We start from the raw sequence: 72,089 nt of genomic DNA, 5'->3' as shown, positions 1-72,089 counted from the left end.
TGACACATTTGATCTTCACTTGTTTCATGGCTGCCTGTTCTGGAAGGCTTTGTCCTCCAATTATTGTTACATTGGATCTTAGGATATCTATTTTTTGTGACTTGGCAGTAAAGGCAAATGGCAACAGCTTGGAAGAGCACTGCTTTTGTTAGATTAGTATTTACTTTAAGTAGAGAGGTAAAAGATAGTAAGGCTTATTTATTTAGTCAGTTAGTTTCAGATGCTAATAGGAGAGATACTTTTTAGAAAATTGTACAGGGTAAATTTCTTGCTTAAAAATTAAAGTAAATTAGATATTCCTAAACTGTCTTTCTTACTTTTGGTTATCTTTGACTCATTTTTTTGAACGAAGCTTGCCTCAAAAGTAAGCCATTTTCAAACAGTAAGTAAAACAAGTGAATTTTCATCAGGTTATGTTTTCTCCCTCCTTTGTGTCCTCTTAGTATTAATACTTGGTGTGTATGCCTCTTACTGTATTTTTGGTCTTTTATTACAGCTGTTTATCTTCTTCAATCCTTCTGCATGGCCCTCTGTATTCTAAACTCTTTGAAGGCAGGTACCAAATTTTCAAAAGGTATTCTTCTTTCTAACTGTAGATGACAAATGAGAAAGAATTAATTCGAATTGAATAAAACATTTAACTATGGAAATATCTATTATTAGGAAAGATATGTGCTTTTGTTTGACAGGCACAGGGAAATTAGATATGCCACATAGTTTCTTGTGTTAGTTAAAAAAAAACCTGTCCATTTATAATGTTTGATTTGCTTTGATCATTTACAAAGACAAAGAGAAGATAAATATGTAGCAGAGAGGAGAATTTATATTTTGAGAAAAAGGTAGAGAAGAAGGGGAACTTCAGAGAGAAGTAAGAGGACTAGACATGAAAAGAACTTGCAATTCCCAAAGCAAGAGGAATAGATATTATACCAGGAAGGTTGGAGAGCATGCGCAGTCTTCAGCATTACCTTCCTTCCAGATATAATCATGGCCTCTGAGCACATTCCTCTCTCTTTTCCCCTCTCTCTAATTCTTACTAAGCATTTAGTACATGCAGACAATTCTGCTAGGAACCGTACCTATATTTTATATTCTAAGTGCCTCAAATTAATTTTGGTGGTGTAGATAGATAAATATGATTCTGTATTCTAATTTATGATAATAATCTGGTCTGAACAGACTTTGCGGTGAAGACATTTATGTGGGCATGTAATGTGTTTTGAACCATAGCCAATTAATCCAATGAAAGATGAGTCTGTTTTAAAACATGTTTTTTTTTTCCCCATATAGGCTTTTAAAGCTAGTTGTCTCAGTTCAAATTTGGGTTCTACCATTTACTGGTTCCTTGTCCTGTGAGACTATTAAGGAAGTTTTTTAAGCTTCACTTTCTTCATTGGGTACCTGGAGATTTTAGTAGGACTTAGCCAAAAAATTTCTATGAGGATCAATTATGCACTGAAAATAGCTAGCATGTTATAAGTGCTCAGTAAATACTACTTATTAATACGATTATACTTATTCTTGATCTGTTGTGTAGCTCTTCCTATTTTAAATCTCCTATCTTATGGGGAAGACATTTTTTTTTTTAATTTCAGCTCATTATGGGGGTACAAAAGTTCAGGTTATATATACTGTCCATGCCCCCCCAGCCCCCCGAGTCTGAGCTTCAAGCATGTCCATTCCCTAGACAGTGCACATCGCACTCATCAAGTAGATATACACCCATCCCTTCCCCCCAGCCCCCACCTCTGTCCAATACTCAATTGGTGTTTTTCCCAAATGTGCACTTAGGTGATGATCAGGGAAACCAGTTTGCTGGTGAGTACATGTGGTGCCTATTTTTCCATTCTTGGGATACTTCACTTAATAAGAATGGGTTCCAGCTCTCTCCAGGAGAACCAAAGAGATGCCATATCGCCATTATTTCTAATAGCTAATATTCCATGGTATACGTATACCACATTTTGCTAATCCATTCATGAATTGATGGGCATTTGGGTTGTTTCCACATCTTTGTGATTGTGAATTGTGCTGCTATAAACATTCGGGTGCAGGTGTCTTTTTTATAGAATGACTTTTGTTCTTCTGGGTAGATGCCCAATAATGGGATTGCTGGATCGAACGGTAGGTCTACTTGAATCTGTTTAAGGTATCTCCACATTGCTTTCCACAGGCTACACATGTTGGCGTGGGTGTGGAGAGATAGGTACACTCATACACTGCTGGTGGGACTGTAAACTAGGGAAATTTCTTTTTCAAAAAAAAAATCATTCTATACTTAAGAGCCTTCAGAGATTCTTCACTGCTTCCAAGATAACATCTAAACTTTAACTAGGCATATAAGATCCCTTACAATTTGGCTCTAAAATCTCTTTTCTAACATTTACTGCTTCTCCTTTGCACCCCCATAAATGCTAAGATCAAACCTCACAAACTCTTCATTGTTTTAGAAACATGCCTTTTATATTTTTATTCCTCTGTACAGTATATGCTTTCCCTTTGCCCACTTTGTCTTACTGGCATACTGTGTCTCCACTATGGCTTCTCACATGGCAAATTAGTTGCACATTTGTGGTTCTTTGCTCACTGAACTGTGCTCCCGGAGGGATGGGATTAATAGTAAACCATGGCTATCTAGATATTTCGATATCTAGATATTTAATTTCAGAGTATGAATAAATGAATGAACACAATGCAACATGTATAGTAATTATGCCCATAGATAAGAATCCTAGTGATAGGATAAAGTTGATAAATCAGTGAGTAGAAAATTGTTTAAGACATACATACTTGAGGATGGATTAAACATCCGAAAAGACATCATTTTTTTTCTTCTCATTTATTTGCAATGGGAAGGAAAAGTGGATTTTATGTGTAAAGTAGACCCTATATTGGTATTTTACATTTTTGTCAAAAACTAATTCAAAAATTTTGTCACAAATTTTTCATGTCTAATATCAAGTTAATTCCCCATGTGTACTATCAGGGACATGTCTTCTAATCAAAATGTAGAGGGTGAACATGAACCATAAACACATTTTTGGATGTGAACAAGGCAGGTTTATCCATGGGTTGATGGGTGTTTAGAACGGGTGATGGGTAGTGAGCAGTCAGTAAAATATCTTTCTTCTTTTGTGTGTTTGAAATTATATACAATAAAGTTATAAAAAATACATTTTCATCATGACTAGTGCCTACATAAATATGAACAATTAAAGTGACATCAAAAACTTGTTCTTGCTATTTGTGATGTACTCTGATATTTTATATTCTCTTCTATTTTTTCTTATTTTAAATAAAACCTAGTGATGAACCACTAAATTTATTTGTTTTTGCTAAAGGGTAATGGCAAACACTATTCTACACATTGGAATAATCATTTGTGTATTAGTCTCCCGTTTGTGCAGTGCTTCCTCTAAAATTTTTCCATAATCCATATTAAATATTAATCTTCTCATAAGGCTCCCAGACTTTTGAACATCTCCCTGATGTCACTCTAATTTTGTCACATGGCTCTTGTCATAGTCTGCTGCATAAGTGTTTTCTGGGATTGGAACAGATGAAAGTTAAGGCAGGCCACGGACAAAGCTATACTTTGGTGTCCAATTGTCCTTTAGGAAGAACAATATATGACATCATAAAGTTGTTTTCCTGACTGTATATAGTTGAACAGAAACATTACTTTGAATGAAACATTGTTATCCCAGATGATTAAGTTTTACCCTTTATTTAAACTTGACCTTAATATAAAAAAAAATGAGCTTTCCTGAATGTGCACTTTTCCCTGTGTTCTGCTTTGTGTATAATCATCTACAAATCTCTTTATTTCACTTGTCTTTGTAATGTTACATTCTGATTATCCTTTAGCATTGCAACAATATGGAAACTTCCAATTTCATAGATTTTCCAGGCATCCCAAGTCACTTCTTAGCTTTTATTTGTACTGCCTATTTTTTTTTTAATTGAATGTCATTCTGTGTTTTTAAATATGTTTCCCTTTACCAAGGTCATTTTATTTTCTATAGCACAATCTAGGCCTCCAGGGATGTGCCATCTATAAACAATAAATACTTTTTATATTGCAGCATTTAGCTCGATGATAATGTTGAAAACTACGCAGTCTCACTGAATTGCCTTTTTTATTGTCACCTCCAACTTAGAGCCACAAACCTATTTTAACTGATCAAATAATTGTATAGAAAAATGAAAAACTGAGTACCACTAGGTTCTTGATATTAACAAGCCATATAAACATCTAAATAGTGACGCATATAATGGTTTTTGATTATTTAATATTTATCCATACTACTTTAAAAATCAAAAGGCTTGATAAAAATGAATCTCTCAGTAATTGTTCTTATGTGTTACATTATTTCAACAGATGTGTTTTAAGGTCATTGAGGCCTTGAGTACCCAGTAATGTTGAGGACAGTTGTGGAGGAGAAGGAAAGCTTCCTCTTTGCTCCTGGAAGGTTCACTAAAAGATCAACTTATAATAAAGCAGATTAATAAGAGGAACAGATTACAGATTTATTTATCATGTGCACGGGGAGAATCACAGAGTGATTATGCAGTATCTCGATGGGGTCCAGAAGTGTATATGCCCTCATTTTAGAGGGGAGGGAGAGATGAGTAATACAGGCAATTGTGTTGAGTGGTAATAAATGCATACTAGGGAGGATGAATAGATATTTTGGAGAGTGAATGGATGGGGAGAGAAACAGATTGACTTGTAAATAATTCTCTTCAGGAAATATTAATAAAGTAACCTGAGAAACAGGTATTATCTTTAAAATGGGTTAGGCCAAGTCTGGTGGCATTACTGATCTTCTTTTCTGAGCTATATGGAGATAACAGGGAGGAGAAGGAAAGACAATTATTCTTTTTCATGGGTCCCTCTGGTTTTATGCAGATAGAGGGAAAGCCCCTTTGAATGCCTGTTGATTTCTAGGGCCCTTTAGTTAAAAATACTCTTTACATGAAGGAGTCTTACTTTGGGGTGAAATTCCCTGAGCTCATTCACAATGTTTGATGATGTATGCTAGGTAATTTAATATTATTTATATTGAACTAAATTCCCAATTCATCCTAGCTCTTCAATTTATTACTCTGGCATAGGAAGACATAAGAACAAGAATATTTCCAGGTGTAAAAAAGAAAATAAAGCCCTTTAAAAAATAGTGTTTGATAATTACACATTGAGTAATCTTATGAAAAAAACACTTTGCATGAATGTGGGATGAGTCAATATGGAGCCTAACATGGAAAAATTTGTAACTAATCTAAAATCTAGAATGTAATGTGTATGATAATCAAGCCTGGTTGCCACACTTTAAACACATGCTTTGCCATTAACCACACTGAGGTGTGTTACCTTTGCAGTGGATGGGCTGTCAGAATCCCAAACGTTATGATTCTCTGACATTAGATAAAGATAATTTGAAAATAAATGCCAGGATTCATTAAATATTAAGCAATCTTACCATCTTTCACACCATTGCCTTTAGGATTCTAATAAGAGGAAATGGGTTCTGTCATTTTTGACTGATGGAGTAGCTGTTACTCCCAGCATGTCACAAGGCGTCTGCACCAGGTTATGGCCAGCCGAGGTGGCGTTAGGGCTGCCCCTGCTGCCGTTGTGCTCTGCCTCCCAAGTTGCTCTATTCCAGCCAATCTCTGACCTCTGGTTTTATATGCCTTGGAGCTAATACAAAAACATTTTATGCTAGATGACATTTAAAAAAATAATTTACTCTCAGATACAGAGTTTTAATACCATACCCAGCAACTAGGAAACAACCTTTTTGTCAAACTTTGAGTCCACTGGAGAGAACTACTAAGAATTTAAAAGTTATTACTACTTTCACCTTAATATAGAATAATGAAGTAATGCAAGCTAGATGATGATCTTAGTAAGCTAATATTTACCTTGTACCTGCTTTCAAGGGGACTCAAATTACAAGGTAGACGTCTTTGATATCTGCATACTCCTTTGAAGTAAAATGTTATCACTTTTAACATGAAGGAAACCAAGCATAAAGAAGTTTAGTGTCAAAAAAGTGCTTTGTCAGAAGATAGAAGCAACATTCAGCCTTCCACTTGCTCTTTCTTCCATTTTTATCTAATTTTATTTTAAAACAATGCCTTCACCTTATCATGATTAGAATGCAAAATATCTCTCTAAAATTTTTCCTCTGGAAATCAAATGAGATTAGCACTTAATCAGGCCCTTTCCTGTTGTCAAATGCTTGCCATAACCAGCATTGGTTAATTTTGTATCCCATAAATTATATTTATATACACTTTTAAAAATGCTTTGCAAAACTAAATATTTTTTATACTTCAATTAAAAAAATGTAAATAGGGTTTTTTTTTTGTCTCTAAAAAGCATCATATTTTGATTGAAAGATAAGAAAAATGAGAAATCAAACTTCAAGTGTCGTCAGATCTTCCTATTTAGGGTAGGTAACACATGTAATTCTGAGCTTTATGGTAGAGCACTATTAACTAGAATGTTTATTTTAATTTAATAAATATTTGACTTAGCCTTAGCAGTTAACTAAAATTAAATTTTCATAGCTTGCAAAACAATCAACCAACCAAACCAAAAATATACAAAAACAAGTTTCTTTCTGAAATGTAGGTTGAATCTAATTCAATCTGCCTAATTATTGAGTCCCATAAAGATTGCTATAGCCTTTATTCCTATAGATAGGAAAAAAAAAAAAAAAGAAACTTAATGGGAAAATATACTAATATCAGGATTTACATTGAATATTGTTTTTTGTAATAAATGTCTGATAAGAAGCTGTTTTTTTTCATTTACCTCTTTCTAATGTAAGTGAAATAGTGGAGGTCATTCTGTCAAAGTCACATTTTGTGTATTGTTGTGTCTGCAGTTGTTGCTATAACCTTTCAATATTAGCAGAGGCTGCTGTTGAAAGCAGGAAGCTAAGTGTTCTGAGGGCCACAGTGAAGGTGCTCTCTGCTGACTCTCCTGACACCAGACTGTTTGCTTGCACTATGAAGATTTTAGAGGAGCTATTCTTCCATTGCAATCCCACACAACCAGCCTATTTTAGTCGACAATCTAACATAAAATCAACACTCCTTTCCCTCATTTGCCAACAGCCTTTGAATTTAATTTGTGCAGCTCTACTCTCTTTTCCTTGGGGATGAATTCCTCAGGGATTTTCTTTCCTGCACAAAAATATATCCTAGGAGGATGGTCCAGATGCTAGGGTTCATGTGGCTGAAATTTAAACTAGGAAACTAGGATTCCTGCTGCATTAATCAATCCATGCCTTTTAATACAAATGACTATACAGGTAGTTACAAAATGTCCATTGTAATGTATGGATATTAATGGACTCTATCTTTTCCTAACTGCAGCTAGGAAAATGACTGGATTTTCACAGCAAATATTTATCAGGATCTCTTATGTGCACCCTTTTCTAGGTACTAGGAATACATCAAGGCACAAGTTAGGATAATCAGCTCACAAATAGCATATGGACTTTTGTTGTAAGTTTGGGCTAGTCTTAAAACACTCATTTAAACTTGCTGGCAGCCTCTGAATATTTCAACATACTCCTTTTTCTTATGTCAAAAGTCTACTGTAACCTACATACTTCAAAGAAAGTATATCCCCAGGATAACTGTTAAATGAGCCAGATTGTTGAAACAGATTAATATTATGGGAGAAGTGTTCAATATATTACCCTTGTATTAACTCAGATATATTCTTCTATATATCTCTTGCATCTGTTTCTCACTGCTTTCAGCTCAAGTAACTCCCCTTATATGATGCTTCTCCAGAGAGGATGCGCACATATCCGCTTTAATGCCCTTCCATCTTTCTCAGGTCCAATGACCTCAACATAGTCTTTGACTCCTTAAACCAATTGAACCTATTCATAATTTCCTTTATGATAGCCACAAAAGTGAGACCTTATCTATTTCCCTAGCCTAATTGAATCAGGTTTTTCTTAAACATTGGCATTTATAAGTCTGTTGTATCATTATACTTAACTAGTTAAAAATCACATTTGCCTTTAAAAGGACACTACTTTTAATTTTCAACACAGCATTTCAACTACATCATAATCTGTGATATAAAGGATATGTTTTTTCTAAGAAATTTTGAGTTTTAAATCGCTAATTTTTAGATTACAGGTTAATGTCACTAATTGATCTAATACAAATGTAACTTTAGAATGTATTACTCAAACCAAATGCTACAAAGTTATACAAAAGCTACCAACTATAAAATTCTGTTTTTTAAAGTAAAAAATTATTTAAAACAACCACTGCAGTACAGTAAAAAATAGAAATACAGAGAATGAGTGTATATGTTATTGTTGTTTAAGGGAAGTGTATTATCACTGGATATTACATATGGATAAATTATTAAATGCAATATAATTACTAATAAAGTGTGTTGAAGATTTCAAAGCTCATGGAGAAATCTTTGACAATGTGTACAAACTTAAATTCCTGACTATATAAAAAAAAAAATTCCTGACTATAATAACTGAAAGAGCGAGCTTGAATGAAAAGATCCAAAGTGTGAAGATAAAATAGCAATGAACAACTTACAATATATTGATGTTTGTACAAAATTATTTATTATTCATTTATTGTTCTAAAAACAAAAGTGAATTTGGAAGAATATTTGTTTGTAACATTGTATATACATAAAAAGTTGAGCTACTTGGGAGGCTGGGGGATGGGGAAGATCACTTGAGCCCAGGAATTGGAGTCCAGCCTGGGCAACATAGGGAGACCCCATCTCTAAAAAAAGAAAAAAAATAGTTGACAAGTTGACTTTTTGGTTTATCATTTCATCCTTTTTGTTTTAAATATTCTAGAACCTACCTGATTATAATTAAAGTTTTTTAAAACAACATCAAAAGTCAATACATAGTCAATATAAAACAATAATTCTACTTTGTATCCCTTAGCACATTAAGAATCAACAGATATTCACAAACCACAGAAATATCTGTGGGATAATACTTGAATAACTGGATAGATCTTGAGTCAAGTTGAATACAAACAGAATTCAACTTTTTCCATTGTTTATCTAGATCACACTAGACATCATCTCGATGAAACCAGATATTTGCTTCCACAAATGTAGACTGAGAATATATACCCATACCTCAACACAGCATGTCAGAATTATGGCTAATCTCCATCATTATAATAGAAGGATATCAGTGTATTCAGGATATAGGGTCACTTACACTATTCTGAAGCCATCTGCCAAGAACTACTTTGGAATCATATCCACTTTCTTGAGTTTCTGCTTACGTATTAATGTACAGTACTATGTAGAGAGTAAAATTATATTATCAAACTTTAATGTCAAAGTACATCTAAGTAACATTATCTTTCCCTCAAAATTAATATGGGAAGAAAAAGAAAGTATATTTTTTGAAACTATTACATACACAAACTGTGATAGTGTCTGTTTCAAACTTAAATGTTGAGTAAATTTTTTGAAGTATTGTATTCTTGGTCAGTCTTATCTGTGGGGAGTTTCTCAGTCATGGAAACTTGAGAAAGTTATTTTGTAGAGATACTGATATACAAGTGTTTAGGGAGAAAAAAAAAAATAGAAGGAAAATAAGCAATGCAAAAAGGCAGGGGAGAATAAATCTGCTGTGCAAAAGCCCAAGTTACCTGTCAGGGGTGGATGAAATAAACCATCATGTACTTTCCAATTCCACTGCAGAGGAAGAATTTAGGAACTATTTAAAGGATTTTTCTATAAGCTATGTTTCCAGAAATTAAGGAAGTTGCTATACAAAAAGGTAACAGGCTTTTGCTTGTAATTAAACATAATTAAACTTCTATTCTTTATACAATTTCAGCTTTAAAGTTACATTGCACTAAATTTCAGGGCTTTCTATTTCAGAGCTGCTAATGGCAATTATTAATAGTTTATTATCCTCTCAGCTCTGAAAGATTCCCCATCCAATACTAACCAAGAATGGGTAATATTGAAGTCCATCTAGTTCGGTTAATTGTGGGTTCTGGACTTTGTTAGGTCCCCACACCCCCCCTGTCATATTTTCTCTTGTCATGTTTCTTTTCATGGTTTTTAAATACTATGGAAAATGATTTCATAACACAGATATTCATATTTGACTAAAATTTGCATTTTTAAAACTGACCCCATAGCAACTTAGAACATATTAAGTAGTATGTTTAAAGTGATGTAAAAACACTTCATACTTCTCACATGATGCATTGCTTCTTGAATTTTTGTCCTTTGTGAAAGAAGCAAAGCCAAGTTAAAGTCTCTGGAATGGATGTGGAGTTTTTATTTCATTATCCTAAGAAAGGTAAAGGGTGTCTTACAATCTGAATATCATCATCAAATAATGAAAGAACTAAGCTAGGTCCCACTTCTCATTTTCTGCAAAGTACTTTTATGAACACACTATGCAGTTATACCATGTTTGGCACAACTTAAAAAAGAGCAAAAATTGTTGCAAGCAAAACATCTCAGCATTGTCATGCTAATCTAACATAAAAAACTAGGCAGAAGTTTACATTTCTAAAAGCGTTTATACACTGAAAAAAGGAGGGGGAATAGTTCAGGTTTTCTAAATTCCTGCTGGCTTGCTATAAATTTGAAGTAAAAAAAATGACTGTAAAAGATCAGCAGCTGATAGGTGAGTAGAGTATAGGCTCCCTGAGTTTCAGAGTAAAAAGAAGCATACCCTGGACAGTTTTCAAAGATTTAGAAAGATAAATTCCAGTGAATGCAATTATACTACATGAGGCTGACAATTTGCAAACATTTTAGGCAAAATAAAAACAATGTGCTGAGCCATATAGTTGAAATGGTACTATTGTTGCCCAAACAATTGTACAATGCTACACAGGAAAATTAATAAAACATTAATAAAATATAACAAATCCTGTAAAATTTAAAGTTAATTAAAAGCAAAAGAGGTTTTGTCCCATTTTCTTATAGATATGAAAACACCATAAAAACATGTTATAAAGAGTCATTGATAGCAGTATGATCCTTTTTTTTAAAAGAAAAGACTTTGGAATGAATGCTTAAAATCCACATACCATCTCTCCATAAAAGTTTCTAATTAAGACTTAACAAGATCTTCAGTCTGAAGAAAACAATTTAAATACACCAGTTTTTTACCATTATCAATTAAAAATCATGTGTTTACAGTCCATCTATAGTAGATACTAACTTTATCACATACAACAATAACTTGACTGTACATTAGTACACTGGTGAACATATACATATACTTATAACTCTGTCCTTACAGAAATCTATTGGCACATAACAAAAACTGTCCACAGTATTCTTTGGACAAATATTTATAGCCTCATTCATTTTGTATCTTAATAGCTATTTGAAATCATAGTATTTTATTTATTTTTGTGTATGAAGTTTCCAAACTTTTGCATAAATCCTCGAAACTTGTTTTCATTTGGTTGATAGGAGTGGTAAACACCAGTGTTGTAATTAAGCATTGGACTGGACCTGCCATAACTGTTGCCCATAGTTGTAGATTTTATTTCTGGGCGATTTATACTGGTATTTGGCATGTTGCCTGTTGGCTGGATAGAGCTTTCAATCTTACAAAATGGTTCAAAACGACTGTAAACTCGCCGGTCAGTTGAATGAGATCGTAGAAGCTCATTGGGCTTCAGCCTTGGAGAAGAAGTTGGTCTTCTCTCAGGAGCAACAACTGCTTTTATCTCTTTTGAATCTCGGTATTGGATCTGTTCTGTGTTAAATCTCGGGGCAGAAGCATCTCCTGCCCTTTCCAAGGACTTACTTTCAACCGGACCTGGGGAAGGTATTACTTTATTACCTTCATCTGAATTTATTCCCTGAGATGAGCTAACTGTCACGTCTTCCTTACTCTTGTGGATGCTACCCTGGGAGTTTGATGAGGAAGAACGCTTTCTTCTAGGAGATGAATCGACTTTTGGTTCTGATTTCTTTGGTTTTTGATTTTCTTCACACTCAGAAACTAATGTGTCAGAGCTACTGCACATTTTATAAAAGGCAGGTGCTTTATTTTTGGATAAATTTTCTTTCTTTTCTGGGGTAAGGCTAAGTAACGATCTTAACTTCTGAGATCCCTTTTTCAAAAAACTCGGGGAACCCTTAACTTCCTTCTTGGAAGTGAATTCTTTGTTGGGTTCCTCCTTATTCACATCAACTAAAGCAGCAATGGAAACTGATTTGGGAGTGGTGCCACTTGGAGGTTCTCTCTTGACAACCTCCTCCTCCTCCTCTTCCACATTTTGTGTCACATTGTGCATGCTTTTGGCACTTTTCAGCAAATCTTCTTTGGGCTTTTCTGGTTGTCTCACTCGATTCCTGGTAAGTGTACTATACACATAATGCTTACTATTGCCATGATCTAAATTGGCTTTTGAGTGGTCAAAGAATGGGAAACTTCGCCTTTTAAGTAGGAGCTCATTTTGTTGATTCTTTAGATTTTCTGTCGGCTTATTTACACACAAGGTTGTATACAGATAGTTGTTTGATTCTGTATGGCCATTTGTAGTTTGGTTTGAGACTGCTGAACGGTTTTCGGGAACCTGCAAGGTGTGCATTTTTGATGCCTCTGGCGGTGCGGGGAGCTTGGGGATTGCTTCTGGCGCGGGTTTGTCTGTCAAATGCTGTACACTTGTCGGGGTGTCTGGGACCGCCTTCGGTGTGTCACTTCCCTGGGAACCAATGATCGTTGAATTTGAGGAGCCGGTTGTACAACTGCTGACTTCCTGTTGCTCCGGTAAAGTCGGTTTAAATACAAAAGAGGAACGAAGCCGAGAGTGAGTGTACAGGGCACTGGCTTTCAAATTCTCCAGGCTATCACAGCCCTCAAATCGTTCCGCCAAAGCCGATCCATTTGAGTCAGGTGTAGCTTCGGAGTGATCATTTAAGTAGGACTCAATTCTCCAGTTGCGTAGGAACGACCTCGTGGTGTGCTCCAGGGTTGGCATTCGCTGTTGCAGAAAGCGGATGTGATTATCCGTGCCGTTGAAAGACCGCCGCACGTTTGAATTCCTGTCTGCCAGGTTTGTCTTCCGCTGGGCGAGCCGATCGGCGAAACTCTGGGCGGGCGTGTTCCTGCGGCCTGTGCCGCCTCCCCGCGACGAGGAGGCCACGCTGAGACTGTCTGTCGGCCTTTGCCAATTGCCCGGCGCATTGTTGGTTCTGTTCAGCGCCCTGTTGAGCAGGAGGTACGGCGTCGTCTCCGGCTGTTCCCCGGCGTAACTATGCCTTTTCCAATTTTCATGTATCTGGCTAGGTTGAAACTGACGTATTGCATTGGGACCGTTAAAGTTTGGAACAAAATGAGGTTTGTAGCCATGATTTCTTATGTTGTACTTGTCGTGATCATTTGGAGCATACATCCCTCTGCTTTTGAAGTAACTAGAGTCTAGTTTATGAAGTTTGTCTTGTCTACCGAAAAGGTTTCTCTGGCTGGAAATGGAAGCTAGTGAAGAAACCGAACGCTGGTAAGTGCCGTTTTCCCAGAGTGCTTTGCCATGCTTCACTCTCGCCGATTCTTCCTGCGCAAACGAACTGGGGACGCGGGATCTGGCATACAGAGTTCTAAATTCTTCATCAAACGACTCGACAAGTTGTCCAGTGATTATCTGAACCATGCTGAGGTGAGCTTTCTCAAATGACCACATATAGCTGGAAAAAAATTTAAAAAAAAGGAAAACTTTCAATTTTGCTAAGTCAAAAGATTGATACTAATATATAGTTCTACTAAAATATATCATTTAATGTCAACAAAAGAATGTTTTTGTGTGTTTATCTTGGCTACCATAATTTAGAATAGTTTCAATCATTACATGCTCGCAATACATGTGTCTCCCCATCCTCATACTCATATTTTAGATAACAATGCAACTCAAGTTAGGGCTTTGAATCCACTGATAATTTCTTATCTACCTTCTGGAAGTCAAAGAAAAGCTTGGATTTTGCATCTATGCCTAGCAAGATTTTATGAAGTGAAAGTTGAATTATATTTCATATGCAACATCCTGGCAGAATGTGGGAAAGCCAGTATTGGAGGAAAAGTTGAGAGACCTGGTTTGCGTTGAGTTGTCGCCACATGAGTTTGGGCCTCACTTTCCTCACGTCCAAAATGAGGACATGGACAGCATAATAGCTACAGTGCCTAATAGTTCTAATATGATACAATGTAAGATACATCTGTGCTAATAATGCCTGTATTTTAAGAGGCTCAATGTTTTCAGACTTATCACTGTGGCTTATTCAGTAATTACAATTTAGAATACCAGGAGCTGTAAACAGGATTTGTGGGCAGCAGCCTCAATCAGGAAAGGGCAGATTTCACTGTACTCGGTGTGCACTGTATTAGTAAATGTAGTCCTCGGAAACCATGGCAGCCAAAATGCCAATGAGGATCTTTTAATATGGAATATAATTTTTAGGAAATTAAAGTTTGTATGACTTTGCAGTATTTTATGGAACTTCCAATTCCTTTCCTAGAGTTTACAAATGATAACTATTTTGAAATTTAAAATCAAATTTTAACTCTGATTTTTGAAAACCTAGATGATGTGTATATAGTTAGAGTCACTGAACTGAAAGGTAGATGAATTGCTAATATGCTATACATCAAATAATGGTATATGACATAAGGGGAGTTAATATAAAAGAAAAAGGAGATGCAGACATTCTCCACATTGAAAGATTTTACTATTTATATAGGGCACACATGAAATGAAAATAAAAAGATTAAAAGAATGTGCTGTATAATCATTTAAAATACAGAAAATATCAAAAACAACAGCGTGCCACTTAAGAATGTTATTCTGATATGCTTAAGTTTATCTAGTATGCCTTTGAATGCATGGTATGAGAAGAATATTTACTAAATGCTCTGTCTGTGAACACACTTGGGCCACCAGGCTTACTTAAAAGGAATGGTACAAAAATGAATGACTAAAGAAATTTTCGATTTGACTGAAGATATGAATACAAATTATTTTAGAAATATCAAGTAATGGAATGAATCATCAGCTATTGAGTATAAGGACATCCTAGGAGAAAGTGGGAGTTTTGTAATATCTTGATGAAGACTAGATGCCAAGAATTTCAGAGACAAAAGGTATGAGAGGATAATTTATGTGGAAGAAGAAACATGGAAAAGAGAAGGAAGCAATAAGACCCATGGTTGGTTGAACACAGAAAACAGATTATATTTATCTGGAGTAAAGATGCTATGTAAGAAATTTATGAACTAGTGGGGAAAATGATGAAAGAAAAGCAGAAAGTTTGATTCTGTAGGATGTGTTTCCAAATTTGGATAAATTATAATAGGAAGAGATATTTGAGTAATTATTTTTCTAGTAGCTATTTGTAGTGTACACTTGACTTTAACTATGAAAAGTAAAGTAGTTAGAATAAAGTAAGAGCTCAAACCAAAGTAGAAATTGGAATAATGAGTAAAAATGTTGAGCTAATGGAAAGAAGAAAGAACCAGAAGATTTTCATGTCATAAAGGATGTCCATAGGTTATGAAATAAAAATAACCTCTGGGTATTGAGCATAAGAAACTGAGAAGCTAGTGGTACTGGTGATTGTATGGCAATTGGAAAAGTTTCCCTGCTATGGTAAATCAGAAAATAACATTGTAATAAAATTTCAGGTAATGGGGGGAATTTAATTGAATATATTCAATAAGTAAATCTCAGAAATTAGAGACATACTTCAGGGTTTGGGAATGAATCCCTGTGTTCCTCTATTATCCCAAGTGATTTTATATCACCTTTATGCCAATAACTACCAAATCTGTATTTCCAGGGATGACCTCCTCATCTCTGGAATCAATGTCCAATCTCTACTTGCTAATAATTGTTGAGACAACAGCAACTTTGATTACAGAGGAATACCTTCCCAATTAGAAGGATAACTAATTCAGCTTAGAGTGCCATCCCATGTTAAGACATAAATCACCTAGAATTATGAATTTCTGGACTTAAAACTTGGGAGAAAAATGGAGACTTGGAAAGAAAAGTAACAAAAAAGTGGGATTTGATGAATTCTGGGTCAAATCACCCAGAAATATGGGAAATACCAGGACTGCAGATGTGCTCCCAGTTTAAGGACCTACTAGTCCTGATTAGACATCAGAGATTGTGGGTAATTACTGAGCATTTGGAAAAGTCATTCATGTGCTGCAAAATCTGTGTGGTCAACTGGAAAGAAATAGCAATAAACAGAAAACAAAGACAATGAATTAAAAAAAAAATGGTCATTGTTAACTTTGTTATAAAAAAGGAAACATACAAATCACTCCATAGCTCATCAATGATCAATTTTGACACAATTTAATAATTTAAACCTGGACTTATTTAACAAAAAATTGTGATAGAACTATATTGGGAGAATGAGGCCAAGAAGGGAAAGTGGATATGGGTGAGTAGAAAATTTAATTCCTTAATAACTATAATAAAAAGCCAAGAGATAATATATGAAATTGATAAAACAAAAAAGAACAGTACAATCACATTATTTAACAGAAAGGAATAAGTATCAGAAGAACTAATTAAAATAATTGAGCAATTATATCTGGTGGTCAGGACCAGGGGTGGCTAGGGATGGAGAACAAAAACGTCTGTTTTTCTATTGCACATATTTTAGTAATATTTGCTTTTTAACATATGTGCAGATATTTTTGTGCATAAAAAATTAACTAATCACTCCCATCCCCCACTACTCATATACTTTAACACACTAGTCATGGAGTTGGGAGTGTGGTTATACATTCACACAGAAAAAAGTAGCTTGAGAACTCTTAGTTCCTGGCTGGTGACTAAGAAGCAAAGTTCATGGAGCGTAAGGACTAACAGTACACTGGTTGTAGCATGGATCTCCGCTGTGAGGCTCTTCATGTCTGATCAAACATGGCAGCTAACAGGCACCAACTTCAGTGAAACTTGTCTTTTGAAAGTAACTTTTATAGAGATCAAAAGATTCAAAAAATAGAAGCTTATAAAATTCTCAGTCTAATTTGTAGACAATGCTTTACTAAATATATTCCAGATTTTCACATAATTTCAAATGGGGTTATCAAATTCAAAACATTATTTATACATATTGATTAACCCACAGATATGTGTCTTATCTTGTCAATGTTGGTATCATGTTTTCAAAAACACTCCTCTTGTGTTTTCCTGATAAAACCGTCACCATAATGAGTGACTTATCAGACAATGTGTGACTGTGGTGAATACAGATTCCAGGCCTCTCCAGGAATGCTAGGAGTTTAGAACTCAATGACATCCCGTGGCAAAGAATTCTGAATTAATGAAGGCATTTTCAACTTGCCTATGAGGAAAACAATGGCAATACTAGAATATGAGGGACAAAGGCTATTTTTAACCAAAATGAAATGCATTTTTAACCAAACTAGTTCATAACTATTTCACCAGAGCCTGTTAAAATATTGTTAGCAAAAGGAAAGGTCCATGATAATTAGTCAGGAAAATAAAAATGACAATGGTTGACAACCATTAATTTTTTAAAGAAGTATAATATATTTAAAATGAACTTGAAATACCAAAGAGAATAGAGTTGTGAGATAAAGAGTTTTCATGAATTTTTATAATCTATGGTCCTAGGAATTCCATAATCACTAACATAATAGATTTTTTTTTTTTGTCATTGCTGTTGTTTGATTTTCCTCACATTAATCTAAAGCAGCTCAGCCATAGTCATATCAACACATAGCACCTATTAATACCTAGTGGTAACAAAACAAAATTGAGGTGATTTTACAGTTGAAAATAATCTTAACAGTCAAGTTAAATAACAAAAATAGCACTCATTATGATGAGCTTAAATAATAAACACCATTCTATAGAAGTCAAGTGAACACTTAATTTTAATTAAAATTTCAATTAAAAACTCTCTAAAACCAAGTGGGTCTGAACAAATATATTCACTTATAATGGGTCTTTAAAAGAACTCACTAATTTCAAGCACTAGTTGTAATTTCTGTTCTTAACAAGTTTTCATTTGGAACTCCAAACAGCATGTTTTTTATAAAGGTTTCTGAGCTTAAAGGAAAAGTTAGCAGAAAGTAACAGTTGAAAAAAGTCCTGAAATAATAGTTAACATTAGGGGTTGGGATATATTAACTTCAATTAAGCCTTACAACAATGACATGTGGTAGGTTCTATGATTATCCTCATTTTACAGCCGAGTAAACTAAAGGGCAGCAACCAAATAAAGTAACTTGCTCAAGGCCATCCATTTCAAGGTGTTATCTCCTTGTCATGGACTTTTTAAGTTATTAAGAGAAGAGGCAAAGGTTTCCCCTTACCCTGTCCTGTTTCTATCCACGGCTCTCCTGAAATCTTCCCTTAGTCTTTAAAAATGAATTTACTCTGCCTCAGTGACCCAGCAGTTTGACGAGTGTTTGCTGGTGTTTTTATCTGCCTGTTTATATAGCTTCATTATGTATCTGATTTAGGACTGATGTCGGGGATTTATTTATAAGGGAATAACCTGGACTGGGCAGCCAGTTCTGCTTTGATGAGACTCTTAATAATACAAAACAAGAAAAACCCAATCAACAGGTTTTTCAAAGTGGCAAACAGCTTCTATTTTTATGAACAATTGTTATTAAATTCACTACATAGTGTTTTCATAAGAAGCAAAACCACTTTTAGTGTTGGTGAGCTGTAGGGAACTGTAGGGAGCTGTTTTCTCTTAGATATTAGTCAACCTCCTCAATTTCTGGATGAAGAACATGAAGCTGAAGAAGTTATGTGATTTACCTAATCTGTCTTAATGTCCTCCAGAGACAGAGCCATAACTCAAACCTAGGTCTCCAAGCTTCCATGCAAGTGTTCTTTTTTATTTTCAGGAAAGCTAAATCGATTATATTAAAATTTGAAGCTAATAAATTATTTAAATGATTGATAACACTGAAGGTAAGCACAATGATCTTACCTGTAAGAACCGTACATCACTTTCTGGCAGTCGACTAACAAAAATTTCTGTTCCATTTTTCCGTGGAATTTCGCCCCTGTTTTTGAAACATAGTCTTGGCCTTTAACTGTCCGCACGCGGATATTCTAGAATTATATGTAAATATGAAGTAAAAATTATGGCTAGAAAGGGGATATTTTAAAAAGCAAAATGCATACCAATATAAAACCTCAATACCCCTCCAAAACTACCTGAAGTATATTTTTGAAAAACAAAAAATTTAGTAAAAAGAAAATTTCAAAAAACATTCTAAAAATTAAATAACTTATGAAAAATAATCACTTAAACTACATATATTAACATAGCTTAAATAGGAGATATTACTTTATATTTATACAGAATGGTTTCATAAATCACTTAGGATCTTATTGTAATAAAGCCTTTTGGGTTATAGTACCACAATGATAAAATAACTAAAATTAAAATCTATCCTCCTTTTAAAAAGTCAAACATGACTGAAAACATTATGCCAAATTATTTTGATATCCAATACCTAGTGAACTATAGAAGCATTTGAGTCAGCGGTTTCAAGGTTGTGCATATAAAACTGAAGTATTAAGTATGAATGGTGGCAAAGTTAACTCAGAAATTTGTGTCCCACCGTCAAGAAAAGCACATAAGAAAACACTCATGAAGAAGTGTGTTTTCAATTGCATTTCAAAAGTACAGGGGAACCTTCTGTGATCAATCAACATACCACCTCTAAATATATATACATATAAAAAACACATTTTTTGCTTTTGCATTAATCTACCTTAGCATGCCTTAAATTTAACTGAAATGAAAATGATAAACAAAATACTTGAGAAAAAACATAGAATTCTTACCCTGAGACGTTGAACTTGACAACCCTGTTTCTCAGTCATATTTAGAAAATGATTAAAATTGGACTCATCAAGCAGAAGGTATACAGATATCCCTCGAGTTGATGCCTCAACTATTTCTTTGAAAATGTCCACATCTGTAAATATATCCATTACTAAAGCAATAACCTGTTAAGGATAAGAATATGAAACAATTTTAGATCCTTAAAAGAGAAAGATTAAGAGATAGCTAACTTTCAGTAAAAATCAGATAAAATAAGATTTAAAGACATAAATATACATGTAAATATATATACAAATATTCATGCAGTTTTCTAAAATATAAGGTAAAACTATATTAAAAATAAACAAATTACTATATACAGATTTCTACCACTAAGTAATTTTCATATTGGCTTTAAGTTCAAGGGAATCTGCATTTCAGAAGGATTTTAAATGAAGGGTGAATCCAAATCATGGGTTGCAGGTTGCCTGTAGAATAGATGGAGGGTGTGGGGAGGGGGAACCAGTATTACAATTTTATTCTTTGGAGTCATTTTCAAGGAAAAGTAAAATTTCTGGAACTAGTTGTTAGGAATAAAGGTCTTGAGAAACTGGGACAGAGCAAAAAATCTTCTAGAAATAGAAATATATCTAGGAAATGATGAAATATGGAGAAAGGGTATAAGAAGACTTGAAAACCAGAAAATTAACTATGAAGTCATCCCTTGGTACATGTGCGGGATTGGTCCCAGGGCCCCTGCGTATACCCAAATCCACACATACTCAAGTCTGGCTGTTGGCCCTGCAAAAGCCACATGTACAAAAAGTAGGCCCTCCACATAAATTGGTTTTGCATCCTGCAAGTGTATTTTCTATCCATGAATGGTTGAAAAAAATCCATTTATAAGTTGATCTACACAGTTCAAACCCATGTTTTTCAAGGGCCAACTCTACCTGATTAAAATTAGCTTAGCAGACAGAATAAGCAAAAGAAAAAAAATGAATCAAAAAGGTGACAGGATTTAGAAAGTAAATGCAGAGGGAAATGCCCTAAAGAACAAGCCCCTAAAATGGAAAGAGTCCTTGTTGATTGCTGGAAAGAAAACCATTATTGACTCTGAGAACAATGAGAGGGAAATAATGCTGGAAGAAAAAAAAAATCATTTAATTGGTTGACCACCTACTATGTTATGTGCCAGACATATTTATTGACCACCTACTATATGCCAGACCAGAAGAACAAAATTTATGTCCTTAAGAAGCATACATTCTAATGGGGGAAGACACAGTAAGCAATAAATATAATAAATAAATGATATAGTCAGTTATATGTTTTTTGGAGGGAAAAAACAGAGCAGGATAAAAGGATCATGGGTTCCAGGAAATTAAGAAGGAGGAGTTTGGGGATTTCAGGGCAGGTCTCTTTGAGACAGTGTCTTCTGATCTAAGACATAAAAGGATTTAATGTTATACAAATGGACATCTTGAGGAAGAGTGTTCCAGGCAGAGGAAACCAGCAGTTCTCTGGTACATTCAAGAAACAGCAAACAGATGGTAAAGAAATGAGAAAGGGAGACGTATCATAATGTCTTAAGGGAATTATAAAGCCTTAGGTGTTTTTTTTTTTTTTTTTTCCTCTCTCTAAGACTGTAAGCTATTACAGGGTTTTAAGTTAAAGTAATGACATGATCTGATTATATTTTGAAAGGATTGTTGTGGTTACTGTGTTAAGAACAGACTTGAAGGATGAAAGCAACGGTGGAAACAGGGAGGCCAGTTAGAACTATTGGGGCAATTCAAGTGGGAGGTGATGGCAGCTAGGACCAGGATCGTAATGTCAGTGGTGAAGAGAAGTGGTCAGATATTGGATATCGTTGAACCCGAAGGACTCGTGGATGGATGGAATGTGAGGAGTGGAAGAAGAAGGGGAGACTAAAATTTTTAGCCTCATCGACCTAAAAGACAGAGTTGTTAGCAGCAGTAAATTTTAGGTGCAAGGTTACAATGGAAAGTTAAGTTTGAGGAGCCTAGGTATCCAAGTGGAATGCTGAGCAGAGAGAGCTCTGGGTCAGAGATATAAATTAGGTTGTGGTGGTATAGAGGTGATAGTTAAATCCAAGTCATCAGGGGAGAGAGGATATATAGAAAAGACGACCAAGGAACCAAGCTCTGGGACGCTCCAAAGTGAAGAGGTCTAACATAAAAGGAGGTACCAGCAAAGGAAACTGAGTAAAAAGAGCAGGTGGAATCCAAAATGTCAAGTAAGGACAGAGTATCTATAATGAGCACAGTGTACTCAAGAGGGTCAAATCAGACTGCGAGGCCAAATGTGGTTTTAGTGGAGTAGAAATAGCAAAAGCTTTATTGGAAGGCATTTAAGAGAGAATAGGGAACAGATACTGGATATAGCAAGTCTAAAAAACTATTTTTGTGTAATTTGGCTGTGATAGGAAACAGAGAAATGAAGCCGTAGCTTTAGGTGAAGCTGGGTCTAGAGAAGTTGTACTTTTGTTTCTCTTTTTTTCTTAAATTGACATATAAAATTGTATGTATTTATCATGTACATGATGTTAAGATATGGAATCAACCTACGTGTCCATCAGCAGATGAATGGACAAAGAAAATGTGGTATATATATCTGTGCGCATGCGTGCATGTGCACACACACACACACACACACACACACGAATACTATTTAGCCATAAAAAGAATAAAATCCTCCCATTAGTGACAACATGAATGCACCTGAAGGACATTATGTTAAATGAAACAAGACAGGCACAGAAAGACAAATACCACATGATCTCACTCAGATGTGGAATCTAAAAATGTTTTATTTAAAGGTGAACTAATAGTATGTCTTTATGCTAATGAAATGCTCCAGTAAAAGGTAAAGATTAATGGTGCAAGAGAAGGTGAGAGATGAGTGGAGAAGGAGAGAATTTCTGGAGCAATAAAAGGTACCATCTACCAGGGCAAAAGTAAAGGAATTATATTATAGCACAGAGAGTAAATCTAGTAAATGATCTGATCATCTATGATATGAAGCCGGAAGGCCAAGTATAAAGGTGCAGATGCTGGTGGGGCAGTGGATGTGAGTGGTGCTGTGGAAGTTCTGTTCTGGATGCTTTGATTTGCTCAGTGTAGTGGAAGCAGGGTCCTCAACTGAGAGTGAGAATTCCAGAAAAGAATTCTGAGGTTGGAGGAAAAGGGTTTTAAGTAGTCATCTAGGAAGATAAGAACGGAAATAGAGGAAGTAAATATAGTATGATTGCCAGTTAGCTTTGGGACTGACCTTAAAGAACTTTAAAGGCCAGTCAATGTGGTTGTGAATTATTCTCCAACCTTGTTCAGCTGCAGGCAGAGAGTTTATTTAACCATGGTTGTGGTTCTGCCATGAGCGTATAACAAACTGAGAGAGCGCAGGGGCAGTGAAGGTGTATATAATGTGGAGTGGCTGAAATGATTGACTGTGGGCTTTAAGCTGGATATAAACATGAGAGAGGATGTCACGAACGTGAGAGGCAGTGAAATGGGCCTATGATCAATGAATGAGAGATTCTGCTGGGGTTCAAGAACTGTTAGATATTAAGGGATTATTGCTAACTTTTTAGGTTTAATATCTATCTTATCTTTTAAATATATTTGTTAATATAGCTACAGATGAAAAGACTGTGCCTTGTAGTTATTTCACATTAATAACAAATGAAACAAAATTGGCCATGACTTGATAATTTTTGAAGCTGGTTGACTGTACATGAGAGTTCTGTATCCTGTTCTTTCTACTTTTGAAACTTTACATAACATAAAGTTTTTAAAAAATTAAAAAGAAATTAAAAAAAATAAACATTTGATTGTAGCAGATGCAAGAGGTAGTAAGCCAGAAATATAAGCAGAGGTAGAAGTCACATGGAGATTTATGAATTAGGTTATGCAGGATCTGCATGTTATAGCTGTGACATTTTCAAGGTATGATTGGGAGTCAATGGCTGAGGTATATAAAGACAAGATCCATGAGAGGAGAGAAGGGCAAGAAATTGGTCTTTAGAAAGATCTCTTACATGTATATTGAAATTTTGCAAGGGATTGAGACAAGAGTAGTGTCGGAAAGAGGGACAGAGACTAGGGAACAAAAATTGTTAAGAAATGAAAGGAGGTGGAATGAAATGAGAATAGGCACATGGCAAAACACCAGGAAAATGTAATGAATATATTGTGACTATGTTAGAAGATGAGCAACATTGTACACAATATATGAATTCATTTTTATTTACTGTAATATGATGCTGAAACAAAATACTGTACCATGCTCAAATTATATCAATGATGACATTCTTCAAACTACTTGCAAAACATACTCCAATCAGATTTTCTCTAGGAAGAACAACTTGCATAATTTTAGTGGCCTCGAACATTCTTCTTCTTTATAAATGGTATGAGGTGCCAGATGAAGGGAGAAGCTAGTGATAATAATCTCACCCATGTTTATGAATACTTTTCATAACATCAAATATATGAAAAACCTTTAACACATTGACTGCCACACTAGAAAAAAAAATTTCCTTGGCACTACGGTGTTTTATTAAAAAATAGAATAAAAACTTCGAAAACAAAATGATCCTTTCTAATTTAATAAAAAATTTGTTAGTTTTTGTTTGCTGTGTGTGAGTTATATGCAACTTGAAAAATAGTTCTCACAGCTCCCAAGGTGAAGAGATGTGTGAGTTACATATGTTTCACGAGGCCCCAGACTTAAAATTAGCTTGAGTTAAATACAACTCACATGGCAGTTAATGTGCTAAATTGTATCCATAACTATTAACTTAATGCATTTCCTATGCATTAATGAGTTGTGTAATGAAATATGGGCATTGACATAAAGAAAAGAAAATGTCTATGTTATAGTTTATTTTACAAAATAATTTTAAAAAAACCACGTCTAGTGCAGTCTGGCACTAATTATTGTAACTAGAAAAAAAATTTTAAAGCAAGAAACATTATTGTGCAATGTGATATTCTTTAATCAGTATATCTAAAAATTTATTTTTAACTTGCCAGATAGTCTCACATAACAAATTACTTTAGACTTTGGAAATGAACAAAAACACATTCCCAGGATACATAAAGGTTTTTGTTTGCAAAAAGTAATTGAAGTCATTCAGCCAATGGATGATTTTGTCCTGCCAAAGGTAGAACAAATGATGGTCTTTCTTGCATGACAGACAATACACCGGATTAGGATACAGGAGACTAGATTATACTTCTCTGACAAGTTTATCTGATGTCAACCAAATCAGCTTGCTTCTCAGGCCTTCTGTTTCCTTTTACCCTCACACTTGATGTGTTGAAAGATTACATGAAATCTACAGAAAATTTCAGCTATGGCACAAAGGGCAAAATAAAATAGTTCTTTTTTTTAATGGTAAGGTTACATTCCTAGAAATGAGGTATGCCAAACCTGATCTGAAATTATTACATGTCCAGTTAGTTATCTAAATCACACCGTGCTGTAGATATGAGCACAGTAGCTATAAATAATCAAAGACAAATTATATGTCTGATTAGTATAAGGCTTTTCAAAAGGTGTATCAATTGATTATACTTGTATAAGTTAATACAGAAACCAGTTATATTAAATGGTACTCATTAAACTACCATGATGTTATGTTACTTAAATTTTTCCCTTGCTTCTTCATTAATTCTTGTTATAAATTCACAATTCTTGCATTATAAACTGAAAAAGTAAATAAATAAATACATTTATCAGAAACATGAGACTTAGAAAAATTTTTGAAAGATATTCTGGGTTTTTGAGTGAAACTTCACATCTGTTTCCCAGAACCTGACTCAAGGGTATTGGTTTTCACTTGTCTTTCTCCCAGTACTAAATTTTCCTAAAGTGACTCAGACACTGGAGGTCACAATAAATTAAAATAATATAAATACTGACAATGGATTTTGGTAAGTTCAAATGCATGGCACAATTTAAGGCCATTAAGGAATGTACATAATTAGGTGTTAAGTAATACACTGTAACGGTAATTCAGAGAAAGAAAAAAAAGTTGCCCTATTTGTACAGGTGGATGCACAGTAGAAGGAAATAGACAACAGGGCTTCATAGCTAATCCTTAAATAAAGATTATTTTTAAGCCAGGTACAGAATAGTATCAGCTACTTGGGAGCCTGAGGTGAGAGGATCACTTGAGGTCAGGAGTTCAAGACCAGCCTGAGCAAGAACGAGACCCCGACTCTACTAAAGATAGAAAAGATCAGTCAGATGTGGTGGTGTTTGCCTGTACTCCCCGCTACTTGGGAGGCTGAGGCATGAGGATCAAGGATTGCTTGAGCCCAGGAATTTGAGGTTGCAGTTAGCTATGATGATACCACTGCACTTTAGGCTGGGTGACAGAGCAAGACCCGTCAAAAAAGTTTATTTTTAGCCATGCAAGCTAGAAGATTCTATTGCAAAGACACAGAGGCAAAGACTGGAATGAAGATGATAGAAATATTTTAATAAATATTTATTAAATTAACTTAAAGTTAACACACAGATCATTAAGCTTAAAACATAGAAAAAATTTAGTTAGATAAGATTTATATAGATTATGAAAGATCTTGAAAATCTGATACATATTTATTTAGATTTGATCTGGAAAGCAATATAAATCCTATTGAAGAGAATATCTAGTCAAAACAGTGACTTGGGAAAATGTGTCTGATAGTAATATGCATACTAAATATATCAAAGTTCTACTGAGTCATTTGACTGAAGAAGATTGTGAAGCCTTCTTAATGATTTTTTTATTGTAATATTATAAATGCACTGAAATACCAAAAAGAAAAAGTATGGTAGAAACCAGTGATAAGAAAAATAAAAAGAACTTAAAATCAATGGTAGATTTTATAAAAATTATTTATCACAATGTTGACATTGGATACTTGCATTTCCTTAGAAATATGCTCTGCTATCAATAGTATTTTATTCTTGAACTCTATATTGTCTTTCCCTTTGTAATCTATTAGGACACAAAGCTATTAGCAATATGCTTTTGTAAGACCTACATACTTAATGAAATGTAGGTGTACCTTAGGTTAATGTTCTATAGTCACATAATTTTCATTATCACTCTGAAAATGGAATATTATACCTTTTATGCTTCATTTGAAGAGATTCAGACTTCCTTGGTAATTGTCTGAATAGAGACAAGATGATTTATTTTTTTTTCCAACAGAAGAAAAACTAATATGAAGTTCAAATTTTCAAAAAAAGATTAATGGAGCTCTATAATAACTGTATTCATAATAAAATTCGACAGAACTGAAAAAACTTTTAAGAATTAAGTAATAGAAATAAAGTGAAATGATCACTTAAGGTACATATATTTCTAAGTCTGTAAAATCTGTCAAAATTAATGTGCTAAATGAATTTCAGAAAAACAAAGAGGCTGATAAAGAAGAAGTACCTTTGACCTACACCTTCTGCATCCTCAGTAAGACAGTCTTTGACTGGATCAAGCAGTACTCCTACCTTAGCCTCTCTAGTAGCTGGGACTACATGGGCATGTCACCACTCCCAGCTTATCTTTTTTTTTTTTTTTTTTTTAATTTTTGGTAGAGATGAGGTCTTGCTATGTTGCCCAGGCTGCACACTATAGAAATGTTTAGCAAGTTACAGCTTTACATTTTGAATACACTAATAATGTTTGCATAAGTTTAAGTATCTATACTCATAGCAGTTATCTTTATATATACTGGTTTCATAAATTAAGTGATCCTGGTGAAGTCACTGAAATGACTCTGAGTCTCACTGACCGCTGTATATTATAAATAAATATGCCAGAGAATATCTTTTATATGTACCAGATTCTAAAATTCTATGTTGCACTAACTGTTCATTCACTTTTGATTATGAGGGCTAAAATAACATAACAGGCATAGATTTCAAGCTGTATCATAAAACAGTATCTGAGAGTTTCATTTATATATACTAAAACATGAGAACTGAGTCACCCTAGATGTCTTGGGAACTGATACCTAGAATCCTAATTATCGAGGATATGTAAAGAAGGAGATCTCACTATTCTTCAAAAATTGGATTAAAAGGTACATTTTACATAGCTTGCAAAAATCTCACAACCACAACTTGATAAAAAAGTTGGGGGGAAATCTAGGATATTGTAGTAAAATTCAATAGGAGATGTAAAGGGGAATGTTTAGGCTCTGTTATTGCAATGGTATTAATTTATAGAACTAACGCTAAATACATGGCAACTCAAAAGGGAATTTGCATACATTATTTCCCACATTCTTTGCATGATATAATTGAAAATACTTAATCACCACAAAAATGAATCACGTTTTTACCTTTGTCCTATTTAAGCAAACCTTTGTATCATCTCTGTGCAAGAAGACACCTTTGTTTTTTGTTTGTTTGTTTTTTTTTTTCTTTTTTTGTGCTTTTTATGTTTGTTTTTATTCCAGAGACAGGGAGGGTCTCACAATGTAGCTCACTACAGCCTTGAACTCCTATGCTCAAGTGATCCTCCTGCCTCAGCCTCTCCAGTAGCTGGGACTACAGGCATGCGCCACCATGCCCGGCTAATATTTTATTTTATTTTATTTTTTTTGTTTGTAGAAACATGGTCTCACTTGTTGCCCAGACTATTTTTGAACTTCTGGGCTCAAGTGATCTTCCCACCTCAGTCTCCCAGTGTGCTAGGATAACAGGCATGAGCTACCGCTCTCAACCCTATCTTTGCTTTTTGAAGTAACTATTACTCTAAAAGGAACTCTAAAAGAAACTGGGAGGAAAGAAAGAAGGAGGCACAGGCCTAAAAGAAACTACAAAGAGTCACAGTCCTTTTACTGATTTCAAGAATTCAATCATCTTTCATGTTCTCATTTCTCCACTACTTCCTCAAAAGTTACTTTTTCCTGATACTTGGTCTGACATGGGCCCCAGAAGCCAAGGAGCCAGAGACTTTGGACACAGTAGTTAGTGACAGAAAAAATGAGCTCAAGATTCCCCAGGCTCTCCAATACTGGGATACTCTAGCTATGTGCTCACACAGAGTCTACCTTATAGAGCTCAAGAGGAAGTTTTGTGGAGAGTAACACCGCTTGAAGGGCTGGAAGAGAGAGGAGGAAGCACCACAGCAGATTTTGTGCAACCAGAAAACAATTAAAATGCCTCACACTTTGTGCACAATCCAACTCGAGGTATGCCAGAGGGACTCTCTTTAAAATAAAGATGTGTTCTGGGTCATTAGAGAACTAAAAATGCTAGTGTTTTCTGAATTGCTGCTACTGAAGAATCAGAGCCATGTTTTAATTAAATTCTGGTGATATTTGTAAGAATAGAAGGAGAAAGTTAAGTTTATATATTCATTTGAAAGTAATGATTTTACTAGGGAACGATGAAGCATTCGTAATTTTTCATAGACAAAGTACATGCTATAGTACTCTCATACTTCAAGGTATACAGGTACAGAGAAGATAAATGTAAAGTAGAATTACTTTGCTAGAAATGAATATCAAAATGTAATATTTAAGTATGACTTTTTACTTCATTTTCAATATTTTTTGATTAAAATTGTCAAACTTACCGAAAAGTTGAAGGAATAATACAATGCGTATCTATAGCCCATCACCAATATCTTAAAAATGTTAAAATTTTGTCATAATTTATTTAATTTTACAGATATTTATCATGTGATTTGGGTTCAAAATTCAGAGTAACAGCTGAGACAGATTTCATATGGCTATATTTTTCAAGAAGGGTTAGAAAGAGGGCTCAAAGTATATATATAAGACAACTTGATGAAATAAAAGACTTTTTAAAGAGACTAAAAGCCATCCGTTAAAAGTAATAAACATTTCCCTACTTAATTTCCTAATAGCTTGCTATTAACCTTTCAATTTTGTACCAGAATTGTTATGTGTAATTGGTTATTTTCACTGGTGCTATTTAAAAGAAAATTTATTATGGAGAAAATGAGTGTATTATAATAACTATTATTTTAAATTACTAATTTGCTGCAAGTTAAACTACTGACAATTCTGACCAAGGAGGGAAAAATATAGCAAAGGGTAGATTATTATATTTTTTATTTTCTCTGGCCTTTTAATTTTCAACAATTATGAATATAAGCATGACAATAAAATGAGTAATGATTAATGAATTAATTTAAATCTAAGAAGAAGCCATTTTTCCCAAATATAGGAAGGGAATATTTAAAAGTATAAAATTTTAAAAATCATTTTAGAGTTAAGTGAAAACTTTAGTTCTAAGTAAAACCTCTGGGTTAGACTAAAACATATTTGATCTTTCTGAATATCTGTTTTGCAATTATGAGGTTAGCTAGATATTTGCATAATTAAGTCCTCATAACATGAGTGTATTTACTCTGTTATACTTTGCTTCTGAGGGACTTATAACTTACATATAGCAGGTATTTAACAAATTTTTGTTGGGATGGATGTCTACATGATGCCTGTTCTCAAGAAGTATACAGTTTTGAGAGATTCATTCATAGAACTATAACTCAATGTGACACTTATAATAAAATTATGAACAAACTACTCTAAGGAAATAATTGTTTCTGACTAAGAATTATGTGTCATCTGTACCTGGAGCCTACAGTGAGTGAGGCATCCTCTTAGATCTTGTTAATATGGGAAATGAAACTGCCTTCTAAGAATTAAATGTTAAGGGATAGTGGATCAAAGCACTGGCATACAAAGTCATTTAGCAGAGAGTAAGGTCTGCAAGATGTGGTAATAGCCAAATAAATGATAGTAACATATACAAAAGCAGATATTTCAGTAGAAGAATATGGCAGTTGGTTGGTAAGCCACACAAATAGACTCAAGTTACAGAGACAAATACTGCCCATGTTCTTCTTAGTCCTGTTCAGAAGGGAGCACGGATATCCAAAGGCCTGGGTTTGATCTTTCTGATATAAAGGCTAGGTATATTGGTTTAGTGATGGCATCTGAGCCAAATGCATTTTAAACATCTTACTAGTTCCTCTTGTTCTAATTTCATGGCCTTCAGGTATACGGGGCTTACTGCATACATTGCCATAAAAAGAGAACAAGCCAGCTGTGTAACTCAAGTCTGTTAAGATGCTCAGCACTCACAACTGGCACTGTAAAATGGTGCTCTCTTCTCCAACATGAGTGTTCCAAGCTTAGTCACTTCAAGGGTTAGGCTTTTAATTCCTAAGTCTAAGGTCCAGAATCTACTTTAGATCATGGAAAATTGGCCAATTTTTTTGATCTCCTGAGACTTCTTGAGAGAGAGCTGTTTCTCAGTAACGTCATCATCCATGGGCATAAAATAGCTATTATCTTATTTGAACTTGAGTGATTTAAACTGATGTCTGTCGTGAAGAAAAGAGTGTAGGGCACTTCAGGCAGAAAGAGAAAGAGGGAGGAAAAGAATAAGAATCCCAAATGTATGAGGAAAATAGTAAAATAGTGTGTGAAGAAGAGGAGGGGCTTGGGTAATAGGAGCTGAAGTATTAGGAAGGTTCAGAGGCCAAGCAACACTACAGCAGGAACAACTGGGAGATGGAATTCTGTGAAGGAGAAATTGGTAATAAAGCTAGAAAGATTATAATGGTAAATTTGGCCCAGATTGTAGAGGGAAGTCCTTGAACACCAAGTTTACTATGAATTCCATGAGGTTCAATGGGGAGCCACTTATAGCTTTATTACCAAAGAATTGTGAGATTAAAATAATACTTAAGAAGATTAATATGCTTGTATACATGGGATTAGTTAGAAATAGGAATATCTACAAGTAGGTGGAAGAGTTAAGGGGTTTCAGTCCTAATCTACCATAAGATCCTTATGTGGATGGTGATAGCAGGAATAAAGGGGATGGAGATAAATTTGTAAAGGATGATTTGACAAGACTCATTGGCTGATTTTACAACACTCATTGGTTGACTGCTTCTGCTGGACAACAGAGAAAGGATGGACAGGGATCTCTAGAGTTTAGAGACCTAAATTACATGGAGAATTATTATACCATTATAAAAAAATAATTTACAATTCAAAAGAAGTATTAATTTTTGTATATAAAGAAAGCCATCAGATTAGGGCAAAACAATGTGACAAAAAGTTGTGAAGTTGTATGCATGTGTGTGTTTTTTTTTTTACCTACCTATCCATCCATCCATCCATCTATCCATCTACCCACCCACCCATCTATCTATCTATGCTGTTTGTTTTTTTTTTTAACTATTGAAATTTAGGCATTTTTAAGCATACAGGAACAAAGGGGTGAACACCAAAAGAATAAAATTAGAAAGAGGTGATTCGGTTAATGGTGTAAAATCTCATTTGTCTTAGAATGATATGGGATAAGCACAAGTGTAAGAGTTTGCCTTGGAATTAAGTTATACAAATAGGCTAAGACTATAGGGAAGAAGTAATAAAAGAAAGAAATATTTTGGGGTAAGTGGGACACAGTGAGAGAAGGAAAGGGAAACAGTTGTCACTTGATGCCCTTAAAATACACTTTAGAGTTGGAGATCAAATTTCCCTCTTGGGTACATAGTCAGTGAGGGCTCAGATTGTAGCTTACATGGGAGTGAAAAAGATTGAGAATATATTCCTGCTCTGAGGAATGTAGAGTTAATGAGAAATTTTAAAAGTTTGGCAGAGTTAACAGTGAGCACCCAATTGAGGTTAAAAAAAATGTAAGCTTGAAATTGACATTTTAGCAAGTTTTTGAGACATTTTCGAGCTATGCTCAACAAGCCTAGAGTGGAAGCAAAGGGAACAGATGGTGGGGTTTACTCAGGATTAGGGGTTCTTCAGGGTAATAGAGAGATAGGTCCTGATATGACCAAACAACAACCAAAGAGACTGATGAATTGATAAGGACAGGTAGAGACCAGAAATCAGAATGAGGGCAAAATTCAAGTCCAGTGGGTTTGATGAAAAGTGACCTGTAGGAGTGAGAGAGAAAGTGCATGCTAGGTTCAAGATATAAGTAAATAGGTTATTTTTTATTATGTCATGGAACTTGGTCGTTCTAATATATGAAGTAAACTTAAGGTTTTGTCTTTTCCAGCAGCAATATATGATACATAATGCATAAATACATTCTAATGTTCACAGAACTTTGTCAGTGTTAATTGGAACACACCAGTTGGTTTCTTTTATTTAACAGACACCTAGAAAATGTTCAATAAATATCCCACCACTATTTTAAAAAAATGAGAAAGAAACATACACACTAAAAGATAATTAAGGGACTATGAACCAAATATAATGTGTGAACTGGAACTTGCTTGGATTTCAACGAAACTGTAAAAAGACATTTACATAACAATCAAGGAAATTTCAACGACTGGATATACAAGAATATTAATTATTTTTTTGTTCTTTAGGTTTGATAATTATAATATATGTGGATTATATTTTTAAGAAGCCCTTATGTTTAAAAGACAATCACACTGAAACAAATTAGATGAAATAAAATGATCTTATGCATGAGATTTGCTTTAAGATAATTCAGCAGAGGTGGGGGATATGGAGGAAACCAAACTGACCATAAGTTGATAATTATTGAAACCAGGTGATGGTACATTATATTATTCTTTCTTCTTTTACATATGTTTGAAAACTTCCATAATAAGACGATAAGTATTCAATGAACTATTTTAACTTTCATTTCATCCACCTTATTCTTTCTTCCCATTTTTTTCTATTTTTATCTTTTTAACTAATTTATCATGCTTGCTAAATATCTCCTTTTTCTTTTTGTCCTTCTTCCTAAGTCACTTCTCAATGTGTTTTTATCTGTCTATTTGAATCTGGTATCTGCCATTTTCCAACTGGGTGAATGGAGAGAAGAAAATTATCTTTGAGCCTTAATTTCCTCACCTATAAAATCAAGTAAATAACCTCCTGTCCTGTGGGATTGTTGGGAAAATTGAGATGATGAATAACAAGATGGTAAGCACATGGTAAGGGATCATTAAATAGTTGCTATTATTAATAAAAATGTTGATGATAACATAGCTTAAAGAATAGATGCTCTGTGATATTTGAGTAGAACTTTATAGCTCCAAATATAAAGAGAATACAAGTGAGGTATTTCACATTTCTCAAGCCATTATTATTATTATTTTTTTTTTTTGAGACAGAGTCTCACTCCTGTTGCCCGGGCTAGAGTGAGTGCCGTGGCATCAGCCTAGCTCACAGCAACCTCAAACTCCTGGGCTTAAGCAATCCTGCTGCCTCAGCCTCCCAAGTAGCTGGGACTACAGGCATGTGCCACCATGCCCGGCTAATTTTTTCCATATATATTTTTGGTTGGCCAGATAATTTCTTTCTATTTTTAGTAGAGACGGGGTCTCCCTCTTGCTCAGGCTGGTCTCGAACTCCTGACCTCGAGCGATCCACCCACCTCGGCCTCCCAGAGTGCTAGGATTACAGGCGTGAGCCACCACGCCCGGCCAACAAGCCATTATTTTTTTAAATTTATGTTGACCTTAATCAAATATTCTTCTAACAATTAAAATAATAAATACAACAAAACAAAACTTTCTATTCCTGTTTTAAGAGGCTGTATCCTTTACCTGGGTGATAATTGTTGTACTTTGACATCAACTGTAAACAAGTAATTAACCTGCCATAAAAAAAAAAAAAATCAAACATACTGCCCAGCAAAAATACAAGTCCTATTTATTCTATAGTGATTTCCATTTGAATAAGAAACTTAAATATAAAGAAGTTACATTAAAGTCACGAAATATAAAATTAGCAGTTTTGTGTTTAATGTAATGCCTTCCTATGTCTATACCCAATAGTCAAGTTAGATGTACCTAATCTCTTGTTTATTTCACTCTACTACTCCACTTTCCTTTCTTGGATTATTTTAACACTACTAGCCTCTATAAATTGTGAAAATAACTTAATAATAATCCCCTCCACTCGCATTTTAGGTTCATTAGGTATTTTGAACCCCTAATAATAGTCTTTCCACATAGATAATATAGAGATACAAAACAGCAAATGTTTTTCAGTTGGGTTGTAAGGGGGAGATTTCATATTTTATTAGCGGCTTTTATTTTCAGGTCTTCAAGAATATAATTAAAATGAAAATTAGCATTGTCATAATCTTCATTTTTCTGCCAAGAAAATTATAAAATATAATGTATTTATTTTCCTAAAGCAGGATAATAAAAAGGAACTTGTCAGTGTTCTGAGTTAAAAGGTTGTTTCTGTTTATTATATATCTTGCATCTAAACATTGACATTTTATTAAAAGTGAGATTGTCTATATCAAAAGCTGAAATAACCACATTTATTCCAACTATTTTCATTAGATTAAGTCAAATTGCTTTATCTGTAAAATTAAGGAAGTTCCACGTCCTTATGTATCACCCCTGATTGATATTCTAAATAAAAGTTATTTGAAAATAAAATATGATCCATTTAAAAATATTCTCAAGCAGGCAGTTAAGCTATAAACATAAAGGAAATGAAAGTTAATGATTAAAGAGGAGGAAGAGAACAAACAGAGGAGGACAAAATGGAGGAGAAAAACATTATACAAATTCTCTTAGAGGAATACATTAAATTTTGTTTCTGTACCAAAAATATAAAATGGCTTTTTAAAACTTATTTAAACTTTAAGTTTCCAAAAGCTGAATAATTTCATTTTTCATACATTCGGACACAGTATTAAAAAGATACATCCATTTTGACAAGCAAAATTCAAGTTGGAATTTTAATTTCAATATTTCAAATGAAATCTTTCTGAGATAATTTAAATATGCCTGTAATTTACATTTCTTGCAACTTCATTTTTAGAAACGGATCGAATGGCAAGAGAAAATTTTGTCAGATGGACATTAAAACATTCAGATAGTCACGACAGAGGAAAAGTTACCCAAATTATTAAAATGTGAAGCAGTTCAATAAAAAAATCTACCTTAAGCTTTTATTATTGAGCTGATCAAATGCAGCAAAGCCTGGCAACTGACAAGGGGGGCCGACAATAATCTGTCCTCTGAGAAGAGGGAAGAAAAGATTATGAAAACTACCCTTGTCAATATAAATACCTGATAGTATGTAACATTTTCAATAGCATAATTAGTTTTACATTAAATTACAATTCATGAGCATTTAAACAAGGCTCCCAACAATACTTAAGATGGCATTATTACTAATTATCCAGTTAAAAGATCATCTCACTGAATTTTTAGACTGATATCAGGCTGCCTTTCTTTTTGTACATTGAACTCAAGCTTCCTAAGTAAAACTTGGGGGCATTTCTTTCAATTCTAGCATTTAGATAAAAAAACAAAAAAACACACAAGTGGTAAAAACATTCTCATAACATGAAAAAAATCATAAATTATTATTCTATCACACACACACATATACAAACACACATGCACACACAAACACACACAGTTAGACTCTCTGTCTCCCTCTGTCTCCCTCTCTTGCTCTCACTCTCTCTACCCACAGAGGAAAAATTATAGAAAACGGACCAAGAAAAGTACAGCAGCAGTAATTTCACAACCAAGGACAATGATTCTTTTCCTTTCATCTTGGTATATGCACATTTTTACAAAGCTGAGATCATCTTATTTATGTAATGTGTGTTGTATATTTATCATGATAGAATAAATATTTTCCTATTATTACAAACTGTGGTTACATTACATGTTTGGAAAAAAATAGTTCTTCAAAGCACTCTGAAGAATGCAGTCTGCACACAGAAAGACCAGTGAGAAATGTGCCAGAAGTCCAGAAACAAGCTGCTCGCTGGCGGCAAAGGGGATTATATCATTCAGGGTTCTGGCAGAAATACAAATTTCCCTGAGAGTTTTCAATGCTGACATTTATGAAAACGAGACATTTACGAACAGAATATTTACAGAAGTGTGGGCATGGTTAAAGGAACCAGCAAGGGAGACAGAACTCTGGCACTTGAGCAGGGAGTGAGCAAGGGAAAAAACAAACAAGCAAACAAAATGAAGTTCTTTTTCCAGTGTCCCACTCTGCGGCTAGTGCCTCCCACTGGGCAACCTCTTCCCCACCAGAAGGGCAGGTGGTATGGAAGCCCTGGAATCAGCCTCAGAAAACCAAAGAAGGACAAAAGAAGGCTAGAAATTAAATCAGGTAGGGGTGGGGATAGAGAAGAACATGCTCAGGAATACAGAACAGAGGACTTAGAGATTTCAGGGACACTTGGAACCTAGGTGGCAAACATAAAACCTGCTGGTCAATTGGATTGTGAGGTACATGAGGAGAATCTATTTCCAGATAACTTCCAGATTTCTGGATCGGCTGGCTAAGTGATTGGTGGCTGTCAATGACAGATATAAGCAGACTGTAGGTTGGAAAGAATGAGTTTGGCTTTGGGTCTGTTGAGTTTCAGTATCTATGACACAGCAAGGTGGAAATGCTTACAGCCAGCTGGTTACCAGGGTCTGGGACTCAAGAGAAAGCTCCTGGCCCCCAGTTTCTAATCTATCTTTCACATAAACTATTTAAAAATGATAGAACCAAATTTAATTCTTTCCAATTGTCCTCAATGCCTATAGCAATTTAACTTTTCTTCTTAGTGCCATACCTCGCTGCATATTCCATGCATTCTGCTCTGATGGCTTTGTACTTGCACAGTATCATGCTTATAGGGTTCCTGTTGTCTCAAATGCCCATCTTCTCTTTCTCTATGAAAGTTTGACACATCTTTAAAGGCATAGCACACTTGCAGGCCCCTTCACAAAGTCTTTGCCAATTCCCTGAGCCTAAATTAATTGCATCCTAATTTATGCTCCATCTACAGTGTATTTGTACCTTCAGTGTAGTGTTTATTTTATTCACAAAGTAATTTTCATATTACTTTCTTGGGAGTTATAAGCTACTTGAGGGTGGGAATCATGTTTGTAACTCAGTCACCTTACCAATATAACTCAATAACATTTGTTAAATTATTCGTTGTTGTTTCTCCAAAGCATCAAGTGCAGTTATTTTCAAAGAGTAAACAAGCAAATATAAACATATATATTTGAATATTTCCATTTTTTCTTTGAAAAGAAATTTTTTTCTTTGAAAACAATTTTCCTGAAAATTCTAGTGATTTTCTAAATGAACCAATGTCTCAGAAGTCTTTCATAGTATTTTTCATATGAAATCTACAGAGTTCTAGGAGGAAGTTAGGTTGGAGCATACAGACTGTTACTATTACTTTGTTTACTGGTCTTCTGGTTCTAGGCAATATTTTATGCACAAACACCTGTAGGACATAGCTAGAAGACTCCTAAAAGTCATTTGTCATATTTATGCAAAGGAAGTATAATCTGAAATATATTTTAAATCCACAAGTAATACATGCAAAAAACATGGATCCTAGTAAGTCTGGAATACTACTACTTGCATTGTGGAAGGTGTTATAAAAATCAAATTTCTCAAAACAGACATGCGTTGGGTTAGACAAGTAGTATTATTTCTTAATACAGATACAGACCAACATCATAAGCAACAAAAAGCTAAAGATCATAGAAACTAATATTTATTTAAGATCACACAGTAAGTTATGAAGCTATGACTAGGACTAGTTTTCTTCTAGTTCAGTTCTCTACTATTATGATGCCAGCCCCATGTCTGAATCAAGGGAAAATGCATATACCTGAGAGGGTTCCAGGATATGGTGGCTATGTCTTTTGGTAGAATCCAAACTGATGCCAGATGTATGGTTAATGCTGTATTAATAATAAGAAGCAAGGAATAGTTTGATGCAGAGATCCATTTCTGAAATACATGTCATTGGCATGAAGCTAGGAGTAAATTCTACTTTGTCTCTGTAGTCTATGGTGAGCTATATCTGAAGCCAGTCTGAGACAGAATCAGCCTGAGAGGCTCAATTCCAAATGCACCTAAACCCATTATGGATGATTTCTAATATATGCATAAGCGATATGAGACATAAAAATTATGGCTAGATTTTTTTCTAAAAAAAGCTAAAAAGTTATTATTTGAAAAATCCATCTCATTAATTTAAAAATTAAAAGTTAAGTAATCATAATAAATCGTATCTTCATCTATGCTAAAATGCATAGAACATTTCAGCATGTGCTAGCCTTTTTCCTTTTTCCTCATGCAATCCAAAGAAGACAGACATCCCTCCATTTGGTCAACAAATGAGGTAGCAACAGCTGCTTGTATGAATATTTTGCAAGTATCAAGCCCCGTTTTTTTTTCTTCCTCTAGATTTTGGCCAAGGATAGCTTTAAATAATAGTAATCTTTTTGTTCCTTGTCTGGACTTTGTTTCATAACAGTGTTCTCTATCACATCTGTTTCACGCCATTCCTTTGATAAAAATGATGTGGTAACTTATTCAAGCTAAATGTGTTCTCATAACATTTATGGCATTAGGTCTCGTCCCAAGCCAATATAAAAAATGTATTAGCATTAGAAATTGATATTCCTTCAAATCTTAATACATTCTCTAAAATCTAGTCAACACTACAGTGTTTACCTAGAACCCTCAATGAAACAGAAGAAATTCATACACTGAGCAAAGACATAAATTAGATCAAGTTTGACCTCTGAGGTGCCTTCAAACTCTGAGAGTCTATGATTCTGTTTTTTTTTTTAATCTCCATAAAACATTCCCTATGAAAAAATTATCAAGACCCCTCTTCTACTTCCTCAGTTTCATACTGTCATAAGTCTCCTTATGCTGAAAGTTAATGAGATTTTTAAGTATAGAAATTGGAAGTAAAGATCAAACGAGAGCAAAGGGAATAAAGAACTGAAGAGATGCAGTGCTGGGCTCATGAGGATGCCTACTAATGTTACTCAAAAAGCCACACTGAACTTTTTTTTACTTTCATATTTTAGCAACATTTAATAATGCTTTATGATTGTTTGGTTATTTTCCATGACAACCTTTTCAAACCACTGAGATCTGTAAATAAAATTATCTAAGAAAAGTAATATGTTCTTAAATACCATTTGATTGACTAAAACAATGATAGGAATAATCTTATTTTAATTAAAAATATAATAAGACTAATCTAGATAATGGCTTTTCTACACTAAAGAAAGAACAATAAGTCTGGAATATGTTTCCAGCATTTGTTTTATTTTGCAGTTAACTGGCATTCAAGAAAAGGCACAGGCTAATAATGTATGCACAGTGCATATTAAAAAGTAGGCTTCCTCCATATAACTGTAATGAGGTTTAAATTTGATGGTACTATTCACCCTTAACACATTATAATAATAGAAGAAAACAGAAATGAGTATTCATAAAACAGAATGAATTTCATTACAAGCAGGAAAGAATGTCTAACCAAAAGGGCTCACAAATATATATTGGATGAAAGAGAAATTACTAATACCTGCTGTACTTGTGAATGTATAGTTCAGTATGTTGTTATTTAGACATAATATATTAACAGGACTTAAACATAACTCGTAGAAACATCCTCTATCAAATCACCATATTTTTAAGATCATCTACTAACTGAAAGAATAGTCAATAACTTGTCTCGCTTTAACTATAGACTATACTATATTAGATTGAGTTCTCAGTCTAAAATTGATTTTTTTCTTAACTTAAATTTAGATGATAAAATCAGATACTAAAACACAAAGTTAATTCAGTCCATGTATGTTACCTATATGGGGTCATTGTCACAGGTTCTGGCACTTTTATCTGCTCTTAATAGTATAAGTGATCTACTTCTTTTCCAAATTGAACTAAACATTATATATGTGATCCTTTGACAATTCCATTTAAATAGAAATTAGATTCTCCATAGAGATAGAACAAGATGATCAGTTGAAACAAAGAGTCTTCATCATGTGGAATGCCGTTGGTGATTTTAATAAGGTTTTTTTTGGTTTTTATTTTTAAGGAATAGTAGGTGCAGAACATAAAAGAGAGGCAGGGATAATATACATAAGCTATTCTTTATGGAATCTTAACCATGAAAAGAAAGAGGAAAGATCATAACTAACATAAATAGGGTAAATAGGGGGATTTTGTTCTTCCACATAGGAAAGAAAAACATGTTTATAGGGGGCAAATGGGGAAAAACAGAAGTGGAAGATTCATAACACAAAGGGAATAATTTGTCACAAAAGATTGTGATCCTATAGCTGAATCTTAATTTCTGTTTTGGTTTTATTCAATTTTCTTAAATCTATCTCTATTAATTATTTTCTTAACACACACATTTTGGCCTTTAATAAGTTATATAACCTTTCTGAACTTTTTATTTTCTTGACTGTGTAATTCAGAAAATAATAAAGACTATCTCACACAAAAAAACTTTCAGTTAGACAGGAGAAATAAATTTGTGAGCTCTATTGTACAGCATGTTCCTTATAGTTAATAATAATGTATTGCATTTCAAAATTGCTAAGAGTAAATTTTAAAAGTTCTTACCACAAAATACACTAAGAAGGTGAGGCGATGGATGTGCTAATTAGCTCAATTTAATCATTCCACAATGTACACATATGTGAAAACATCATATTGTACCCTACACATATATACAATTATTTGTCAATTTTAAAAAAATTAAAAATTTAAAAAAACATTTTTAAAAAAGTTTCTTAATTCAGTCCTTTCAGCACAATCACACTGGTAGCTTCATGTTAGGAAGGGAACCGGCTTCCTGAGGAGTGGATTCCTGGCACCTGCTCAGTAGGAGTTTCAACCATGACCAGCACAATGGGAGCCAACAGTGGTTCCAAACAGCCACACAGCCTTACATTTTCTCTGCAGCAAATGAATGCTCACTGCTGATTCTGGGTTCTTTTCTCTACCTCTCCGTCTTACTTTGTGTGAAAGCAGAAAAGACTTTACTCCCAGGAAGTAGCATGTCACTATCAGGTGCCCAGCACCTACTTCTCTTATCAGTCTACTCCATTCCTGCCTTAACTATCATTGCTACTACCTTTGGGAATCATTTCCATGCCTTGCCAGAATGTCCTTCCTTTTCCTTATATGTAATTGATCTCCCCTCCTCTTTCTCCTCTTTAGCTTCACAGCTCTAGTGCTGATGTCATGCACTGACTTCAGTCTCTGAGTCTCTTAGTCTACTGTCTTAACAGTCAGAATCTCTTTGGTCCACCCATAGAACAAACAGTAATGACCAGAGTGGACAGAGGCATTTGTTCAAAAACTATGTACTGGGCTCTCATTCTCTGCCAGGCTCTGTGAGAGGTATTAAAACAGGGCTGGGAAGTGGGGCAGGGGATAGGGGGAGCGTTCAACCTAAATTGTCTTAGAAAAGGGATGGGGGGTGGTGGGGAATGGTAGTACCTATAGATTCACTCAACAGGGTACCTTAAGAAAATGCTACCAACGTTTTGGAACAAGTTTGTTTAGTTAGGCAAACTTGTTGATAAATGTCTGTATACCAGCATATGTACTGATCATCACTCTCTAACATCACTGAATATCTGTGAAGTCCAACTATTTTGTAGAGTATTTCAGAACAGAAAGAAATACATTTTCATTTGTAATTTTTAAGAAACATTGACTTATTAATTAACAATTGATCACTGAACAATATGTAAACAGATTTTAAACTATTTGTGATTAGTCTGAGGAGCCTTAAAATAAGCAGCAAATTATCTTGGCTAAATAGGGTGGGGAAAAAAACAATATAGGATGCATGGGACAGTTTTTAGCCAAACAAAGAACTCTTACCCAGGCCATGGTTGTTAAGGGTTGACAATAATTCCTTAGTGAGGAGGAGCTGGGAAGTAATATTAGAACCTACCCTATACATGTGTGGTATATATGCATATGGGCAATGAATCCAATATTTGCCTGGAAAATGAAATGTGAGAATACATAGAAAAATTCCGAGAAAAGAGTACTTAAAAAGTGTAATATTATGTTAGAATAAAATAATATGCTACTGGCATATAAAAAAGAGACCAGGAGAAAGAAACAGGAAAAATAAAGAAGAATGAGTAAAGAACCTATTCAAGGCACATTTTGATAAAGATGATTTTATAGTAGTTAAGAAAGAATAGATTATTACATTAATGGAGTTAGAAAATAAGGTGAAAAAAAAAAAAAAAAGACTAGTACCCCAACAGAAAAATGATTAAAACCAATATGTTTGGCCAATAAACATATAAGATGTACAAGACCTCAATAACAGGGATTGCAAATTAAACTATCATGTTTTGTCTATCATCTTCTAAAAAACTGAAGAGACTGACAACACTCAATGTTACCAGGTAGTGAGAGAAATAGGTACTTACATGAAATCTCAGTGGTAGTATAAATTGAGACAATCTTCCTGGATAGTAATCTGGCAATATTCTTTATATTTAATAGGTGGAAAAAACACACTCTTTTACCACACTAGTCCAGTTCTCTGGACTTATCCTAAGGGGAAGCATTACTCCAATGTATATGGAGATGTATATTCTTGTATGTTCAGCACTACACTCTCAACAATTACATACATTTGTAAGAAACCTAAATGTCCTATAACTAATAGGAAATTACAGTTGTGGTCTACCCATAAAATGGAAAATAGTGGGGAAAATAAGTAGGGTTCAAAAGTATGTTGAATATAAACTCATTTATTGAAATATAGTCAAATATATACATAGAAACACATCTATAATTATGAAAATTATATCAGATCATTTTTATTATCTCCTAGATACCTTGTGATGCATGAATATTATAAGCATGACTCGTTCTATTTTTTCTGATTATCAAAATATATTTGTTTTAAATATTTGTGAAAATGAACTGTATAAATCTCATTCTACACATTGGGGGTTCAGTTATTCTGAACAAATCATGTTGTTTTATTCCTAAAAGCTGAAGTTAAAGAACCCTTAAGATTCTTGGTCACAGAGAGAACAAACACAGCAGTCAGCACTCCCTGAAAAATTCTTTCTTAATAAGACATTTCTGTCCGAGTTACCGGTTTTATGTATATAACATGTTGGGCATTACTAGTAGAGTACTAGAAATAAAATGAGGAGGACAATCTAACTCACACAAAATAAGAGGAGTTTTTGCCTGGAATTCTATGGTCCTTTTATCTTAAGACAAACACAAAAATGTGGGAAAATGTCAAATACAAGGTAAGTATAATGATCAATAAGGGTATGTGTAGCCTTCCTCAAAAACAAGACAACTAATTAGAACTCTCAGAAAGACTACGATCACAATAGAGTTGAAGATTGAAATCATGAGACCTGGACAATTCCTACTATTGTACCCTCAGATGTGAGGAAATTCCATACAGTAGATATTAGACCTACAAAATTTCTACCTGCGAAAGTTGGTAGAGTCAAACAAAAATATGATACAAAATGACTAAAAATAAATTCATAATTTCTAGATTTGCAAATGCCTCTGAAATGGAACTCGGGGGCATCTGGGGACAAAGCTTACTTTTTGGAGTCAACATGATAGAACACAATTGTTCTATCTCAAACATGCACCTTGATGCCAATGTCAGAAACAAAACACTGATATGTAAGAAATAATGTTTGACCCAGTTAGTCAATCCCTTTTGCTATGAGTTAGATGAAATTAGAAATAAGTTCACTGAAAGCGATTCAGGCAAATGGTAGCAATTTCACATATTATGAATGACAATCAAGTCAGCTTTATGATCCCTAAAAAAGAAGGACTCGTGGATGGGAAGACAGCTGACCGCTAAAGGGTTGAAAAGGAGGGAAAAGAGGGCTTACAGGAAGGAAGTATAGTCTTCAAGTTAACATATTTGTCATAAAAATGACATATCTGTCAACCAAATAACATCAACCTGTCAGAGTTAAAGTGCCTAATTACCTTAAATTACTTCTCTATAAATTTGGTTAATAAAAATGATCTGAATGTAAAATACTAAATTCTCTTCAAGGTCATTCCAAGAAAGAACTTAGTACCTTGACAGCAAAACTTTAACCAGCAACTATTGTTTCGTTTCCTTGTTTCAATATTAAAGGAACGAATAAAGGAAGCAATGCTATTTTCACTAAGAACTTATGTAAGTTGTTTTTATTAACTTGCTATATCATAACAATGCTGTATCTCCACAATATTTTTAAAAGCTTCTTTCAGTAAATGTGATATGCTACATATCCTTTCATATGATAGAAAACTCTTTAACATGATGATTTCAAGGGATAAGACAATCACCTCTATTTGCCTTATTATAACAGCTTTTACTACATTTGTTCAAGAGGAAAACAATACACAACTTTTTGTAACTGTGAAAAACATTGTAAACCTGATACAATTTATTTACTGGTATTCTATGTTGAGCTAGGTGCCACCAAATTCCCCTGTCCCATAAGTGTTTGTAGTCTAGAAACACATGGTAAATGTATTAGAGGAGCACAATAGTTCTCAAGGATAAAAGCCTGACAAGTAGGAACAATATAAATTGTATTCTGAGACATTTGTCATCTTTAACCTTCAGGCTTTTTGTTTTTAGACTATTCAAGATTCCTTGTTTTGGCCAGATAAATAGACTCCCAGTTTTTTTCACAATTCAACAATAGCTTTTGTTGTCAGCAATGTTTTACAGTGTCAAAGATCAGTCATGTTCTATTGAAAAATTTTAAATTTTGATTTATGACCGCTTTTTAATGTCTGAATACACATAATAGTTGCTTTAATTGAATTTTAGAATGTTGAGCCCACAAGTGTCAGCTATTACTTATTTATTACACATGTGGATATAGTTCTTGTGGTTCTCGGTCTTTCATACTAAGTAGAATGGGATGGTCTATCACACTCATCAGTTTGGACATCTCTCACTTTCTTGTTAAAGGAATTTACTTGTTTGAAGCATCCCTCCATTTAGCTACAAGCTGTAGAGTCGAATCAGCCTTCTACGTCAAGCACTAAATTTCTTATGTACATATGTTACATGTATGTATACATGGTCACTGACACATATTTAATTCACAATTGGTCTCCTTTTTGTACCCCTCTGTCATCAACACTTATTTGACAACAGCAAAGACAGAATCTGAGGCACCAAAACTATTTTAAATTAAATGCTTCATTTTAAATATTTAAAAATACAAAAGTCATTTTATTTTCGATATTTTTAAACCATGAAACAAAAGTTAAATCAAGTATTAACTTTTTCCTCCAATATAGTGTTCTCATTTTTTTCTGCCTTAATATTCTTCAGGAATGGCACACTCCCATCAAGTAAAAGCTCTCATTACACCTGGTGCTTCCGAATGGGGCCAAGGGGAAGGAGCAGTTTGAAAAGGCCTCCCAGGGATTTTGATATCTTGGCATGAGGTGAGATGAGGCCTCACTTTTTTCTCATCATTGCATCCCCACTGCAAGGCAGTGATCTAAAAATAGCTTGATTCTTTGGTTCATGTTGTGCCTTGTGTTTATACAAAAATGCGATATCCAGTTTGTAAGCAGAGTAGCAATGAGTTCGGTTGGGGACATACTAAGTTTGGGGTCTATGGGACAATCAGGCAGGCATGTTCAGAAGACCATGGTCCTGAAATGGCAATGATGGGCAGCAACTCATTCTTTCTGACCTTTGTCTCAATTCTCAACATGTAACAAAGGACCTACGGAGACCCATTATCTCCATTTCTGAGTCCCCAAAAAGTGTAGAGCACATGCAAATCCTGCTTCACATCTGAACATGGCTAGTGATGAGTATTCCAAGGAATCCTGTTATTCCTGCACTGCTGTGGGGCTGGCAGAGAATTCCTTTCTGAGCTAGACACAGATTGGGAGGAGAAGAGCATCAGAGAGCAGCACCGAGTGGGTTCAAGTATGCCAGAGCTCCTTGTTCCTCTCAGGCATTAATTCTAAGGGGAAATACAGAGAAAGCTATGTTGGATCCTTCAAAACCCTATTTAACCCAAAAATTTCAGCCAAATACCCCAAAAAAGGAAGAAGAATATATCATTAGCCACCCCAAGACCAACTGAATAGAGGAAGAAAAGAAATGTGTTACAGGCAAGGAGTATAAATGATATAATCTTTGAAATTTCTGACAATGCTAGTTAAAAATGTATGGTAATTCAGATGTTTTCCTTATTCATTCAGGTTTTCTCTTTGCCTCAAATAATTGATTGTTTTATTTGATTATGCTGTAATTATAACACCCAAATTTTTTAAGTCTTAAGGCTGATTAGAAAATAGTTGAGGCACTATTTCTATTTGATACTTGTTTAATCCCTACCTGCTTGCCAAAAGCACTGCTGTTGTGAACTGCCACGTGACCTGTTTCATTCTTCGTCTGCTAGATATCTTAGTGTTGCTTACGTTTCTTTTTTACTGAATCATTATCCTACTAGTTCAGATAAAAAGAAAGTGTGGCTAAAAAATTTCAGAATATAAATCTACCAAATGAAAGATTAAACACTTTGACCTGATTTTGACAGCTAACTTAATAGTGAGGTTTTTGGATTGTTTTTGCTTTTTTTTAGACATCTGCAGAATTTTTCAGATGGGAATTATTGTTGAGATGTCTGTCAAAAGTTTTAAGAAAATTTTCTGAGCCCTCTGTCCCTATATTCTATTTGTAGAGAATAAAATATAGGCTAATGTCAGAAATTTTAATCTCTTTTAAGGGCTTTCCTATTTGTAACAATTAAACTACTATGCATATATAACAATGCAATCAAGGCTTTCATTATCAGCAAGGAGATTATAAATATGGCTTTAGAGTAATCATGGTACCCATGACTGTTTCCCATCTGTGGTTTCCTCGCTATCCAGATGGTATTTTTTTTTCCCTTTTAGGTCACGTCATGAGTTACTGCCATACCAGCGTAGCAGAAGTATTAGCTGGTAAAGCTCTCCCCAGGTTTATTGGAAAGTAGTAACTTAAAGGGCGTCAGAGAGAGGACAAGGAGAAGAATGTAACAGTGACAATAACAGCTGCAGCAGCAAGGATAAAAAAGAAGACTCCAGCAAAGGAAACAGAAAAAGCTTCTACCTAAATACTAACAAGGATGGTGCCAAATATATTTTCCAACTGTTTTATAGTCTTACCGTTTCAGTATGACTTCTAAGAATCTAGACTTGACTATAATATCCAATTGTGCTTAATCTTCAACAAATACAATTGATGTTGATTAAAGAAGTTCCTTCCAAAGATTTTGGCTAACATGTATATGCTCAAACCAGGTAAGTTTTCCTGACGATTGTAGAAATATGACTTTAAGTGTCAAAATATTTTTGTCATTTTCATTCTTTCAATTTTAAATACAAAATACTCTTCTCTGCCTTCTCAAAAATAGTATACAGAACATAATTTAAATTTGGTGTTATTTAAGTGTACTCTAAGACAATGACAACTTTAAAGGCTACTGAGAGTGGCAGTCACTATATTCTAGGGACTTGTGCTGCTATGCTTATGGTACTCTTCTGCATGAATCTCATAGCTTTTCTCTTGCTTGTTTTTCTGTTAGATGTCAAGCTAACACTTTCTTTTCTTGTCAATATGGATTCTTGTGTTTTAATTTGATACTTGTAATCTGATCTAGGTTTGGAAAGAAGATCAAGGAGCTTACTTGAATTGTGTATGAAATAATGGTAAATGCGCTCTGGAATAGGACCAGGAGGACTTTCCACCAATAAGCTTTTGTTCATCATCACAACTATTTTGGATGTTCTAGACTAGATGATTTATTTCTTGGTTCTTGCATCATTCTAGGTGGATGGATACTACAATAAGGCAGACAAATCCAGAAAAGTAGAATGTTAGGATTATGCTTTTGGTATAAACAATTAATAAAGTTATTTTAATCAATGGTTGTTTTCCTGTTTTTGTTTTGTTTTTAACCTATGTTATGTGCTGTGTCATTGAACTATGAACATGAATTTACATTTATTTTCAGAATATGTAATGCTTTGATATGTGAGTGTGTGTTTAAGTACTCCGATGCAACAAATGTGTTTGAACACATATTGCTTGTAAAAGTAAAAAACAAACAAACAAAAACTAGTAAAAGCCAGACCGAATTGGCAAATCTACTTGAGGATATAAGAAAGACACATATCTTAAGAAAGGAAATGTACAAGCCTAAAGGAAGTGCAACAGAATTTTATGCAAGGCTAAAATAGCAAAAATTAAAGGGACTTTGAAACAGCATTGAATCTATCCCTCTACCTTCCCAAGAACATGGCTGTTTCAGCTAAGCCAAATTTGTTCTCTTCATGCTCAATACTAATAATTCTTTCAACATTTTTTTGTCATCTTCTTTCTCACTGATCTAGGTTTTGGATGACATTGTTGTTTTCCCACATTCCTTCTGAGTTACACAGTCCACACACTAAAGTATTTTCAAAGGCCCTGGTCATAAATGAGTTAAGACCTAGCCTTTGGAGTCAGAGACTTAGGTTCCAGTTTTGGATCCACTACATTCGTCTTGAAATCTCAATCTCTTTATCTGAAAAATGGAAATATAATACCTACCCCACAACTGGTTTTAAGGATCAAGTGAAATACTCTCTTAGGTGTGCAGCATAATACCTAGTACATAATGAAAACTAAGTGACAGAACTGAGATTCAAAGCCAGGCAGTACGGATCCAGGGTCTGTGCTCACAACCACTATGCCAGCCTGCCTCAGACATCTGTGCATTCTAAAGTTTCTTTCTGAAAGGCACACCATCAGATTTGCCCCTGCTTATTTCTAATACTTTTCGGGCCAAACAAGCAATTCGGTATTTGAATCCTAAATTCTGAGGGCCTATTACCCTTTCCAATATGTCATCTACTAAACAAAAAAGCTTAAGGTTGGTATTCTATTCCAGTAAAAAATGAAATTTGTTAATTTAAACACCAGAAGGTTGAGGACAAACCCCTGCAGAATTCTATTTCTTAGGTTCCCTAAGATGACACATATACTTAATTAAAATCTCTTTAGGTATGTTCTCACAAGTATAAGACACCTGCATAAACTAGATGGTATTTGTACATTTTGCATGGCATGTGTGTGCATTTTCTTGGCAGACACTATACATATATGTTAAGTTACAGAAAGTAGATTATATTTTCCCAATGTACCTATGAGACTGTGACCCTGAACAAAATGAAGAGATTGATCAGAATCTAAATAGACCACCTGTACCATCTTTCTATAGTCTATCAGGAAAAAAAAGATCCTCGGACTTAACTATGCAAATTCTTGTCAGACCCTTTGTTTCCTGATTTAGATATGGAACACTTGGAGAGCCACTTAAATCAAGGGACACTGCAATTACTGAAGGCCATTGGCTACAAACATACAGCATTTATGTGATTAAAGCGTAAAAGTTATGCTGCTAAATATAAGCCCTGAAAGAACGCTTCTCCCTCATCCTTAAATTAACCCTCTATAGAAAAACATAAAAGACCAAATGGGAATGAACACAGCGTACTTCATGGAATAAATAATACTGTTGTTGACTAATAAAACATACTGACTCAGGTTAAAATAAGGTGAGAAGGAACCAATTATCTTTTAGCGCTTGTAATACTTAAAAGTGATTAGAATGTCAAATCACTTCCAAAATAGAGAAAACTAGGATGGCTGTAATGTTAAATATAGACACATATACATATGTGCACTATAAATTACTCTTTGGAGGCTCCTTTTATATTTCTCTAAATATAAATATTAGCAATCAAGACCCCTTCGTGCGAAACTTTAGGTTCTTGTAAAAAAGAATAATGTATTAGACATTGGCTCTGTATGTTACTTGATTTAGTAGAATCATGATGCTTTAATTAGTTCATGTATGTCAGATATATATCATAATCAGAAATGTGAAATTCATGATGATAAGACTGTCTTTTAGGAACCACCAGGTGATGATAAACATTCACACCTAGAAATCTCCCAAAATATGTAGTGTTAAGAGACCGAATAGATCTGAGAAATTTGGCTCCTATCTTAAGCTTTTATTTATGTACAGGGTTTATTAAACAGTATAGACTTGTCAAAATTTGCCCTAACACACCAAATCATAAAATGTATTAACAAATAACCACAACATGAATAGACTGTGACAAGGAACATGTCAATGGTGTACATCAAGAATTCTCAGGAGTAGCATCAACACACTAGGAGAGATCAGACCTCCTAGAAAACACAGTTTTAGTTATTCATTGCTGCAGAAAAATTACCCCCAACACTTGATCGCTTAAAACAATAAACGTTTATTATCTCACAGTTTATGTGCATGAGCAATTTGAGAGGAACTTAGCTGGGCAGTGTTGACTCAGAGCCTCTTATGAATCAAGACTGCAGTCATCTAAAGTTGTCTGGGAAAGAATATTTGTTCCCAAGATGGTTCATTCACATGATTGTTGGTAGGAGGCCTCAGCTCCTCACCCCAGGGGCCTGTATATAAGCTACTGAGTGACCTCATGATGCAGCAGCTGGCTTCCCCCAGAGAGGGTAATCCAAAAGAGAGCAAGAGGGAAGAATGAGACCTTTGTAATCTAGACATGGCATCACTTCTGCTAAGTTCTATCCATCAGAAGGGAGCCACGAAGCCCAGCCCACACTCAAGGGGAAGGGAGCAGGTTCCACCTTTTGGAAGGAGGACTGTCGAAGAGTTGTGGACATAATTTAAAATTATCACATGTAACATTTAAATTTGCTGTTCAAAAATATATACAATATTAATAGGTGGAGATTAAGAAGAATATTTTTGGAATAGAGAAGGGTAAAGGAAAAGATCAGAAGCAGAAAAAGTAGTATGTCAAATCTAGAAAGGCCAGTACTTCTGTGGGACTTGTAGTTTGCAAAGATACAGAGGTTTATAATCAGAAAAAGATGACATAGTCAGTGATCATTCAGGCAAGTAACCATAGGAATTCCGGAGAAAGCAGAGTTGTGTAGCAAGATAAGTTAAAGGAACTGCTGTAGTTTATCGTGAAAAATAGATGGCAGAAAATGGGTGGTAGCAACGGAGAGCATTAGGAGGAGACAGGCAGGGTGAAAGTCTAAAACCCAGTGCTTGATGACAAAATTGAGGGTATGTAGTGAGAGAGGAAAGAATCATATCTGATTCCAAGGTTTTGAGGCTTTGATGTCGAAGAATGTAATGATGCCATTCACAGAGAGAAAATAGGAGAAAGGGTTTAGTGAGCTTCTTAAACTTTAGCTTCTACTTTGGACATGTTGCATTTCAGATGCCAGTGGGCCATATAGGCAAAGATGTTGGACTGTCAGCTAAACTTTAGGCTGGCATTCAGGACAGGCCACACCAGGACTGTAAACAGCAATAGTGGCCAAAAGTATGGCAGTAGAAAGCAGCAATAAGGAATAAAAGGTAAAGAGAGAATGAATCCAAGGATAAAAATCATGAAACATTCTCTTTCAGGAGCTCCATAAAGAGCAAAGGAAATTAAGAAACAACAGTTGGAGAGAGAGGAAAAGAACAGAGAGAGAGAAATATCCAATTATAAGCTAATTAAAGGCAGACAATATTTACAGAGAAGAAGAGACTAAGGGATATTAAAAGGTCGCTGGCATGTCTTGACCATGTGGACAATTGTAACCTGAGACACCAGGTTAGGAGAGGAAGGAAAGTGAAATTCAGACCGCAGGATTGGGAGGAGAGAGAAATAAGGAAGTAGAGACACATGATGGAAACTACTTCTTAAAAAATGTGTAAGAGTAAAATAATAAGAAATGAAGAATGTCAGCATGAGACAGTAGCAAGATGGCGGCGAGTAACTCACTCTGAGGAGTGTTGTGTTGGAGAGGAGCAGAGAAATAACCAGAAATACAAATTAAAGGCATAAAAATTAAAGTAATAAAATTGCAGGTGGCTCAAGATCATAGATTTTATTTTCTCTCAAGAAAACAGATTAGAAGTAGGGATAGCTGAAAGTGTGCTTCTGACGTTAGAAAAGTGGGATGTTCACCCTTAACATCCCCTACCAGGAAGGAAGCATCAGGGCATTATCCAAGGAAGGGGAACAAGAGGTTCAGTCCAGTTTTGAATGTTAGGCAAATGATAAACATGCGATTTTTTAAACTGATCTTATCTTTGTTTCCTCTCATTGATCACATAAACGTAATGTACTGATACACAGCTGACAGCAATATGCAGCAGTTTCTTCAGCAGTAACAAGGGGGGTTGGGAGGAATGTACTTTTTCTACCTCTGGAGTTGAGGAAAGAATTTTTGTCAGAATTAGGTGTGACTGATGAGTGCATTCTTTGGGTCACATGTCCTGCAGTGTTCTTTTAAAGCACCTGTTTGCACTCCCAATTTCTTCGATCTCACTCTTAAAAATAAAACAATGTGGACATACACTTTAATGTGAAACTAAGTTCTGGGAAATCTATGACTCTGAGCTCCAGGAATTCTGCTACTGTGAAATTGTGTAAATAAATCCTAAAATTTCTGTTGATTGAATTAGAATAGGTCTGCTTTTACAAAAATATAAAAAGGCAGCACTATAAACAATTTTAAGTGAATATATACGAAAAACTTAGATGTACTGAACAAATTTCTATAAAAACATAACTTACCAAAATGAATAGCAAAAAAAAAAAAAAAAAGAGAGAGAGAAAATCTGAATGATCTGAATGGTCTTTAATCTACTGAAGAAATTAAACCTGGAATCAAAAATCTCCTCATAAAGAAAACTTCAAGCCCAAATGGCTTTATTGGTAAATCTTTCCAAATATTCAAGGTAGAAATCTTGGCCGGGCGCGGTGGCTCACGCCTGTAATCCTAGCACTCTGGGAGGCCGAGGCGGGTGGATCGCTCGAGGTCAGGAGTTCGAGACCAGCCTGAGCAAGAGTGAGACCCCGTCTCTATTAAAAATAGAAAGAAATTATATGGACAACTAAAATATATATATACAAAAAATTAGCCGGGCATGGTGGCGCATGCCTGTAGTCCCAGCTACTCGGGAGGCTGAGGCAGTAGGATCGCTTAAGCCCAGGAGTTTGAGGTTGCTGTGAGCTAGACTGATGCCACGGCACTCACTCTAGCCAGGGCAACAGAGTGAGACTCTGTCTCAAAAAAAAAAAAAAAAAAAAAAAATTCAAGGTAGAAATCTTATGCAAACTCTCTCAGAGAATAAGAAGCAAAAAAAAAAAAAAAAATCATTATATGAGTAGGATAACTGTGATACTACAAACTGACTAGTAAAAAATAGAGAAAATTATGAGCCAATATTTTTCCTGAACATAAACACAAAATGCATAAATATTGGCAAACATAATCTGGCATTACATAAATAGAATAATATATCACAGCCAGCCCAAATTAATTCCAGGATTGCACTAGTGATATATTCCTAGAAAATCAATTAATGTAGCTTAAAAAAATTATCAGAATAAAAGAAAAGAATCATATGACCAACAATGATTCATCATAAAAACTCCAAATAGGAATAGAACTTCCTTTATAAGATAGTTTCTTTTTAAGAAATGTATAGTAAATATTATTTACATTTAATATTATATTAAGAATTGTAATGGAGCACCTAGCCAATGCACTAATCAAAAGATTTAAAAGTTACATAGGTTGGAAAAGAGAAAATAAAATTACCATTATTTACAGATAATATATCTAGAAAATCCAAAATAATCTATACATAAACTATTAAAATTAATAAGTAAATATCAAGTCATTGAATCCAAGGTGAATATATTAAAAACTTATATTTCTATATATTAGCAAAGAAGAAAAAAAAACAACTAGAACAGAAAATTTCAAAGTATCATTTCCAACAGAATAAAAACAAATTAGGAATAAAGCAACCAAATGATATGCAAGACCTATATGCAGGAAACAATAAAATCTTACAGAAAGAAATTAAACATAACTAATTAAATAAAAGAATCCACCTAGTTCATGGATTGGAAGACTCAATATTGTGAACTTGAAATCTGCTCAAACTACTCTATACATCCAATGCAATCCAATCAAAATCCCAGCACTAATTTTTCTTCGAAAATTTACAAGATGATTCTAAAACTCCTATAGAAAAGCAAAGGAGTTAAAACAGCCAAGGCAACACTGAAGAACAACAATGCTGGACGATTTACACTACCAAATAGAGAGGCTTGCTATAAAGCTATACTGAGACATGTGGTCTTGGAACAAGGATAGACAAATAAATCAATGAATCAAAATAGAGTCCAGAAATATACCCATATATAAGTGGTCACTTGAGTCATGACAAGACTGACACTACAATACAGCATGAAAGAGAAGACTTTTTCAATAAACGGTTCTAAGTCAACTGGATATTCATGCAAAAATTAAAATAGACTCTGACTTCACATCATACTCATAAGTCAATACCAAAAGGACTTATAAACTTGCATATAAAAGACAAACTTCTAGAGGCCAATAAAGGAGAATATTCTCTTGATCTTGTGGTAGGCAAATATTTCCTTAATAAAACTCAAAAATAGCTAACCTTTAAAAAAAGATTAAAAAATTGGGCTACATTGAAATTAAGAATTTCTATTCATGAAAAATACTAGTATTGGAATGAAAAAGCCATAGAAAATATCTGCAACATGTGTTTCTGACAAAGAATTCATATATAGCATTAAAAAATTCCTGTAAATCAATTTATAAAGGTGATAACTTAAGGGGAAAAAAAAAAACTATTACCGAAGATTTATGGGTCCTATGACAAAATGGAGAATATATCTTATCTAAAATCAAAGGATAAGTACAAAGGTGACAATAATATAGAGGATGAGTAATCAAAGTCTGGTAAGGGAACTGATTAAAGCTTCCCCAAACAAGTAAAATTTCACATGGATTTTAAAAGATGAATGGAATGCCAAAAATGGGAAAGGATGCTCCAAGTAGAGGAATAACCCATATACAAAATTAGGAAGGAATGCCTTCTATCATGGGAGGCCCGGAGGATGGCAATTCAGTAGCAGAGGAGAAGTGAGTAGAAGGAGATGAAGCACAAAGGTAAGGACTCTCAGCAAAAAGAGAGTCATATGTGCCATGCTTATGAATTGGATTCCATCTGGCAGATAACCAGGAATTAAATGTAAGAGCACCTGCACAAAAGGTTGTCGTGAGCATTCAGTTGGTTTGCATCATGCCAGCCTGGAGTGGTCTATCAGAGCTAATTGTACAAGGATTAAAAACCCCAGCAGGCTAGGCCTGAGACCACTACCTGGGCTCAAATATACCAGACCTTCCACTTCCTACTTCTAAAGCCTAGTATAAATCATTTCACTTCTTTGTTCTTCACTTCTGAAAGGGGGAAAAAGAAGTACCTGTCTTAGAGAACTATTGTGAAGATAAATGTGTTAGTACATATAACGTGCTTAGAACACTGCCTGGAACATAGCACTAAACATTAAATATTATTAGTGTCATTAATGAATAAATTATATCTCTCCTTCCCACTAGAAAAGCAGCTTGCTATAACAGTCTTAGAAGTCCACATGCCCAAATACTATCCTTACAGTTACTAATCAATTGAGTAACTTTAGACTTTTGAACTTTCTTAATTTCTCAGGGCCCATTTGTAAAGAGTATGTGGTCACAAACCTCAATTTTTTTTTTTCCAGTAATTGCTCCAGGATTTCAGCAAGCTGAAATATGACTACTATGACTCACATACTGATTTTTTTTCATGATTATGGATTTTTTAGTAGCACATATTGGATTGATATTTAGCCAAATGTCAATGTTTTTGCCTTTTATGTTTATTTACTTGTTTGAAATATTGCTTGTGTTTGAGTTTGTGGGGTAAAAAATCAAAATGTGATTAATAAATTAATATAGCCCAAAGGAAAATTTTCACTTTTGAAAGAAAATGTACCCTTACTAATTTTTCTTACTTTTATACAAAACAGCTATGAGGCTTTTTTAATTTTTAAACGATTACTACCATGAGAACTTCATCATATCAGCACTGGCATACCAAGGGGTAGGGAGATGAGTACTACAGATGGATAGAGGTAGCGGGAATGAGGAAAAGTACATTTTCACTGATATTATTTACAATTGGTAGCACACGCTGTAGCAAAAAGCAGACTGCCTTCTTGTCAATCTTATTATTGTTTTCAAATTCCCCATAGACAAGGCAACTCCTGCTGCCCCTTATTTTGTTATACCATTGCATTTTAGAACAGGAAAATCAATTATTTTACTATAGGAAAAATTCTAAGTGAAAAAAGACAGGAGGCTTTTTTTTTATATATGTAACATGATCTCAAGTATATTGCATATGAATATTCTATTTCAGAGATTTAAATAAGGCATTAAAATACATGTACACACACAAATGTGTGTACATGTATTTCTCTATTCATCTATTTAACAGGGAAGAAAATTTTCTAACATTACTAGCAATGATTATCTCTACTGGGAGATTATGATTGAATTTTATTTCCTTAACCCTTTCTGTATTTCCCCCTATTTTCTCTGAAGAATATATGTACTCTGATAATAAGAAAAATTAGACCTCTAATGTATACGTTTGTTAGACTAGTAACATGTGTTTGCTAGCAAATATTTTGTAAGTATTTTATCTGGATCATAATTTTTCTACTTTGAAATTTCAAGAAGTATCTCTATAATCCTCTGATAAACCATAGAGTAAAAAGGTGGAAAGAAAAATCCAGACCCTTTATAATACATAGGTCATTTGGATGATGCTCATGCACCCACAGGATTTTACTTATTTATTTCCCATAAATCATCACATCCCTCAAATATTAGACTCTAAATCACTTGCAGTGTTTATTTTTCTATTTGTATGACATAACAGAGTGCCTTGCACACAGCAAGGACTCAATAAGCATATATAGAATTAAACTATGTGTATATAGTTGAATTTTTTTTGCACAGAAATAAATTTTATTAACTTAAAATCAGAAAATTAAGACATCTTAAAATAGCTTTAAGACAAAAAAAAGCAGTTTCTTTAAGATACGGGATTAAGTAGTTATACTTTTTCGTATTCTAGCAGGAAACTGAAGCTATATTCTCACTTCAAGAAGACATTTCATTTTCTATTCAACGTTAGTCAGCTTCAGCCTATGGCTAGCTTGCTGTTGACTATTGTCCCAACACATGTTACAACCTGCTTTATATTTTTCTTTATGTTTTAACTAACCAAAACAAGATGTCAATATGTCCAGGATAAGGTTTGATGACATCATTGTCTTACTCAAAAAACATTTCATGACTCCCCACCATTCACTTCTACAAAGTCAGATAGAAGCACCTCTCCAGTGGGATTCAATCAACATCTCTCAACAACCCTACCTCCCTTTTTTCCTGCCCTATTCTACTTCTCCCACATTCCCTGTTTGAAAATGCCAAGCTCTCCACCATACATCTCATATTGTTCAAAATTTATTCATCCCAAAAGGCCTGTCAAAAAAGTGACCTGCGTGACACTTGCCCAGTTTCTTATTCTGTATCTTTCACTCACCTGACCCAGCATAGGGAAATTGTGTAATAACTGCCTGTAAAGTTTGTTTGAAAAAGACTAAGTGTTGGGAGGTTCTGCTGCTTAGCAGGGTAGATAATCTGTTTTATTAGGTCCTGGGTTAGCATCTAATCAGTATTGTTCTTATCTCACACTCTGTATTTACCCACTCCTTTGCATCTGAATCTTATCCAAGTTACTTCCAGCTCTGTTTCTCCCCTAGGATCTCAGGGTCCTCGGGACTGTTCTCCAAGTATAGTCATTGTGTTTGAGTTCTAATGTGAACCCTAATCTAGAGACACCTGGACATGTCTGTGGCCTGGGTCTCAGTGGCCAGGGTTATGGGTCAACCATCCCAAGGCTGTGGTGAAAGTGATAACTTAAAGGCCCCTATAACTCCTTGTGCCTGCTTTCTGATCCCAACTTTGATGTCTCTGATGCCAACTTCAAATGACAACGCCATTATTCCAATCGCTCAGGCCAGAAATTTTTAAGTCATCTTATAACCTTTAACTTATTTCATACCCCACATTTAACTATCTTCAAAATATATCCAAAGCCTAGCCATTACTGCCACCACCTTGACCAGCTAAGACACCATCATCCCACACCTGAATTATTTTAACAGTCTCTGATATGCTCATTCTTATACCCCTATGGTCAATTTTCAATACCACAGTCAGATTAAAAGTATCCTTTTAAGATATAGCATGTTTGAAATTGATCATGCCTGTCTTTTGTTCAGAATTCTCTAGTGGATCCCCAATTTACAAAGTATAAGCCAAGTTCCTTATAATGGCCCATGAGGACCCCCAATGTCTGGCTTTCACATCACCTCTCTGAACTCATCTTCTCCTCATCTTTCCTTTGCTCTTTTAGGCCTAGCAACCGGCCTCTTTGCTGTTCCTTTAACAAACAAGAAGCCATGTCCCTGTCTAAAGCTTCCACCATGTGGGTTGTGTTCTGCCCACAAATATATGCAAGGCCTATTCCTTCTTTCCTCAAATCTTGGCCCGAATGTCACTTTCTTAAAGCCTACTCTGAACACACTATTTAAAATTGCAAACTACCTCCCACTACCACCGCTAATTTCCTTTAACCAACTATACTTGTGTTTTGGTTTTTTCCTCCCTTGTGCTCCTTATTATGCTCTTCCCATTTGTATGTAAGCTTCATTTAAGGGCAGGCAGAGTTTCTTTGGTATTCTTATATATATTCCCAGAATTTAGAATAGTACCTGACATACAGTAGGCACTAAATAAATATTTGCTAAATGAATAAATGGCCTGCCATACTTTTAATCTATGAGGCTGGCGAAAAACCAACTAATCTCCCTCATAGTTGAGCCCAGCAGAAACCAAAGGACAGTTTCATTCATTATCTGACTGTCCTTTTTTTCCTGCTTCAAATTTCCCCGATATTTGAACTTAGAGAACTCATTTCTTTTCAGTACCTCCTGATTTGGTCTGCATTCTAAGCACTACACCTCATCTACTTACCATAACCTGTCAGTTCCCGGTGAGTTACTTAGGACTTCTAGTAATAACCCAATGATGTCCCTGTATGTGGTTTATATGGAAACCAATGTTTCTACATCTCAATCTACTGATTTCAATGCTAGACCCTCTCAATCAGGTCTTTCCCATTTAGGAATGTTGGGTCACTACTACTTTCCAATTATGATCATTACTACGCTCCATTACCACTTACTGAAGTCATATCTATCATCAGAAAGCAGATTATTCATCAGTAAAATGTGGATAATGAAAGTACATATTTCACAGGGTTGTTGTGAAGGTCAACTTAAGACAATGCATGTAAAGGGCTTAGCACCGTGCCTGACACATAAGTGCTCAAACTGTATTACCTGCTATTGTTACTAGATTATATAATATAAATCCATTACTCAAAATCAGGTGATAGCTCCAGTCCTGATGATAAAAGTCAACCAATGTTTTCAAGATAATTTGAAGAGTGACTAGTTAAAAGACACCAATGATTGATATAAAAGCATATATCACATGATGGATCTGTAGCAACTATAGAATAGCAGGCAGAATCCTTTAAATACAAAGTCAGTCTGGTGTTACAGCCCTCATCATCTCAAAAGGCTCCCACAGCAAACTCCATTACATTTTACATATCATTGAGAGGACAGACAAGGAGAGTAATATGTTCTTATTCTCATGAAGTTAACTTTTGATAAGATGCCTCAATGTGTACCTAAGGTCCTAAGCTTATCACTTCTATAATAATTTTGAACAAGAAGCCTGAAATCAACTTATCTCCTCTTTGCCCCTGTCCCTTTAATGCCCTATTGGAATATCACCTGCTCCTTCTCCTTTTCAGAGTTGTTTTCCCAGCTTAGCCCCGAAAACATCTGAGTCTGTAAAACTGTTAACTTCTAACCCTCTGGAATTTAGGTGTTATTTAGGCATTAGAAAAGCTCAGTATTTTGTGAAAATGTTTTATGATGCCAATTAGCTTCACCAATTCAATAAACTACTAAAGAAAGGTGTGTCATCAGAAAAATAGTACACATATCAATAAGTATTAAACAACTAAATAAGCATTTGGTTTTTATTTTAAACTTGTGGCAGGAAAGAATATGAGTAAACATAAACAATCATAATAAATAAGCATCATACTTCAGAGATCCCCGAATACACAGAACTAAATCTTGTGCCATAGTCAATAATCCCTCAAGGTACAGCAGAAAGACTGTATACTCCATGGCAGTCCCCACAGGAACTGTTTCTCACAGCTCATTTCGGAAAAAAAGAGAATTTAAGAGTATCAAAAAGTAATAATTGATTAGAGAAAATGGTCTTAAAACATTTCTCTTCATCAGATAAACCATATGTACTTCTATATAATTCACATTTAAAATTTTTTCTTCCCAACTATTAATAGAGATACAGGTGATTATTAATTAGGCAAAGTCTCTGATAAATTTACTGTTACCTACAAGTAACTGTATTTTTTTCTATTTAAAGCTAAACTCCTTTCTAAATTGCCAAGTTTTAAGTGAAAATCTGTTAAAAAATAAAATTCATGGATGATATTTAGATTTTACAGATAATATACTATAGAGTAAAACATCTGAAACTTATAAGTTACTGATGAGTTCGGTCTGCAACCAGGTTGGAGATCTCATACAAATTTTCGTGTTTTCATACTTTTCAGAATTTTTGCTTCCACAAAGCATATAATAGCACCGCTATCACTAAACCAGAAGTCTTTAAGCTAAAAGGATGAATTAGGGTAGGCATTAAATAATATTCCTTATCCCCTTTAGAATTATGTCAGAAATATTTCAGTAAGTAATAATACCTACAAGATACTTAGCCAACTTTTGATACCAAGATGTGAGGTCTATAATGAATATGAACTTTAAAAATTTACAAAATCTTATTCTTTCATGTAAACATAGAACCCTTTCATAATGTCTTTATTTAAAATTTCAATACAATTATTTTTTAAATTCTAGATGAAAAAGAAATGATCATTTTTTTCCTCTTGCTCTATAGAACACATCCCTCTCCTTTAGCTTTTTACCAGAGCTCTGGATCTTTTCAAATCTTCAAGTAAGAAACTATGGTTTAGCATTTTTTTCTTCAACATTTAATAGTTTTCCACAAAGGAAAATACCTTTTTGCCCACCCTGAACATAAAATATATAAATCTGAACTATCTTCACAGGAGGTCTTATTTTTGAACATACTTATCTTTAATCAATATTTTCCCTATTTGAGCCTTCTAAGCAATAACATTTGGAAAAAACTGTGTTGCTCTGCAACTGATGAAGTATACATAATCATTATGGTAACTGAGAAATATGTTTAAGTCTTTTCAGGAAAAATAGCTTATAATCTTAGTTGATATTCCTAGTAAGATACTGTCTTATTAAATACTAAATTTGGTCAGAGATTGTTCTCACTTTAAAAGAACAAATGCCAAGTCACAATGATGGAAAAATATAAACAGATGGATTTTCTTTGACAAAATTAAGTTCAGGAATAATATAGTAGACATAGGAGAAGGGGAAGGAAGTAAAAGGGGAGGAGGAAGAAAAGAGGGAGAGGAAGGGGGGAAGAACCTCAGTACCACTCACAGGGTGCTAAATAGCACAGTAGGTGTCGTGTTAGATGTGTCAGCTGTTTCATACAATTCTCACAAGGATTCTATGAAGTATTAGCATATTTCACAGATGGGAAAGATAAAGCTCTGAGAGATTGCATTTGTCATGTCTAACATGAAGAGCTGGTTGAGCTGGGATTCAACCCAGCCCTTACTGACTCCAAGATTCAGAGTCTTCATACCATTCCATGATGCCTCTTAAAAAAAAAAAAAAAAAAAAATAGAATTTGGGCAATTAAAAGAAAAAAAAAAAGAGTCTATAATTCTTGTCCATAAAACTTATCAAATCAATCAAGGAAGCACAAAACTGTCTTGCAATAAGGTTAAAAAGTCCCTATATGGCACCTTCCTCCCTCTCTCCACTAAGTAAGTGCATTAAAAATAGCAACTTAATATCATCAAGGTTATTGGCAATAGTGGAGGAAGCAAGCAGATGAACGAACTGAAAAAAATGTAGGACATATTATCTCTCTGCATAGCACCAGGAGTTTGGCATAAAGAAAGTATTCCCATACAGACACAGCAATAGGTGGCATGGTAAAGTCAGTGCAATTTTAACAATATCTCTCTCTTTCTCTCTCTCTCTCCCCCTTCCTTCTCTCCTATCTCCCTCCCATATTCCCTTACTCTCCCTTTCTGCAACCTTCCATCTTCCCTCTTTCCCTTCCTCTCTCCCTCCATATTTCCTTCCTGCTCCTCCCTCTCTTTTTCCCTCCTTCACTCTCACAAATACACACTCAAACCTAAATATATATTAACATATAATATTTTATTCAGAGATGTTCAACTTAATGTCACAGAATAGTAGGGTCATTAAATCTGACTAAGCAAAATATATTTCCTGGAAAAAAATTAATTTTGACTCAAATTCAAAGAATGAAAGGATTCAGAGTGGGAGTTGCAACGGGGACAGAGCAGAGAAGAAATTCTTAATAAAAATTGGGAACATTAGGACAGAGATAATTTTAGTCTAAAGAAGGCACTGATAAATATATAAATGTCACTTAGCTGGGCAGGATATGGTTGCAAAGTGAAAGTGATACAGATGGAAGTAACATGCTATGACACAATAAAAATCGTTCCTATCAAGAACTAATTTAGGAAGGCATATACCACATTAAAACAATCTTAAATTGGTAAGCAATATTAGAGATTTGGATAGGGACACTAGATTTAAAAAACACTAAAAGGCTTTTGCTTCATATCTTTCCCTGAATAAATGAAGATGCCTGGGGAGGTACAAAGACCTGTTTAATGCCACAGTCGGTGTAGAGTCCTGGTGACCAAGCCTCTAGGACTACTTTTATAACACCAGCTGACACCCGGAAAGAGTCCCCATCATCTGTTCATCTTCCCCTTTGCATCTGTGGGGCCAATCAAGAGTTAATATTTCTCTATATTACTAATAACTCCCAAAGCCATAACAGACACACCCAGGAACAGTGATTCAGGGAGGAACCCAGCCCTGAACTCAGGTGATGTGGTACAGAATTACTCTGGCCTAATTCTCACTAGACTTTTGCTTATGTGTCTTTTTGATTCCGTATTTCACAAGAGTAAGATTCACTTCTCACAAAAGAAACTAGCCTACGATTAGGAAACAGAGATGCAAACAACATTCTGGAGAAACATTTAGATCCAAAGTTATAACTTTACGTACCAGTGAGTGGCTAGGAAACAAATTACTTTAATGAAAGATGACTTTTTTAAGTAATTAGAGGGGATGTTTTCATAAGGGGAGTTCACAGTAATTAGGAATATATGCATATATCATCTTGGGAACACTTCTTGGGAGACAAATAATTACATGGGAAAAGTCTTGCTAGACACTATCAGACTTTACAAAGTTGACCCAAATGTAATTCTGTCAACAACATACTGAAAAATAGAAAGGGATGGGGGGGAAAAAAAAGAGCCAGTAAATTAGAATATGTCCCTTTAGGGCACAAGTAAGATATTATCTATAATTAGATTTTCCCAAAGGAAAATTCTCAAACAAAATAAGCAAACATAAGCAAAAATAAGTAACAGAAAGAAAAAAAAATCCTCTAAACAACTTCTAAGTGACAATTGGCAAAAATAAAATTAATGAAAAAACCAACAGACTTTTGAAATCCTATGAAGATCACGTTCTGCTTGTTTAAAACAAAATGATTTGGATTCTATATAACTTAAGTTAGAAATAAGAGCATATAAATTAGTGAAATTCAAACACAAAATATTTCAGATATTTCCGGTAAAGACAGATGGAATACAGTATAATTTTTAATTCCTTTCACAAGGGACTGGAAGGTTAAGCTGATGCTTGTAATCAGACTTCAAATGTTTGGCCTCTAAGCAGACTGCTTTTGGAATCTTTTCATTAATTTAAGATTTTTCCACAAAATGGCATTTATTTTCATAAGTACCTTATCTCAACTGCAAACAGAACAGTGAAAATGGATTTAAATTCTTATCTGGGATCAATTCTTGGGTTCTGCTTTGCTGGTTCCTAGCCCTACTTGTTTGGCCTCATATCTCCACAGAGTTTTACAATGGTGATTACCAAAAGAATCTCCCTGAGATATGTGGAGGCAAGAAACTTTATTCTATCCCTACTAAAATATATATTTTTCAGACACTTTATGAAAAAAAGATCATCCCATTTATAATGGGGATGACAATTCACTGAGCTACCAATAAAGACAATTTATCCTCTGAAAAGAGTTCAAAACCAAAGTTTATCCTGATGACTACTAGGCTACCATTGATTCTGAAGGATAATGTGATTTATCTGTTGAGTAAATGATAGTCGTGAAAACCATATTTAATCTTTAAAAAACAATGTGTTCTGACAAGCTTTTATTTCATAATATTTGCTCTTCTCCTTTTAAAAGTTTTCACAGGAGTTTGTCCAGTTATAAGATAAAAAAATATTAATTTTTAAAAAACGGGGTCAATAACTTTTTTTTCAGAATACTTGATCCTTCAAAAACCTTTAAATAAACATGGTGACATGAAGAAACTTCCAAAATACTTGAGAAATATACATTCCATGCATATATATAGCCAGTTTGAACTCAATATTTATTGCATCTGGGGAGCAACTAGCACATTCTCCAATGCTTTAAAAACCAACAACTAAGTTATCTGTTATGATTTATATTCAATTACAATATACTCAATTTACAAGATCTAAAATTATTTCTTTGACTTCAGCTTAGATATATGTATGTAAATCAAATAAAAGTAAAATTGTTTCTTATTTTATGCCACTTTGATTTTATGGAAGAGAAGCAGAACATTAGATCACTATTTTATAGTACAGACTTTAATTTCCTCAGCTTGCTAATTCAAGTGGGAGTTCCCAGCAGACAATGACCAGGTAGAGGATACTTACTTTTAGACACTCATTAAATACATAGCTGACAGATTAGTAAGAAACCTATATCAAACAGTCATGACTAATAGTTTCCAGTGAGTGCTAGTCAAAAACTTACGATAGCTCCTGAATGAACATTTTACATCACAGAAATGCAATGCCCCAAAGGAAACTAGTTATGGTGTAGGCTGACAAATATATAACGACTAAGTTACTACAATAATCATCTTAATCTTCACTAATGTATTTTTTTCAATTTTCCTTTAACATTTTGGTTCAAAAGCATATTGTGTCCCCAAATAGAAATTAGCAAATGTTAGTGCTTGATATTTATTATTTTGCTATTATAAGGACTCGTATTTATTCTTGAATTTAGTTCTGTTGTTTTACAAAATATAATTGTATCATTTGTTCAGAGAGCACAAGATAGTATAGTTTAAAATATACTCATGGTTCAATTCAGAAAATTGAATTGACAGTTCAATTAATTCAATAAAAGTTTGGCCACTTCCTGTGTGCCAGATTCCATAGCTAATTTTTTAACAATTGGAGTAGATTAGAATTTATGAATATGATACTGCTAAAGAAGTTAACACAGATATAAAGTCAGGTTATTTCAGCTCAAAAGGTTTGGGGAAAAAATCACTTTATTTTTGCAAAGCCTACCTTTGACATTAGCCTCAGAACATTGTGTCTCCCTAGCATGATTGCTAGGCTTTTAGTTGCCTGTCTTACAAACTACCATGTCACTGCAAATTTCAAGGGTCTTACATTTCTGTACTTCATAAAAGCATGGTTTTTCAAGCATTTCTGTGTCTTGTTGACACAGAAGAAAGCAATGTCATATCTATGCGCATCCGGAGGTCCCTTTTAGAGCTAAATTTCTCTATTGTCTAATCTTTTGTAGCTAAAAAAATAGACAATTTATTAAAGCTAAAAATCAAAACCTTTTGTCCATAACATTTTAAAACTCTAGGTTGAGCTTGGAGAATTTATTGTATTCTACAAATTGCCTGTCATGGTGCTGTGTACAAAGAAAATTTTCAATAAATTTTATTGAATGATTAAAAGAAAATTTCTATAGTTTTGAGTTCTAAAATAGGATTTGTGAGATGTATAAAACAATATAAATATATAATAAAGAGCAGTAAGGCCTTAAAATGCTAAATATATCAGGAACTTACTTTAGAATCTTACATTATCGAGTTGATTTTATACTATTTCCATACCACTCAGGAAATAGATTAATTAACCTATGGTTTATTTAATAGCATAAAACATTCAAAGCAAGAATTAGTACTCTGTCCTGCTAAGAACAAAGAGAACTTCACCAGATCCACCAACATATTTCCTTTCAGGGAGTAAGAAAAATGTAGGTGTTTTAAATTTATGAAAGTGTCAAAGCACCTTATATCCAGCCCATATACCTTAGCCTTCTGGGGAAGGTCTTTTGGGTACATTAAGAGAAGAAAAATCTCGTTCTTTAACAGGGACCTAATGCCACTCTCTCAGATTTATGTTATAAATACAGAGATTATTTTATTAATATACATATCTGTTATACCACTCTGCACTTTTGTACATGTTTCAAATTTTTCATTTCAAAATAGAATGTTATTACCTTTCTGGCTTCTTTTACCATCTTCCGAATAGTCTCCTTTATTGTAAGTAGGTGTGCTCTTGGTGGATGAAAGAGGAGGTCTATATGGGTTCCCCCTAAGAGTCCAGGCATCACATAAGGCCAGCCTAAGTCAAGGTTTGGAGCTTCCACATCAGACTCAATAGGCCAGTAAGTCCCTGAAGATGAGGTATCATCACAGGAATTATCAGTACCGTGTGCTGTACTTTGTGCAACTTTCTGGACATTTTTCAAAATGTAGTTAATTTCTTCCTCAGCTAGAAAGTCTGAGACTCGTTCCTTGACAAGAAATTCTTGATATGCTTCTAACCCATATTCAATTAGAGTATCAATGGCTACTCGATACCATTCCTTGTAGTGCGGCTCAATGTAGTTGTCAGATTTACACTCATCATTCAATGAGGACAGCAAGGATGAGGTCTCCATGGTTGCAAGCATTTGACTATGGCACTTTCAAATGTCCATTCATGCAGTAGTGAGATGTATCTGGTGTTTGAAAAGAAGGAAATTAAGATCAGTTAGAATTCTGTAATCAAATGTTTTCAGATACATGCCAACTATTACTTTTACATTTATTCATCTCCATTACTAGTAGCTCAAAATGACATATATTTCATATCCAAAATGACATTAATAGCACCATAATTCACATATCTAACACAAATAACCTAAACAGATTTCCTTTATAGACTGCTTGATTTTCCTTTTCCAAGGTGTCTCTACTTTCAAATTTTCACCTACGATAATACACCTTCTTTCTCTGACACCCAGAAAGTCTTTCTTAACTTTAATCTGGGACTACATGTGTTGCTATCAGTTGCTATAAGCCATTTGGGTATTAAAACAGAATTAGAATACAATCAATGCCTAGCCAACCATTTATACAAGTCACTACTGAATACATGTTATACCTATAATAATGTGCTAGATGAAATGTAAAAAGCACAAAACACTTGTCTTCCAGGAACTTATTAATTAGTTGAAGAGACAAATTGTACACACAAAACTGTTATTTACTATTTTGAACAAAGCCATGTATTGCTAAGAGCCAAAATGAGTAATGCCTGGATTCAGTGCTTTAAGAATAAAAGCAAGTTTAAAAAAAAAAAAAAAAGAATAAAAGCAAGTTGAGACCAGTATGGAGTAAATGAGTTTTGGATAGCCCTGTGCTGGAGGTGGGCTTTGGGTGAACCTGGGGTGATGAGTAAGAATCTGATCAGGCCAAGAAGAAATATCTTTATCCCACACAAGGGTAAAAACAAGCAAAAGCACAGAACAGATATGGGCTTAGTATATTAAGGAATCAGAAAGAAAAAAAAAAAAAAAACTTGGCATGCTGGAAAACAGGTTCCTTTTATTAGGATTTGGACATAAAGTTGAATAGACAAGATAAAGCCAGGTATGGAAGAACAAAAGAGATTTTTGTGATTCAACAAAACTTGTGTTTAAAACAATTAGTCTAGCAGTAGCAGGGGACTGAAGGAGAGACAGGTAGCTAAGAGACTCTTTCAGCTTTCAAACACCCAGTGAGGAAGTGACAAGACAACTCAAGAGATAGTTCAAAGAAAGAATCTCTGAGATTTGGTTACTTGACAGCATATAGGTGAAGAAGAAAGTTAAGACTCAAAGATAATTTGGGAATTTCCCTTAGAAACCAAAATCCGTCTATCCAAGCTCACACTTCATTCGTCATAATGCCCACACAATGTTATTCATTCAATTACTTGCCCAAAATAAAATAAATTTATTTATTTTATCTAATTAAAGTTAATAATCTATTGATATGTACCAGGGACACATGCTGAAACTTTCATAAACTTCTCAATCATTGTAGAAAAAGGCACCGTCTTCTTCCCAATTACCTTTCACTCAAGTTCACTGGTCTCAACAGGGGAGATTTGCTCCCCAAGTAACAATATGTGGAGACATTTTTAAATGTAACCACCTGTAGGAGGGCTACTGGCATCTTGTGTGCAGGGAGACCAGGGATGCTGCTAAACATGATGCAAAGGACAGGACAGCCACCTATAATAAGGAATAATCCCACCCAACATGTCAATAGTGCCAAGTTTGAGAAATCTTCACCAAGTTGCATTCATATGCATGATATACCACTAATTAATAACCGTCAACCACATTCATTAAAGTTCTCTTTTGCACTTTATGCTCATTTTTAACAAATAAACAAGGTTTGTATTCACTTGACAGAATCAATTCATATGCTTATAGTTTCCCAAGGTTTAGTGAGGTATAGTTTTCATTTGATAATTCCAGCCCATAAAGAGAGAAGCATCTGGTGACTACATTAGAAATCACATCTATAATTCATAGTTGTTAAAAGTCTAGGGAATTACTAGTTGTTCATAAACAATCTAAGTTGTCTGAGAATTTATTTTTTAAAATTTAACTTACAAATTCCTAAAACGTGACGTTAAACATCTGTTACCTATTTGGAAGTTAAAATGCATAAAGTACATTAAAAATATTACTTATTTCTGAACTATATCTGCAAATAAATACAACTATAAACAATTCATTTTTGAACTATGTGTAAACTGAGAAATCATAGAGATCAAAAGGATTATGAAAGCACATAAAACCATGAAGACATAAATGAAATATTAATTATGAAAAAAAAATGGAAATAAGAAAAAAGTAAAACATTATAGGACTAATCAAGTAGTAATGCCAGATCCCATGCAGAAAAACATACTATAGGAAAAATACAACAGCCATGAGCAATGAAGTTAAGATATAATGTACATGAGTTAAGACTGATAAATACACTCGATGTTGTCCTGCTGGAAAGCTTTAGCCACTCCAAGACTCCTTTATCACAAGAGATGTTTACAAGGGATACTTGTGAAGGAACCATCTATAAACAAATTTTATCAGAGGAAAACAAAGTAATGACACTTGCATAAATGAGTATTGCAATAACATATCACCTGTATTTAGTTACAGAATAAATATAGCACTCTCAACAGTTCAATCACTGAACATTTGGAGGGTTTCATTCAAGTACAAAATCAAGTGTTCTATTAATATATAAAAGCCATTATTTTATTAATAACTATTAAAAACCCCTACTATGTATATTCTTTTATTGTACAAAGTAGAGTTAATGAGAAAAATAAAATCTCACTATGATGTAAAAGCTGAGCAGACCACTAGGCTTATCTACTAGTTAACTGACGCATGCCAGAAAAGAAATCTCCTTATAAATCCATGCCTCAAAAGCATTGCAAATTACATTTGATAATGAATATTTAGGGTTATTTGTAGCTAGAAGAAATTCCAAATGTAAATTCTGTAAATACACAGCTATAAAATAAGGCATAAAAAAGTGATTTCAATTCATGGGCTGCTTTGGAAAACTGTTTGGCAGCTTCATATATAAAACTTACAACTAACATACAATACAACACTTGCATTTTCGGGATTTATCCAAGAAAAATGAAAACTTATCTTCACACAAAACCTGTACATGAATGTTTATAGCCACTTCATCCATAATAGCCCAAAGCTGGAAACAACCCAAACATTCTTCAACAGGTGAATACTAAATTGTGGTACACTGATACTATGGAATACTATTTAGTAGTAGTAAAATGAATGATCTATTGATATAGGCAACAACCTGGACAAATCTCCAGAGAATTATGCTGAGTAAAAAAGCACCAATCCCCAATGGTTACATGCTACATAATTCCATTTGGTTAGATGTTCCACTCTTGAAATGACAAGATTATAGAAATGGAGATTGGATTAGTGATTACCAGTGGAGAAGGGAGGGATATGGTGGGGGCTGGGGAGGTAGAAGTGGCTATAAAAGGGCAACAAGAGGGATTTTTATGGTGATGGAAATATTCTGTATCTTGACAGTATCAATGTCAATATACTGCTTGAAACAGTATTAAAGTTTGCAAGATAGTATCACTAGGAGAAACTGGGTAAAGGATACAAGGAATCTCTTTGTATTATTTCTCAACTATATGTGAAGCTACAATTAAGTCAAAATAAAAAGTTTAATTAAAAATTCATACTGATGAGCAATGTCACAAGTCTTGGACAGAAAAATAACAAAAATCAGAACAACGTGTAGCACAGAGGATGGGAGCTCATCTGTAGGGTCAAACTGCCAGGTTTAAACCCTGCTTCATCAATTACCATGAAGCTCTTGGACAAGATACACATGACCACAAGCCTCAGTGTGGGGATATGTAGAGAGAAGAATCACAACAATCTTTATCTTACGGGGTCATTCTAAGAAATAAATGAGGTAATTCACTTCAAGTGCTTAGCTTTTAACATTACTATTATTTTTGTTATTATGACTCTTTTTCATTTTCACAATCTGTTACAGTATAATTAATATGAATATACAAATAAGTCTGATCATAAGGCATTTTAAGATTTAAAAAATATAATGTTTTCTGTCATGTCATTAGCAATGTCATATAATTTATAATCATTTAATCACCGGCAGTATAAGACAAACAACCAAACCCAGTCAGTTTGTTTATGGTTTCTGACCTTAGAAGATTCATTGAAAAGACTTCTGAAATAATAGGTCAGTGGAAAAATGCTCCCAAGGGAAATTTACAACTTTCTTAAATCACAAATAGTTTGAGGCTATAATTACCTAATGTGCAAACAGATGACCCAAAGTCAGGAC

The 72,089-nt window shown here is 34.4% G+C and overlaps 1 protein-coding gene across 1 annotated transcript; it reads right to left on the bottom strand.

Annotated features, from left to right (window-relative positions):
- Positions 1–11,412: 11,412 nt before the first annotated feature.
- Positions 11,413–67,837, bottom strand: FAM83B (family with sequence similarity 83 member B). Its single transcript, XM_069488704.1, has 4 exons — positions 67,394–67,837; positions 19,873–20,037; positions 19,007–19,131; positions 11,413–13,708 (listed from the first exon to the last, which is right to left on the bottom strand). The coding sequence occupies exons 1-4, from the start codon at positions 67,835–67,837 to the stop codon at positions 11,413–11,415; spliced, it is 3,030 nt and encodes a 1,009-aa protein (XP_069344805.1).
- Between the last annotated feature and the right edge of the window lie 4,252 nt (positions 67,838–72,089).

The sequence above is a fragment of the Eulemur rufifrons genome, chromosome 15, assembly GCF_041146395.1.
Source record: "Eulemur rufifrons isolate Redbay chromosome 15, OSU_ERuf_1, whole genome shotgun sequence".
Taxonomy (NCBI): domain Eukaryota; kingdom Metazoa; phylum Chordata; class Mammalia; order Primates; family Lemuridae; genus Eulemur; species Eulemur rufifrons.
Note: the sequence above shows the minus strand (reverse complement) of the source record. Positions and strands in the feature narration are given on the sequence as shown.

Bases quoted from the DNA above. Each gene is read 5' to 3' on its own strand.
- FAM83B (XM_069488704.1), bottom strand. From the start codon at position 67,837: ATGGAGACCTCATCCTTGCTGTCCTCATTGAATGATGAGTGTAAATCT. The intron at 19,132-19,872 runs GTAAGAATTCTA...ATATAATTCTAG, and splicing joins GTCAAGTTCAACGTCTCAGG to AATATCCGCGTGCGGACAGT. The intron at 13,709-19,006 runs GTAAGATCATTG...ATTTTTTTCCAG, and splicing joins GTGATGTACGGTTCTTACAG to CTATATGTGGTCATTTGAGA.